Source organism: Pseudorca crassidens, chromosome X (assembly GCF_039906515.1).
Source record: "Pseudorca crassidens isolate mPseCra1 chromosome X, mPseCra1.hap1, whole genome shotgun sequence".
NCBI classification, from domain to species: Eukaryota; Metazoa; Chordata; class Mammalia; order Artiodactyla; family Delphinidae; genus Pseudorca; species Pseudorca crassidens.
The window spans coordinates 74,158,689-74,230,140 of NC_090317.1; the positions used below are offsets into that span (position 1 = coordinate 74,158,689).

The 71,452-nt window shown below is 50.2% G+C and overlaps 1 long non-coding RNA gene and 1 pseudogene across 1 annotated transcript; both read left to right on the top strand.

Moving 5' to 3' along the window:
• The first annotated feature begins 24,986 nt into the window (after positions 1-24,986).
• On the top strand, positions 24,987-27,056 carry LOC137216841 (uncharacterized). Its single transcript, XR_010939871.1, has 3 exons — positions 24,987-25,069; positions 26,082-26,223; positions 26,964-27,056. It is a non-coding gene; the product is annotated as an uncharacterized lncRNA (long non-coding RNA).
• A 43,202-nt stretch (positions 27,057-70,258) lies between these two features.
• Positions 70,259-70,621, top strand: LOC137216355 (large ribosomal subunit protein eL37 pseudogene; annotated as a pseudogene).
• The last annotated feature ends 831 nt before the right edge of the window (positions 70,622-71,452 follow it).

A 71,452-nucleotide genomic window follows, 5' to 3' on the forward strand; every position in this document is an offset into this window, starting at 1 on the left:
CTATTCCAGAGGCCTTCTGTGTGGGTGCCAGTCTCCAGGGCAGCCTCTCAGATCTGCCCTCTACCCTGCTTTCACAGTGGGCTTCCTACAAAACCAACTGACCGTGCTCGCTGCAAACCCTCAGCCGTTCCCCAGGCTCAGCAAATCCAGTCTAGACCTCTTGGGCTGGCACATGAGACTTTTTTTTTTTTTTTTTTTTTTTTTTTGCGGTACACGGGCCTCTCACTGTTGTGGCCTCTCCCGTTGCGGAGCACAGGCTCCGGACGCGCAGGCTCAGCCGCCATGGCTCACGGGCCCAGCTGCTCCGTGGCATGTGGGATCTTCCCAGACCGGGGCACGAACCCGCGTCCCCTGCATCGGCAGGCGGACTCTCAACCACTGCGCCACCAGGGAAGCCCGGCACACGAGACTTTTAACGCACAGGCTGCAGGTTCACCTCCCACACTGTCCCCCGTGTCCTTCATGAGCCCCACCGTGTGCCATCTCATTGCCCACAAACACCTACATTCTGCAGGGCCTTCCCAACCTTCATGAGCCATTCCTCCCCTAAAATGTCTTCCCTTTTTCACTTCCCCACCCCAGTGAAACTATATCTATTCTTCATGAAACGCTTTGTCTGGGTGATATTCACTTCCTGCCAGCGTCCTTCCACCACACACTTCACACACACACACAACCCTCCCAGCTGTCACTGCGTTCCTCCCTCCTCATTTCTTCCTCAACATTTTTCCCATAACAGAAATTAATTCACGTTTGTATCCCCAGCACCTAATAGATGATGAATGAATGAATGAAGAAATATGAATGAATGAGTTGGTGAATGAATGGGGCCTGGGTTTGATTCCTGGCTCTGATATGGGTGAATCACCTCTCTGAGCCTCAGGCTCCTTATCTGTAAATTGGGGCAGTAATGCCTACCTCATTGTGAGGATTCACAGAGACAAGGCATAGAAACTCACCTAGAGCAGCTCCTGGGATCCCATAGATGCTCAAGAAACCCCAGGTGAATCCTCACTTGTCCAAATGCACTGGCTTCAAGACATAAGTACTCTTAGCCAGTATGGCCCAATGGCCACAGCCTCTATGGTCCTTGCCATGGGCTTGCCTCAGCCCTGGATCCAGACTCCATTCCGAAGGGCTGTCTGGAGGTCCCCTGCCAGGTTGGTCACAGGTGCAAAGACACATCTCCTAGAGGAAGGCCTGTCACACCTCCTCAGACCTCACTGGTATTCAGGGGAGGCCTGCTTGAGACCTCTGCCCACAGGTGGCCAAATTCCTGTGAGCAGAGAGGGATGTCAAAGGGGGAAGGGGCAGGTACTCAGGGGTCCAATTCTCGCTCTGCCAATAGACTCCTATTCAATGTGGGACCCCTCTGGACTAAATGTCTGCATCCCTCATATACATGCATGTATATGTATACACATGCGTGTTAATACTTGCATACCAATTCGAGGTCGTTGTGAGAACTGAATGAAATACTATACGTGACGTGACTAGCACAGGGCTTGGCACACAGGAATAATAGCAGCTAGCATTTAATAAGCACTTACTGTGCACATAACATGAAATACTTGCTCATTTAATTCTAACAGCAACTCTGTGAGATAGGTACTGTGATTATCACTCCCCCCTATCAATGTGAAACTTAAGGCACAGAGAGGTGAAGCTATTTGCTCCTGGCTCTACAGCTTATAAGTGGATATAACTGCTTCCTACAGGTATAATTCACATATGGCACAATTCACCTGCTTAAAGTGTACGAGTCAGTGGTTTTAGTGTTTTCACAGGACAGAGCTAGATTTTGAACTCAACTTTCTGATTCCAGATCCTGCTTGTGTAACCTCCTCACTATACAGGCTACTGCTCATAATCTATGTAAATGAGGACCCTTTCCCTGGGCCTTTACTCACCTCTGCACCTGCAACTGAAACCCCGGGCTTCCTCTGCAATAGTCCCTGCTCTTCCTGACTCTCCAGGAGCTGGGGGCTGAACAGTCGGGCCCTGAGGCAGTGGAATGGAAGGGATGACCTTAGGAAGTGACCTCTGCTGCTTGCAGGGCTTTTGGTCCTGGGTGGACCTCTGGGGCTGTCCTGCCAGCTCCTCAGTGCCCACCCTGGTTGCACTTCAGTTCATCTAAGTTGAACGAGCTGGCTGTTGCTTGTGCCCAGCTCTGGGCTTGGCCGGCAAAGACTCTGAAGGATGTGAAGAGGAAGGCAACTGGGCCTCTTTCCCTCCAGGGGCTTACACACCGTTGAACGGGTGAGGCACACACAGTTGCCTGCTCACCCCTGCTCGGTGATTCTGTGAGGCAAGTGGCAGCAAAGGGGGTTTCAAGAAGGGATTTAAGGAGAGCTTCACAGAAAAGGTGGCCTTCAAAGTACCCTGGAAGAGCTGATAGAATTTAGACTAACACTGTTCAATAGAAATATCATGCAAGCTACAAATGCAAGCCACATATGTGATTTTGAATTGTCTGGTAGCCGCATTAAATAAGGAAAAAGAAGCTGGTGAAGTTCATTTTAATAAGATATTTTCTCTAAAAAATATATCTAAGATATCAACATATCCCTGCTACACTGTTGGTGGGAATGTAGACTGGTGCAACCACTATGGAGAATAATATGGAGGTTCCTTAATAAACTCAAAATAGATCTACCGTATAACGCGGCAATCCCACCCCTGAACATATATCAGGAAAAGATGAAATCTCTAATTCAAAAAGATACATGTACTCCAATGTTCATAGCAGCACAATTTACAATAGCCAAGACATGGAAGCAGCCTAAATGTCCATTGACAGATGAATGGATAAAGAAGATGTGAAATACATATATATGTATATATATGAATACTACTCAGGCAGGAAAAAGAATGAAATAATGCCATTTGCAGCAACATGGATGGATCTAGAGGTTATCATACTAAGTAAAATAAGTCAGGCAGAGAAGGACAAATATCATATGATATCACTTATATGATACAAATGATATCATATAATGATACAAAATATAATGATACAAAAAATGATCTTATTTACATAACAGAGACAGACTCACAGACTTATAAAACAAACAACTTATGGTTACCAAAGGGGAAAGGGGGGAGGGGATAAATTGGGAACTGGGGATTAAAAGATACATACTACTATATATAAAATAGGTAAACAACAAGGACATATAGCACAGGGAATTATAGTCAATATCTTATAATAACCTATAATGGAAAAGAATCTGAAAAAGAATATATATATGTATGTATGTATAACTGAATCACTTTGCTGCACATCTGAAACATTGTAAATCAACTATACTTCAATAAAAAAATAAAAAATAAAATATCATCATATCAACATGTAATCAATAGAGAAAAATTATGGAGACATTTAACACTTTTTTCCTATTGAATATTCCAATTCTGGTGTGTATTTTAACACTTGCAGCACATCTCAATTTGGACTAGTCACATTGCAAGTGCTCAAAACCCACATGCAGCTTACGGTCACCGTAATGGACAGCGCAGATACAGACATTTGGATGCTAGAAGGTAGGGGAGGCACAGTTTAGGTTGAGGAAACAGCATGGGGAAAGGTGGGTGTATAATTGATGGGAGACTCTTGTTCGTTTGCTCATAATTTTTATTAATTGTGGTTTACATGATTATATTTTAAATACTAAGGTTTACAGTTTTTGGTACATAATATATTTATGCAGTCCAAAAATTTAAAGGCAAATAGTTTAACATATACAGCAAATACATTTATATCTTTTCCCTCTTTTGTTTTATATAAATGGTATCATAGCCACCATTCTGTACTTTCCTTTTTCACCAGTTATACCTTGGAGGCTGTTCCATGTCAGCCCCTAAAGTGCTTCCTCATTCTTTCTCATGGCACACAAGAATTATGGACGCTCCACCTGATGGATATCTAGGTTATTTCCAATCATTTGCAATTAGAAACAAGGCTGCAATGAATAACCTGTGCATATGTCATTCCTCGTGTGTGCATGTATAGCGATAGGATAAATTCCTAGAAGTAGAATCTGGGGGTCAATTTTGTCAGGGGTGGGTTCAGAGCAGAGGCGTGACATGCTCGGGGCTGTGTTGGGAAAGATTACTCTGGCAGTAGCGTGGAGAATGAACTGGCAGGGATCAGACGGGAGGCGGGGAGGCCATTCTTCCATCCGTTGACTCGTGAATCTTTACCTGGTGCGTCTGTGTTCTGGACACTTTGCTGGTGAACAAGACAGACCAGCCCCTGCTCTCAAGCAGCTGATACCTTAATGGAGACGTTGGAAGGCCAGAGATGCCAGCAGCCTGGGCTAGTGCAATGGCAATGAAGAGGGATAGGTGGATGCTTTAATGAAAGCCAGAATAGGGCACTGGACCAGGAGTCAAACAGACATGGTTGGCGCTGGGCTTTGGAGAAACCACCCTGGCAGCCAATGTGAGAGAGGTGGGGCTGCCAGGAGGGAAGGTAGGAGGGCAGTGAAGCACTGTGAGTCCGGGTGTGCATGTGCTCTGGAAGCAGACTGCCCAAGTTGGAATCCCAGCTCTGCGCTTTACTAAGTGTATGCTGTTGGACAAGGGACTTCACGGCTCTGGGGTTCAGTTTCTCTCATCTGTAAAATGGAGCCAATAAGAGTACGGTTCCCAGAGGGTTGTTGGTGAGGGGATTAAGGGAGGCAAATATATGTAAATATATTTAGCCCAGAACCTGGCATATCTAAAGCTTTGGTAAAGGGTAGGTAGTGCTGTTGCTGTTTTGATGACTAGGGAAGTGTTAGTGAAAGGCACAAAAAAGGAAAAATAGGAGACAGGTTTAGGAGTTGAAACGGGCAGGGCTTGATGAGTTAGTGATTGATTGATGTGGGCGTAAGGAAGGGAGAATGTGGAGCCCATCATGACTCCCAGATAGGCAGCCGGCAGGGATTCTGAGCGACAGACACAGAGATGGAGAAGACCTGGAGGGTTCTGACAATTACCCGCAGTGCCCAGTGCTTACCTGGAACTTGGGACCTGGGCCAGTGAGAGTTCTTCTGTGAGAAGCTGAAGGAAAAGAATGTATAGGAATATGAAGCTCAGCCCATCTGCTTGCTGCAGCCTGCTCTGTGCCCATGTGCTTTTCTGCAAGTGCCACAGTGGGCCTGACAGCCTTCGCCGCTGAGGCTGCTGGGACCTGGGGTACAACTGAGCAGCTCTATCCTGTCCCACTTGCCCCCCTCCTTCCCTGCACTTTGCCTCCCCCGCAGTAACCCAAGTTGGCATCCCTCTGCTGAGGCAGAGAAGCCCCGTGGGAACGTATCTGCCCTGCCCACACAGGGCTCACGGGGACCCTGCTGGCTCCTGGCCGCCTATTCTAAGGATGACAGGCAAGGGATGGGAACACACACTTCGCACTTCGATGTAGTGTCTGAACGTGGGGTTGGAAGACTTCATGTGCAAGGAGGTAGCAGGAGAGAATGGGCAGGCGGGGAGCCTTGGGGAGAATGGAGAGTCACTGGAGGGCTATAAGGGGAGAGCTGGGGTAGGGAAGTGGAGTCAAAGGAGACAGGGACCTGGACAATTCCTCCCACAGGCTTGGAGGCAACTAGATGACATTTCTGAGAACCTTCAAGTCGCTCCAGCCACATTTTCCCAGCTCACGCCTGGCTCACTAGGGCTCTGGACCTCCAAAGTGTCTTGTTCCTTCTGCTGACCACCTGTTTGCTTAAGGCCAGCTGAGATGTCATGGGGGCCTGCAGCATGGACTGAAGAGTGTTTGTCCCACAGGTGCTCACAGGTCCTTGGGACCCCGAGTCAGCCAAGGAGGTTAGAGGAACCCTAGGATCAGACTTGATCTTCCATGGAGCCTCTCCCAGTCCTCATCGGCCTCTGGTGATGTGTCCCACAGTCCCCCTGCTCTGTGGAATTCACTGCAGCTCTGGTTGGGCTCAAGCAGGATCTGAGTTTTCCCCTCCTCCCCAAATCGGGCCCCCAAAGTCAGCAGCTTTGCCGCCAACATGCCAGCTTGTGCTGCCCCCTTTCCTCAAGGCAGCCTCAGTGCCAGCTCTGAGCCGACTGCCCGGGGAGCTTGGCTGGGCCTCCCACCCACACAGCAGCCGCTCCGCTCCCCTTCCCACTCCTCCTTAGGTTTCTAGGTCAAGAAGCACTTACTGGATAAAACTCTCCAGAGCTCATAGCACTTGCAAAGGCAGGTCCCACGTGCTCCTTTCTGCTGAGGGGAATGTACAGCTGGTGGGCGCTGGCGTAGGGCTGGGGCCAGGGGGAGGGAACGGCTTAGCCCTTAGTGCCACTGAGGTCTCTCGTCCTCCCTGGGCTGCTTTGGAAAATCCCAGAAGGGCACACAGCAAAGTGGAGTGTGGATGACGGTCTCCCAACCCTCCAAGGGGCCTGGGTCTTAAAAGACTTCCAGTGCCCTCCTCCACCCACCAGCTCAAGTCTCCGTTTCCACTGTGAGCTTTCTCTCCAGATGTTTGCTCCCTTCATCTTGAGCCTCAGGGAGGACCACTTAGAGAGCAGGGTCTCGACTTTGGGCTAAGCAGCTCCCACTACTCGTCTGACCCTGTGTTTGCCCCCTCAGCTCAGAGCCTGCTTGCTGTCTGCCTACCACGTCCTGGCCTTGGGTTCTGGGCCTACTCCACGCCCCTCCCCACCTCAGTCTGCCCCGCCAGCGTCCTTAATGATTCCCAGCTGATCCCAGCCACATCCTCTCCCCAGGGCCCTGGCACAAAGAGCAGGCCCTTCTCCAATGGGCCCCTCAGAGTGTTAACCCCTGGCTGGCTGAGCCTCTGGGCTCCAGCAATCAGCCAGAAGAGGAAACCTAAGAAAAATAGAGACAAAATCTGATAGAGCAGGCAGACTTCTCTGGCGGTAGCTCGGGCCACCCTTGAGCTCCTTCCCTCTGGAGAAATGCCTAGGAAGGGACTCCAGCTGGCAAAATCCTCCCGTGCTTGCCCACCGAAATGCCCTTGGCAGACTTGTTCTCTGTCTAATCCTGACTCTTCTGGCTGCAGTGTTCAGCCCTCTTCCTCTTATTCTAGATAATGCTGGATTGAGGGTGTGGCTTCTGAAGGCAGTCTGCCTGGTTTCAAACCCCACCTTTGTCACTGGCTAGTTGTGTGACCTTTTCTCTCTCAATGACATTTTCTCTCTCAATGGCTCTGTTTCCTCATCTGGGGGATGGGGAATAATAATAGTACCTATCTCATGGCATCACTAAAGGGATGATATAGATTAAGCCACTGCTTAAAACAGTGCCCAGCATAGACCACTTGACGTTAGCCCTTGTTGTATTATTATTGTGGATGGTGACTAGAAGTTTTGTGAGGACAGAGACTATGTCTTTCTCGTCCTTGTACCCCTGCCCCCAGCACAGTTCCAGGCACATAATTGATGCTCAGTACGTGTTTGGTACATAACAGAATGAAGTACAGACAAGACTGTCAGTTCTCTGTGTCCCCTCTCAGCCACGAACCTCAGTGTCCTCCTGATGGAAGCACACAAGTGGGCACCAGGAACAGCCTCCATTCTCTTGCTGGGGGCCCGAATCCACCCCGACTTGCCCCAGGCCTGTCAGTCCCCAGACCAGTGGCTCACTGGGCGATCCAGTAGGGCCCATAGGGGTTGTGCTTAAAAAGGCCATGTCCTGGGCAGTGGCTGGGCTGGTGGAAGCCAAGGAATTAAGATACAGGGTATCGTTGTGGGGAGTGCGGGGGTGAGGGAAGGGATGCATGGGCTCAGGAATCAGACTGACCTGGATTTGAATCCCAGCTGACACTTCCTGGCTGTCTAACCCCCAGAAAGTCACATATCCTTTCCAGCCTCAGTCTCCTCACTTGTGACGTGGGAATAATCACTCCTCCTCTCAGAGCTTGGAAAAGGAGAAAACCACGTCAAGCGTGCAACAGAGTGCCTGGCACAGAATTGGTTCCTGCCCTGACCTGGGACCCTGAGGAGGGAGAGCACTGGCTGCAGTGGGGAGGCATGCGTGGGGTCTACTAGATCTGACCCTTCTGCCCACAGGGGTTTCCAGGTGGTGGTTCTGAGCGAGGTCCAGGCCAAGGGGCCGCAGCCAGGGCTCCCAGCCGCCCATCCCCTACACCCTGGCATGGCAGGGTTCTTGGCCTTCTGCCACGGCGGGCTATGTAAATAAACCAGGTTTTCACTGGCTGGGAGCGAGACTGCCCTAAGTGACATTTCAAATTAGTTCTGCTATATTGGGCTTGAGCTCTGAAGGGCCTGGGCATTTTTCCTCCCTAGCTCATCCCTTTCTCTGTGTGATGAAAACTCTTAAAGCACACCCCGTGCAGGCAGAGGGCCAGGGCAGGGTGGGGACAGGCCTTCTGAGGTGACCTGCTGAAGCACTTACCAGGCCCAGGGGCCACAGCCTCCCTTCCTAGGGAGGTCAGGATCTCTGTACCACAGCGACCCGCCCTCCACACAAGCCCTCCCCGGCTGCCATGGCAACCCAGCCTCCTCGCACAGGGCTCACACACCAGCTGGCAGGAATGCTGAAAGGAAGGAGGGCCGAGTCATTGGCCTAGGAGAGGGGGCTGGGCACTGGAGGGGGCACGCGAGGGGTGGGCCAGCTGCAGGCCTGGCAGAGCTGAAAGGGAGATGTGCTAGCCACATGGCTGGCCCGGCTCAAGCCGGGGCTGGGGCCGTGCCAGGGGATGAGACCATGATAGGAGAGGAGAGCCAGGACAATGGACACATGCCACTGTCTTTCTGGCAAAGCGCAGCGGCTTCCCTGCAGGGCCAAGGGCAGAGGGAACTGGATTCAAGTCCTTTCTTTCTGGGCAAGTCGCCTTGGCCCACTTGGCCTCCATTTCTTCAGGCTTGAGGCCTGAGAGTGTGAAAGGACTCAGGCTGGGAAGCCAGACGGAGCTGAAGGGCACTCTGGGCTCTCACATGTATGCCATTTTACATCTCTGAGACTCAGTCACCTCCTCTATCATAGGGAAGCACCTGCTTCATGAGCTCATTGAGAGCAAATAATAAGATGATATGTGCAAAGCATAGAGCACAGTGCCTGGCACACCGTAAGGGCTCAGTAAGTCGCAGTTCTTATTATTACTATGGCTATTCTTTTAATTGTATTCAAAGTGACAGTTTCTGTACCTGTATCTCCCATTAGACTGGGAGACTCTGGGAGGCAACAACAGGGACTTATTCCTCTCTCCATCCCTGGCAACTCCAGGCTGGACAGGCCCAGAGCAGATTCTGGGGCAAGTGGGGGTGGGGGGGAAGGGGATGACTCATATATACCAGGAATGCCTTGGGCTAAATGGCTTCAAAACTCTCTCCTGGCTTGGACATTCTGTGCTTTTAACTCCATAAGGTCTAAGGAATGGCTGCCCTAGAGTATATAAGCCTTGGGGAAAAAAATATATATGTTTATATAATAAACAGACATATATTTGTGTGTGTGTGTGTGCGTGCGTGTGCGTCTGTGTGTATGAGGAGTGTAAGGCCCCTATTATATAAACAATTCAAGTTACCCCAAATCAGCATGTTAACACAATTCTGGCAACCTACTCTCTTCCATGATCCTGTGAAAAAAATACTGTGCCAGCTTAGCCCCAGGGCCCCGAAAGACACCATAGATGTGAGTCTAGGAGCTCCTCAGGGCACCTGGTTGACCCCATGCATGGAGTAGCCAGTGAGTGTCCCAAAGAGGAGTAATAGGGATTGGGGCCTACCTGGGTCCATGTTTGGGCTCAGAGCACTCTACCGGTGAGGCAGTGCTGGCCGTGGCTGGAATTCAGCACCAGAGGGGACATTACCACATGTGGAGGAATGCCCTCCAAACCACAGGGCCCCCTGAGGTGTGGGGCTGGGGCAGGGGCCCTGCTTGCATGGGGTCATAGAACATACTGCTCCAAGGTGGCAGCCACTGAGCTGAACTCATTTGAACTTTGGCCAAAGGAGACTTAGCCCCTCCATGCTGTGTATTGCCCATGCCTGGAATTCCAAGTTTCTCTGCATCCTCCACCACATCTCATGCCAGCCCATTGGCTAGGAACTGTGGAGCTGACCAGGGCTGAGCAAGAAAATGCCGTGGCTGGTTAAGGAGAAGGATGGTGGGGGAGGAGGCAGTGAGACTAGCACACCAGCCAATGGAGGAGGGGCTGCTTGTCACACCAGCAATGAGTTCCTGCAGGTCTAAAGGCTCAGTTGCCCACAGACAGATGCTGGGGCAAACCCTCCTGCGCCCTCGGAAGGACTGGGGGAGGCTACCCTAAGGGCTGCCTGTGGAAAGCACGCCAGGGAGGGCCTGACAGCAAGAGTTTCCCAGGCTGTAAAATCACCGCCACCACCTAGGGCCACCCACAGCCCAGGAGAGATGAACACAGCTACTCCCCATGGCAGCTGGCAGGTAGGCCTTGGGAACCTGGAAGGAGTAAGGGAGGAGGGCTATAAAAGAGCATGAAGTCGGATGGTGGATGACAGGGGCCAGGTTGCTCACTGTTGGAGTGGGCGTATACAAATAAGCAAGGGGAAGGCTGGAGTGATCCAAGCAGTAATGGATTAGAATGGGAGATATCAGCATAAACTCATGTTTAGCTTAACATGGGTACAAATAGTTACACGGAGAAGCACTTACTGATATGTGTATCTACACTAGTTAGCATGCACACATATATCTTCTTACTCTGTTAGTTGAGAGGGCCCAGTAGCAATGAACACACCCAGTGCCCAGATCTTGGTTTCTAAGACCATTTTCCAATAAAGGAACCAGAGTTCCTCACAGAAGTGGTTGATTCCAGGGCTGCAGCTGGAAATAAAGATGAGCCTGGAGCATCTTGTAGTGCCAGAAAGGAAGGAAGTGCCAAAGAAATAAAACCCACAATGATGGGTCAAAGGGACACAATTAGAGCAACAGAATTAATAATGTAGTATTGGATTATAACCCAAAGTATAAAACTAATATCCATGAGTCTACAGTGATATAAATAAGTGATTGAATGAATGGATGAAAACCTACATAATAAATAAATAAACAGGGAAGAAGAGGCAAATCTCCCGTGTAGAAGAATTGCAAGTAATTTATGTTGATCCTGTTCCCACAAGGAGGCGACGCATATCTCCCCATTCCGCAGTCCTTAAGTGTGGGCTGTGCATAGCAACTTCCTTCCAAAGAGTACAGTATGGAAAAGGGCGAAAACTCAGAGTAACTTTCTAGTGGAGAGACCTGACAAACACACCTCAGCCAGGTGATCACTGTCAACATCAACAGTGATAAGTCATGCTGAGAGCATGTACCCTTGATGCGATGTGATGAGAAGAGCACACTACCTTCCGTGGGCTTCCTCCCCCAAACCTGTAACTCCAGTCTAACCATGAGAAAAACATCAGACAAATCCTAATTGAGGGGCAGACTACCAAATACCTTATCTTACCTTACAAAAATACCTTATACTCCTCAAAACTGTGAAGGTCATCTAAAACAAGGAAAAGTCTAAGAGACAGCCATAGCCCAAAGGAGTTAAGGAGACAAGGTGACTAGATGTAGTGTGGTGTCCTGGATGGGATTCTGGAACGAATAAAGGACATTCAGTTAAAATTAAGGAAATCTGACTTTAATACTAATGTATCAATATCGGTTCGTTAATTGTAACAGATGTGCTACACTAATGTAAGATGTTGAGAATGGGGAAATTGGGTACACGGTATATAGGAACTCTGTACAGTCTTCTCAATTTTTTCTGTAAATCTTAAACTGTTCTAAAACAAAAAGCTTATTTAAACCAAAAAAACTTGAAGTCTTGGGTTTTAATCCTATTTCTGCCCCACCTAACTGCATGGCCTAGAGGAAATTATTACCCTTTCTGAGGATGTTTTCACTCAGTAAAATGGGAAAAATAATTTCTCTCTAGAAGAACCAGAAGAGGTAATTTAATGAAAATTTAAATACACACAGAGACAATCAATACATGCTAATTTCCTTCCTCTCTTAATTCTCATAAGAGCCCTGTGTGAAATAGATGAGACAACTGAGGCTCAGAGAGGCAGAGGGACCTGCCCAGGGTCACATAGCTGGGAGGTGGAGGCAGCGAGATGTGACATTTCCTCTAAGGCATCCTGCCTATTGGTAAAGCTTGCACTACAATGGGACCTGTTGGGGTGCAGGTGGGAAAGCTAGCTCTCTGTCTGGGGGCTCCAGGGCCTCTGAAGGACAGCTACTTCCTCTGAGAAACTACAAAGGAGCGCAGCACAGTGGTCAGGTGTATGGGATTTAGAATCAGGCTGCCTAGTTCAAGCCTCGATTCTACTACTTCCCAAACTGTGTGACTTGGGCAAGTTGTTTCACTTCTCTGAACCTTAACTTCCCCATCTGTAAAATGGACATTGATAATAGTATCTACCTTTTTAGAGTTGTTGTTGTGAAGGTTAAACTGGTTAATCAATGTCAAGTGTTTAGAATAGTACCTGGCACATCACAAGGGCTCGGTAAACCCTAGCTATCATTATCTGCAGAATGCATAAAAATGCCTTGGGTTCAATTGTCCCAAAGGCCCTTCTAAATCTTCTCTTGTGGTGAACGTGGTGGAAGGGGTGCCAGGAACTGTTTCTTTGAAAGTACCTAAGAGTTTTCGCATCAAATAATAAACACTCATTTGCATACCATTCAATGAACAAGCCCTTGGAATCCTGAAGTTTGAAGGAAGCTTCAAAAATCATCAGCATCGGGCTTCCCTGGTGGCGCAGTGGTTGAGAGTCCGCCTGCCGATGCAGGGGACACGGGTTCGTGCCCCGGTCCTGGAAGATCCCACATGCCGCGGAGCGGCTGGGCCTGTGAGCCATGGCCGCTGGGCCTGCGTGTCCGGAGCCTGTGCTCCATGGCGGGAGAGGCCACAACAGTGAGAGGCCCGCGTACCAAAAAAAAAAAAAAAAAAAAAAAAAATCATCAGCATCATTTTAGATAGGTAAACTGAGGCCTGGAAAGGTAAAGGGACTGGACCAAGGTCACACTGCAAGTCAGTGGCTGAGCTGAGTCAAATGTAGGGCTCCTGCTTCCCTGTTTCCCTAGACTCCTGCCACTCTGCCAGCTTGCTGCTGTTTGTTTAAAAGAATTTTTATTGAAATATAGTTGATTTACAATGTTGTGTTAGTTTCAGTTGTACAGCAAACTGATTCAGCCATATATATGTATATATATGTGTGTATAATATATATTATTTTTCAGATTCTTTTTCATTATAGATTTTTTACAAGATATTGAATATATTTCCCTGTGCTATACAGTAGGTCCTTGCTGTTTATTTATTTTATATATAGTAGTGTATATATGTTAACCCCAAACTCCTAATTTATCCCTCCCCCCATTTCCACTTTGATAACCATAAGTTTGTTTTTTATGTCTGTGAGTCTGTTTCTGTTTTGTAATAAGTTCATTTGTATCATTTTTTTTGAATATTCCACATATAAGTGATATCGTATGATATTTGTCTTTGACTGACTTAATTCACTTAGTATGATAATCTCTAGGTCCATCCATGTTGCTGCAAATGGCACTATTTCATTCTTTCTTATGGCTGATATTCCACTGTATATATACCACCTCTTCTTTATCCATATTTGTCTGTTATTGGACACTTGCTGCCGTGAACACTTTACTGACACCTCTCCAGTTCCCAGTCTTGTGCTAGGCACCCTGAGGGACTAGAAGAAGTAAGTATGTCAACCATGTTCCTGCTTTTGCAGTTTTAAAAGTAAGCTTCAGGGATAAGATCTTCATGTTCACTTGGAGAAAAAGAAGACAAATCAATATATAGGAATGCTGGCTTAGGTACCCTTGCCTGTGGCACTAAGGCTGTCAGCAGAGGTGAGATCAGGGAGGTTGAAAGCCTTTCTGGGGGAGTCAGTCCTTGATCTGAACCTTGAAGGCTGGCAGACTGGACTCAGGCAGAGAACATGGGGCAGTGCACTTTGACGGGGGGTGCAGCAGGAGAGAAGACTAGCGGGGTGTACTGGTAAACTGGCTCTTTGTGTGTGTGGGGGGGTGGGATTTGTACTATTTGCCAATTTCTGTGGTGTAAATACTCCCACCATGGCCACTCTGAAGCTACCAATAGTTTAACAATCTGCTTGTAAAGTTCCTGAGTTATTAACAAGTGGCACTCAACTCCAGCACACCACTGCCTATGGGTGAGAACGGATTTGTTTCCAGGGCAGTAGGAGCTGGGCCTTGCCGGGAGCAGGGTGGTGGGATGGAGAGCTAGCTGGCTAAGGTGGGGCTGGCTCAGGGAATAGCTGGGTGCTAGCCAGCAGGTCACACGCAGATTCAAATACTAGTTATTGAGCTGGGCTCTTTGCTGGGCTCTGTGCCAGACATTTAATATGCATCAGCTCATTTAATCCTCACAACAGCTTTAAGAAATGGCCATTCATTCATTGCTCCAACCATCTACCCATCCATCTGTCTATCTACCAAGTCTGTATTGAGCACCGACTATGTGCCAAACTCTGTCCAAGGCACAGTGGTGGTGACAAAGTCATTGCCCTAATGGTGCTTATATCTGAGTGGGAGGAAACAGACAATAAACACATTTTTGAAGGAATAAAAAATTACTACCAATTGTGGTGTTTGGATGGAAACAAAAAGTACTAAAATTGAGAACAAAGGGGTTACTGCTGTCTAAGATAGGGTGAACAGGGAAAATGTCCACGAGGAGGTGATATTTAAGGATGAGAAGAGGGGCTTCCCTGGTGGCGCAGTGGTTAAGAGTCCACCTGCCAGTGCAGGGGACACAGGTTTGGGCCCTGGTCCGGGAGGATCCCACTTGCCGTGGAGCAGCTAGGCCGCGAGCCACAACTACTGAGCCTATGCTCTAGAGCCCGGGAGCTGCAACTACTGAGCCCACGTGCCATGACTGCTGAGGCCGGAGTGCCTGGAGCCCATGCTCCGCAACAAGAGAGGCCACCACAATGAGAAGCCTGTGCAGCACAACGAGGGGTGGCCCCTGCTCGCGCAGCTAGAGAGGGCCCGCACACAGCAACGAAGACCCAAGGCAGCCAAAATAAATAAATAAATAAATTTACAAAAAAAAAAAAAAAAAAAAAGAATGAGAAGAGGCCAGGAATGCAAATGGCTGGGATCAGAGCACTGAGGTAGCCGGAATAGCAAGTACAAAGGCCCTGAGGTAGAAATGAGATCGGATTTCTTAAGCAACATTAAGAAGGCCAGTGTGGCAGAGCTCTGTGAGTGAGAGAGTGTGGCCTAAAATGAAGCCAGAGGTCATGGAAGCCTCGTAGGCTGTGGTGAGGACTTTGAAGGACTTAGAGGGGAGTTGGCATACGAAGCTCATTCTGGCTTCAGTGTGAGGAATGGATTCCAGAGAAGCAGGGAGGCCAGTTAGGAGATAGTGTGCTCAGGTAAGAGTTGTGAAGCTAGGTCCAGAAGGGTGGCGGGCCAGAGAGAGAGAGAGGCAGAGGGACTAATATATGGAAGATCTTGGATTCAAATCCAGACGCCACAGTCCATGCTCCTTCCCACACCGCAAGCGGTCTCATGGAAGGAGACCCAGATTTTCTGACTTAGGGCCTCAAAGCCTAGGAAAAATTTCTAAGCAGAGGAATTAAGCAATAGAAGGTAGTTGTATCTCTTCACGTACATTTTTACACTTGAATGACTTGCTATTCAAATATTCATAGACTTTCCTTGAATGTGAGCTCCTTGAGGGCGGGGATCTGAGTCATCCAGGATTTCCAGCACAGAGCTTTGACCTGAATCAGAGGAGGAGGAGTTCTTGAATCAAATGATGACCAGCTCTCTCAGGTACCCTGCCAGCTCTGGATGTGCCCAGTTTGGCCCATCCTGGAAGACCTCTAGGCTGAGTACCACAGCAAAGGGAGGTCACCGCCTATCCAAATCTCTCTCTGAGCAGCACAAACCCTCTGGGCCTGTCACCTGGAGCGGTATCAGATGCCAAAGACAGCAACCCGGGCCTTGGAATCAGATCCAGTCCCAGCTCCTCTGCTTCCCTGTGGTGTGAGCTCAGACAACGGGCTTAACTTCTGTGCATCTCAGTTTCCCCATCTAGGAAATGAGACAATGAAGAGTTCTTGCTTCTGCAGGCCATTGCGAGGATCAGATGAGATCATGCAGAGAACAGGCTTGGAACAGTACCCGGCACATAGTACATTCTCAAGAAGCTTCCTTCATCCCAGATGGGTGAGGTGCCTGAGGTGTCACTATGTTTGGGGTTCCTGAGGAGTCCTGAGCCCGACCATGGCAGGTAGGCAGCTGAGAGAGGGGAGTATAGAACGCCTTCTCCTCCTTTTCCCCACCTGCCTTCCACTCCCCAATCCCCTTCTCTCCCCTTGCTCTTGCCTCTGCTTTAAACACCTGGGGGTTGGCTAATTAGAACTAATTAGCTTCTCCTGCAATAAAACTCCAGCAATGGAAAGGTCCTGTAGCTCAGACCTCTGACAGTGATCATGTTAAGTAGATATTTATTTATCCCTTTATTAAGCAAGTCACTTAGCTTGTAATATCTGAGCAGCTGACTTTCAGGCCTGGGAGCTGGGCACGTGCTGTCAAGAGTCAAAGGCCCCAACTGGAGCTCTTTGGTGTCTTATCCTCCCTGAGCCCCAAAGAAGCCAGGTCACAGGATGGAAGGGTTGGAAGAGTTGTGGGACACATATGCACAGATTGGAGACTGAGACCCAGATCAGGGGTAGGGACTTGCCCAAGGTCACACAGTGGGATGTACATGACTGTCTGAGAAGGTAGAGGATATTAAGGAGTTCTCTAAAGGGTACCTACTCTATGCAATGGGGGCTCATGGGAAAATTAGATCACCTTTAGTTTGGGACAAGGTGGGTAGTCAGGGAAAGCTTCATGAACGAGGCAGAATATGAACTTTGACAAGAGGGCATTGGGTGGGGAAAGGCATTTCTGGTAGAAGGGTGATGAGTGTTAGATGCTGAGGACTGAATGCCAGCTGGCCAAGGTCAACATGTGACCATGAGATTGGAAGGCTAGTGGTGGGTGGCCCAGTTAGGAAGCTGGGCTCTGGGTAGGAAGGTTGGAGGCTGGACCACTGACAGAGTAGGAGCAGGTCTGTGAGGGCAAGGTACTGCATTCATTCATTCATTCATTCAAACCAAACTTGTTGAGTGCTACAGTGTGTCAAGCACTGTGCCCTGGAGAAGCTTACAGTTGAATTAGGGAGGCAAACATGCTAAAGAAAGAATTCCAACCCAGTACAATAAGAGCTGTGATAGAAGAGAGTCCTCTTCCATCCTCCAATGATAGAGGAAGGGAGAAACCGACTCTGCCTGCTGCCCTCCGGAATAGCTTCTCAAAAGTGTTGGCAGAAGCCCAGAGGATTGACCAGGGCTTGAGAGTTATAATTATCTAGTGTCTGCCCAGCACTTTTTGGCTTACACATCACTTTCACATACAGTATGTATATTTTTAATGCTCCCAATAACTCTGTGGGGCAGAGAGGATTAGCCCCATTTTATAGATGAGAGAACTGAGCTTGAGCGGTGAGGCAAGAAATAACACCACAGGGCTTCCCTGGTGGCGCAGTCGTTGAGAGTCCGCCTGCCAATGCAGGGGACACGGGTTCGTGCCCCGGTTCGGGAAGATCCCACATGCCGCGGAGCGGCTGGGCCCGTGAGCCATGGCCGCTGAGCCTGCGCGTCCGGAGCCTGTGCTCCACAACGGGAGAGGCCACAACAGTGAGAGGCCCGCGTACCGCAAAAAAAAAAAAAAAAAAAAGAAATAACACCACAGGGTGGAAAAGGCACAGTTTTGGGAATCTGTGAAGTCTGAGTTCCATTTCTAGCTTTAGTACTTACTTAGTTGGTGATGGTGAGCAAGAAACTTTACCTCTTAGAGCCTCAGTTTTCCTACCCATAAAATAGGGATAATACCTACATTTGATTCATTCAGCAAGTAGTATTTGAGCATATAGCAAGTGCTCCACAGCTGTTAGTTGACTTAATCCCTGCCCTTAAATGGCTTGCCCAAGGTCGCACAACTAATCAAAACTCAAACCCAGGCCCTTCAACTCTAAAACCTATTCTATCTGTGAGGCCCTGACTATCTCTTCAGAGGTGAGGGGAAGGCTGGAGGTAAGGCTGACCATGCAAGGTCTTGGCTATATAAGGATAATAACTTATGTTTCCTCAACTTCAAAGGAAGCTAGAAAGAGAAAGGCTAAGCTTAATCAAGCTGACAGCAAGGAGGATGGAGGCTAGACACTGGGATGATGTTGATGACAAGTTTGTGAGTCACCAACCGGAAGAGCCGTGGCTCTGGAGGCCTGGGAGATCTCTAACAACAGGAATAATCCCAATGAGTCTGAGCTGGGGCGAGGCAACCCCGTCTAGAAGAAGAGGGAACAATGAGATCACCTAGGCTGCAGACTGGAAAGAACCCAAATGGGTCACTTAGTCCAGCCCCCTGCCTCTGGGCAGAATTCTTCCAGACCAGACAGATGAGAATCTCTCCTGCTTTTCAAGGTCTCCAGGGGAGGAGATTCCTTAGCCTTCCTTGGCCATTCTAGAACAGGTTCTCACAGCTGACTCCCAAAAAGTTCTTTCTTTTGGCTGATTACAATTTCTCTTGCTGCCATGCTCGCCTTTAGTGGCAAAGTGGGAAGGCTGCCGCCCCACTTCGGGCCACCTGCCCCAGTAAGCAGAGAGGAATGCTCAGCTGTCCCTGTTTGCTGATGGGCAGCTGCCAACTCCCCAGGTAAGGCAAGACCAGCATCTCAGACCCTCTATAATGATCCCACCAAGCTCTCCCAGCAGCTCATTTGCCCAGGTACCCAGGCCACCTCATCCCCAAACAGGTGCCCCTGACCCCACCCCCATGTCACTGTTGCCACTCTTTCCGCTCTTAGCCTGCAAGGGCTTTCTTTCTCCCTGATTTGCAGCTGATTACAATCCAGCCCATCCTTCGAGGCTCAGTCAAAAGTCACTTCCTGGGGCCTCCCTGGTGGCGCAGTTGTTGAGAGTCTGCCTGCCGATGCGGGGAACGCGGGTTCGTGCCCCGGTCTGGGGGGATCCCACGTGCCGCGGAGTGGCTGGGCCCGTGAGCCATGGCCGCTGGGCCTGCGCGTCCGGAGCCTGTGTTCTGCAACGGGAGAGGCCACAACAGTGAGAGGCCTGCGTATTGAAAAAAAAAAAAAAAAAAAAGTCACTTCCTCATGGAAAACCTTCCCAATGTTTTCAGTAACAGAAAATCATTCCCTCCTCCATTTCCATTTTGTATTTATTTCACTTTGCCTGATATCAGAGGTAGTGCTGGGTTGTGGGTCCAAAATGATTGGCCATTTCATAGAGTTTAACCCCAACGCTTTGTCTGCTTCTGCTCCTAGACTGTAGGGACTGCATTGTATTCATTTGCTCACATCCCTCCATGCCCATTGCTTCCCCTCCCCAACAGGGTGTGGAATGATGCTTTGTGTACCAAAGTGTGAAAAGCATGTTTATTGAATTTGTTGAAGAGTCATGATCATAAAATGAAAATATTTGGATGGGCCGTTACCAAAGTCCACTCATACATTTTGTCTCATTTAACTCTCATAATCACTCTATGAAGAAGGTTCTCTTATTTCCCCATTTGAGACACGATGAAGTTACTTGCCCAGGATCATGCAGCCATTGTGACCCAGGATCCCTGCCCTTCCCAGCTATGGTGAGCCTTGGCCTGAGGCCTGAGGGAACTCAAAGTCCTCCCCAGGATTTCTGTAACATCCAGGAGGTTTGCTGCTCAGATTCTACCTTCTTTTGTCAGCCCCAAGACCTAGACCCTTCACCCTTTGCCTCCAACATTCTGTCAGGGGAATGACTTGGCCAGAGATGGGAGGGAGTGAGAGTCTTGAGGAGTCACCTGGCAGTGTGCAGGACCTTCCACCATCTTGGCAACTGCACTTCCTCCTGGCCTTTTTGGAATAACAGACAAAACCTTCAACTGGACCCATTTCTGGGCCCTAAAGACTCAGGGTCTAGCCCAGAGCAAAATTACCAAGGCGACTTCTCAACAAAGGTGGTCTCCATGCAAGTTCATCTCCAAGCAGCTAAGGGAGCCATATTTTCTTTCTCTTCAAGTATTTCTCCAAAGTATGGTGTTTATCTTTCGGGTTATCGAGAGGATTTTAAGTGGCACCTAAATGAAGATTTATATGTCAATAGTGATATATTTATTTTAAGGTTTATTAGGAGAATATGCAACCGGCACACCACAAATGATATCATGCACAGAATTGCTTAGTATGACACTAAGGAAGATGTTAAAGATTATTTTTCAGAAGTGAGTCCATTTAAGGAAAAACAGCAACTAAATAATGAAACAGGTGGGATGAGACTATGGCAAAAGTCATGATGGTGGCATGTGGACCACTGGCTTTTGGGAAGTCTTGTATGCTTCCTTCTCACATTCCTGGAAAGACCCAGCCACAGGGCAGCCCTGGGAAGTCTTGCTGGGAGCAATGCTTGGAGGGAACGTGTGGCCAAGGTTGGGCAGTCTGAGGGAGGAGGGCTTATGGACTCAAGTGGACCTGGCTTGCTATCCCAGCTTAACTTATTTTCTAGAAATCTCATTTCCTGCTTGGAGACAGAGTATAGTCTCCAAGAGGGGCTGGACCTCATTCATTTCTGTAGACCCAGCACCTAGTAGAATGCCTGGCACATAATAAGTGCTCAATAAATACTAATCAAGTGAATAACTAAGCTTTGAATTCTTTGTTCCTCATGTAAAACGAGAAGAGTACTTCCTACTGTAAAAGACTGTTGTGAGGATGAAATGAAAGGACGTATCTCAAAGCATTTTGCATTGGGCCCAACATAGGGTCATCCTCAATCAGTAGGGTGGGGAGGGACGTTATTTTTTTGCAGCTACTGCGAGGAGCCAGAATGAGCTGGGCCTTGGAGGAGGGAAGGCAGACAAGGAGAAACTATGGGAAGTATGGGCAAGGCCCTAGAATCTCGGCTCACAGCTGAGTCTGGGGCTTCACTAGACCTGTGCACACGCTCGTGTCTTCACACACCCTGAAGGGGACAAGAAGCACTCATCTGCTCAGACCTCGTGCTGAAGACTGGGCCTGGACTGCCTCTCTAAGAGCTCACTCCTCAGAATCTGGTCCAGGCACCAGAGCCAAACTGCCTCAGGCCTGTGGTTTCCCAGGCACCTGAGGGTCATCCCTGTAGCCCCCTCCACTGCCAGATTCCCCAGTGGGTATGAGTTCCTTCACCACATGGCCAGTTGGGCAGGCCTGGCGTTGGCGCCCCCAGAGCAGAAAGCAATGGCTCTCAGACTTTGCTGAAGGAGGCTCTGGAGGGAAAGCAGGTGAGGGGCAAGGAGGCCCCCCCGACAACTGGGAAAGTCAACACCAGCAGCCCCGCCTCAGAGGTTGAAACCCCCCTGTGCCCCAGGAGCACAAGAAGGGTCTGTTTCTGGGGCTAATGCAACAGGTCCTTCTTGGGGTGTGAGGTCTGGCTGTTTCAGGGCATGCAGAACACGAGAGGGGGCCAGCTCCCACAAAGAAAGGGGCCGTGTGCAACAATTTACAGGTACCTCTCATTAGAGACACAGGCAGGGACCTAGAATGTTAGAGCTATAGGCCAATGGTTCCCAAACCCGGCTACATCTGAACCACCACAGAGGCATGTAAAACATACAGACTTTCAGGCCCAGGATAAGCAGAAGGTGGGATGTTCTGGAGTAGATGTTATTTAGCCAAATTTGTAAACTACTGCTATAGTTCACTCTTTTAAAAAAAAATGAGATGTAATTCACATACCATAAAATTCACCCTTTTAAAATGTACAGTTCTGTGGTTTTTAGTATGTGCCACCATTACCACTGTCTAATTCCAGAGCATTTTCATCACTCCAAAAAGAAACCTTGTACCCACTAGCAGGCACTCCCCAACACCCCTTACCCACAGCTCCCATCAACCACTAATCTGTCTTCTGTCTCTGTGAGTAGGCCTATTTCGGACACTTCAAATAAGTGGAATCATATAACGTGGCCTTTTGTATTCGGCCTCTTTCACTTAGGTTTTCAAGGTTCATCTATGTGGTAGCTTATGTATCAGTGCTTCATTCCTTTTTATTGTCAAATAGTATTCCATTGTCTGGAAATACAGCATTTTGTCTAGTCATTCACCAGTTGATGGACTTTTGGGTTGTTTCTACCTTTTGGGGTATTATGAATACCTTTGCTATGAACCTTCAGGTACAAGTTTTTGTGTGGACACATGCTTTCATTTCTCTTGGGTATGTACCTAGGAGTGGAATTGCTGGGTCACATGGTAACTCTATGTTTAACTTTTTGAGGAACTGACAGACTGTTTTCTATAGTGGCTGTACCATTTTACATTCCCACCAGCAATGAACAAGCGTTCCGATTTTTCTACCTCCTCACCAACACTTGTTATTTTCCCAGTTGTTGTTTTTTTTGAAACTATAGCCATCTTAGTTGGCATGAAGTGATATCTCCTTGTGGTTTTGATTTGTATTCCCTTCATGACTATGATGTTGAGCATCTCTTCATGGGCTAATGGCCGTCTGTATATCTTCTTTGGAGGAATGTCTACTTCTTTCAACTTTTCTCCTCCATTTTTTAATTGGGTGATTTATCTCTTTATTCTTGAGTTGTAAGGCTTCTTTATACATTCTGGATACTAGACACTTATCAGATATATGATTAGCAAATATTTTCTCCCATTCTTTGGGTGGTCTTTTAACTTTCTTGATAGATGGTTTACTCTGAACTTTCTTTTTACAGATGAAGAGACAGGCTCAGATAGGAAAGGGGTTTGCCTGAAGTCACATTCAATGAGAGTCAATAGCACAAAGCTCTTTCTACTTATCCATACTGGGCACGTAGCGAGGTGGGCTGGGAGGGTGGGGCAAAGCAGTGGCATGGATAATTCAAACCTCAGCCTAGCCTACCAGTTGTTTCTATTTGTCTTTGAAATACACAATCCCATTTTTGGTAGATGGTGTCTCCTGATCATTATGTCCTAGTCAAGCAGCTCCTAACATTAGATTACTTTCCTGATAGCCCATCAATACCTAGAGAGAGGAAGTGGCTTGGGATTAAAACTTGCCTGGGGATCATCTACAGAGAACGATCCAGAATCTGTGCCACTGTGCATCGGCAGGCTCTGCTCTGCGGTGCATAATGGCCCACAGAGGGCTGAGAGAGGGCCTCAAGTACCTGAGTAGTGGCTCGGGGACAATGAGGAGCGCTGCAGGACCAAACCACCCCTGGAGGTGTGAATATACCTTTGTGTTCACACTGCACTTTTCACATTTCAACCTCAAAGCAAGAGGAGCCTTTTCCTTTTTCACTTTTTCTTCATGTCAAACGTCAGCAGCTAATGTTAAACTCATGACAGAAATTAACTAAAATTTACACAAGAATATGCATACCTCCTGGCTTAGACATCAGGTAAGGACAATTTTATGAATTACCCCTGTGCTTACACTTCGATTACAAGAGTTCGCTATGATTTTAGGCAATTCTCAACATTTGAGTAAATTCCCAACTTTCTTTGTTTCTGCTCATGTGACAGCTTTTGTAGCTAGCTTGAAAAGGTGGCAGATCTTGTAGCATGGTTATCTATAAAATGAAAGTGAACTTGTTTATGCTTTAAAATTATTTGAGAATATCACGATATTCAATAGCTCTTTCTACAAATGTTTATTGGGGACTCTGTGGGTGTAGGGTCCTCTACTAAGTGCAAGGGCTACCTCAATTTACCTTTCTGGGCCTCAGTTTCCCCCTTTGTAAACTGCAGGGATGTATCAAGTCAGGGTTTTTTAAACGTTTTTTTTCAGTGGCAGAATAATTTTTCTGGACAAAATCTCACCTGGAACTGTAATAAAAAAAAACAGATCAAGTAGAGTTTTTCTGGGATGGGGGGGCACCCCTTGAATACAGCACCCCACACTCATAGCCATTGGCCCCAGACCCCCTACAGTTCCTTGGAGCAGAGCTAGAAAAGGCCAAGACCAGCAGGGCCTACCCTCTGTATTGCTGATCCACGTGGCTGGGACTACTCTCAGCTCTTTCTCTCCATCTCCTCCTGACTGGGAGAACGTCCAGGTTGGACCGCACTTAGAGGCCATGCTATATCCTGGAGCTGAGCATCCTCTGCTCCTTCCTTCTTGACCAAGTCTCCTCCTCTCCCCTGCTCTCTCCAGACACTAGACACTAGAGGCCTAATCCACCTCCTCTCTCTCCCCAAGCCAGAGGGACCTTGGAGCCCACTGCCTCACCCGCACTGAGGGAGGGCCCACAGGAGGAGGCCAGGAGGGAGGATGGAGACAGCGCACTCTGGGTCTCTAGGGCTGATTATTGGTCCCCTCTGCCCTCATCACCTGCTTCAGCCAGACCAGCCTCAGAAGGGGCCCCAGAGGGGAATGAGGTGGGTGGCGGACTTTAATTGGAGACAGGGTTACTCTTGCTTTATTTTGCTCCCTACCAGCCTTGAAGAGAAATACAGGCATCCTGTAGCCCACAGGGGAAAAAGCAGGGGGAGGGGAGAGGAAGCAGGAAGAGGGTAGAAGCAGGGAGTAAGAACCAAAGTAGGCATTGAGGAGGAATAGGTCCCATTTTCCCGGTATTCTTAGGGGCTGGTCAGCAGCTGATGGGTCTCCAGGCAGGGGCTGAAGGCTAGGGATCGGGTATTGGAAGTATGAATGGGTCTAGAGCCTATTCTTGGGGTCCAGGTGGCCAACTGTCTTCGAAGGCTGGCTCTCAGACCTACACCCTCTCCCCACCCCACAAATTTCCTCAGCCCACCAGGAAAAGCAGAAGGTGGCTAGGGAATATTCTGCCATTTTCCAGATGGAGAAAAGTGAGGCCCAGGGAGGGGAAAGTACTGGCCATTGGCAACAGAGCCTAGAGCAAGGGCCATTGCCAGCCCAAAGGAATGATGGGGGCGGGGCCGAGGTTGAGCTAGGCCCGTTGGGACTCTAACCGCTGGCTCTTTATTTAGCCTTGGATCTGAAGCAGCTAAACCAATGCAAAAGAAATCCCACAAGTAAAGAGGGTTTCTCTGGTGAGATGCCTCCTTGGGGGCCCTGAAGCCAGGTATGTGAGGACCCACCCTCGAGATTAGCTTAGAGCCCATGAAGCCACTGGGTGGCGCTGTCTCTCCACCCAAGTTACTTAGGGAGGTTTCAGATGCCAGGGCAAAGAAGTCACCCCCATTCATGCCCCATCCTGCCAGGGCCTTAACAAAGGCCGCTTGGGTTAGGGCAGGGAAAACCAGTTTTGACAAAACTCCATATCTCCCCTGGCACGTTGCGGGGGGGGGGGGGGAGGATGGAGGATCCAGATTGGTAGGGCCCAAGAAACCCAAGGGAAGGAACGGGCAGTTGTATTGGGGTCCCAGGGCGCTGCCCCATTTCTCAACAACTCTCGAAGCCGAGAAATTCCAGGTGTCCTAAGCCTCGAAATGTGGGAGAGCAGTTCTTCCCATTTTATAGGCAGATTGAGGCCTGGAGAGTTGAGGGCCTAAAGGGAAGCTGTTTTAGTAGCCTAGGAAGCACCCTCTCCCCAAACTTCTGTTTCAAAGTGAGCCCCTTTTTGGCTGAGGCCAAAGCGGCGACCAGGAGAAGCGGGCTTTAGAAATGCTAATGGCCTGAGTGAGTGGCAGGCGGAGACAATGGAGGAGAGCGCCTTGAATAGGGCGGCGGGGCCTGGGAGCGGGGCTCCCCACGTGGGAGCGGAGTGGGGAAGGGGGCGGGAGGGGGGCGCCCGTTCCCAGCGGAGGGGATCCGAGACAGGGCTAATTGGAAGGGGCTGGAGCTGCGGGGGCAGGAAGGGGGGAGGGGATTACCTGCGGGTCGGCCGCCCACGGGGGCGGGGCTCCCAGGAGGGGGTCCTGCCGGGAGCGGGGATGGGGGTACAGGAGCCCCGGGCCTGGGGTGGGGGCGGGGTGCAGACTCACTGAGCTGGACACCAAGGGATAGAGGGTGGGGAAGCGGGGGGCTGGGGGTCAGAGCAAACCCAGAATTCAGGAAGGGGACAGCAGGTGCCTTGGGAAAGCGTGAAGGGGGACAGGGAAACCATTCCCTCACTTGTTCATTCACTGTCACAGGGTGAAGAGGCTGCTCTCCAGCCCGGCTGCTGGCAGCTGGTTTCCCTGCTCTCCCACTGATTGGTGATGTTCTCATCTGTTAAATCGGAAGAAGAGCATTTGCTTCATAGGATCTCTGGGAAGATTCAAAGAGACAATGCAGGTAAAGTACTTAAGAAAGTGCATGTGTGCTCAGTAATGGCGAGCTCTCATTATTACCCATCCAAGAAATAGCGATTCTGTGCTGGCTGTGAGCCCTGGACTTAGCTTCCTTGCTCTGTGGTGGAGACGTTGGCTGTGGTAAGGGAGAGAGGAAGAGGCTACACCTCGACCCTAGGCTCTGGGCTGAGGAGAATGGGGAGGGGGACGTCCTGGGGTGTGGGCAGCTGAGCCTGTGGGCCACGTGTGAGGCCCCCAGACCTTGCTGGTCCTCAGGGGCTGGGAAACCTGGTTCTTCTGGACCTTTAGCCCCTCCGTGGGAGAGGAGTCCTGGAAAGATGCAGTGTATCTAGGAGTGGTTGCGTGGTGAGAGGCAGGCCCAGGTCCAGGTTGGCATGCTTGTCAGCTTAGGGGGCCTAGCCTCAAACTTACGCTTCTCTAGTAGAAAACCAGAGAAGGAATCACAAGCAAACTCTAGAACAGTGACAATACCAAGTATCCTAAGCAACCCATTGGGGAGTGAGAAGAAAATATTGCAATATAGAGAGCATTTTATTTCTTTTTACCTCATCCTTTAACAGTTTCGACGTTGGACAGGCAATTTGAAGCCTACATCATCAATTAGCAAAGTAATACATGTATAGTAAGAACAACATCTATATACTCTGCATCTATGTACTCTGTCCCAGACCCTCACAACCACTTGATGGCAATGAGTAGGACTCCTATCTCCTCTTTCTACAGGGACCACTAAGGCCAAGAGACCTCAAGCCACATACCCAGTGGAAGAGCCAGGACGCATATTCACAGGCTGGTCCCAGAGTCTGTGTTCTTAACCACTACGTTATGTATAAATAAATCCCTGTGGATATATTGTGTTGCTGTGCTCAAAATGCTCTAGTGATGGGAATCCATGATTTAAAAGTGTGGGGACTACTGCCCTGTTAGGGTGTCAGCTCTGGAAGGACCCTTCAAGAGGCTCATGGTGTAGATGGGCACACTGAAGGCCTGAGAGGGGCAGGACATCGTCCTAGATCACACAGCAAGGGAATGCCAGTGCAGGCTACTCACGTGATGTTCTGCCTCCCAGAATTAAAACTCATGACTGCGCAGCCACTCTCACATTCCCCATGCTCCCACACCGCGCCCCCCCCCCACTTCCCCACGACTCTATTCCTGCTCTCCCATCTTCCTCACCCCCAACAGACGCAAGCAAAGCAGGTGCTACTGGCTTCAGAGGATGGCTTTCCATACTTTGGCCAATTTCCTCACAGTAACCCCTTGGCCCAGGCCCAGGATGGCCACCGTCTGGTGGGAAAGGGGATGGGAGGTCAGGCAGTGGCCATGGAGAGGGACAGCTCAGGCAGCAGGGGTCCTAAACTCTCCGGGATCTCCCTCAGCCTTTCTTATAAAGGGAGAGAGACATAGATGGATACAGAGCTATGTAGATACATAACAAAGAGATAGATCGATGCATAGATACACAGTTACTTAGATATAGAGATATGGAGATGCAGAGATATAGAGATACACAGATAGATGTAGAAATTCATAAATACATAGATATTATAGATATATAGTTACATGGCTATAGACATTACTACATAGCTACATACAAATTCTTAAGATAGAACCATGGAAAATATTCCTATGTAAAAATGTGAATAAAAGCCTTATTAGAAAGTTGAGCTATTTAAAGTAATACAGCAGGATCCTCCCCTTTGGGCTGGAAAGATGTGTTGCCTGCTGAGGACATGGGAATCACAGAATCAGTCACTCTCTCTCTGGCTTTGAACTTCTCTGGTCTCACTCCCCCACAAGGCTCCCACCACCACCACCATGGGCAGCCAACTAGCCTCCGTGCACAACTCTGCACACCCGGGCCCCTGTGAAGGGCCTCTGCCAGCTCTGAAGTTCTTCCCAGAATTGAGCCGAATGCTCCCAGAGGTGGCTCCCACCCTGGGGGCCCAGCTCTGCTCTCTGGGGCCACCAGAACCCCAGTCTGCTCCCTCTGCCGGGTGGCAGACCTGTGAAGGCAGAGACCGCCTCCCTCAGAGTCTTTTCCTGGCTGCCCAGGTCCTGGAGCCACTGGGGCCCCAGCGGAAGCCTCTCTCTGCCCAAAGGTGCAGCAGGGAGATGCCTGGTGGCCTGGGCCAGGTCTCACCTAGGGGCACTCTGGCCTCAGGCGTGTTCCAAGGCCCTGACCCACGCAGCAGGCACAGCTGCCCCTGGGGGCCACTCCCTTGCCTTTGAAGGCATGGGTAGGGTTACAGGGTTAGCTGGGGAATAAGGCTCTTCAGAAACCCCGGAGCTGCTGGAAGAGACAAAGGAGCATGAATCCAGGAGCAGTCCTCTGTCTCAACTTTCTCCCTGCCTCTGGCTTGGTGTGTATATATATATATTTCTATCTCCCCTTTTCACCTGTCTCTGTCTCTCCTCTCTCTCTCTCACTTTCCTTGTCCTCCCCGCTCTGTCTCTCTCTCTTATTTTTCTTTTCTCCTTGACTCTCTTCTCCTCTCTTTCCCCCTCTGATCATGTCTTGGATTTGCTCTTAGCCTTGTTGTTTCTGTCTTGAACTTTGAGAACTTGCACGGATATTGTGGTGAGGAGAGTTGACCAGAGGTCAGACACCCCTGTGGGTCTGTAGTGATCACAACAACGAAAAAATAAACACAGAGAGAGACCCAGGAATAGAATAGCCCCACCCTTCTTTCACTGGTCTGCAATAGCATCTCTCATGGTTGTCCATCCAGCCTCTACTTACACACCTCTGGGGACGGGGGTCTCACTAGAGCCTGAGATAGCTGTTCTCTTGCAGAACAGCTCAACCTGACAGGAAATCCTTCTCTGAAGTGCACTGAAATCTCTAACCTTATGGCTGCCATCCGCCGATCCTAACTGTGGTCCTCCGACTCCCTCTGCCTTTTGACAGTCCTTCAGAAGTCTCCCCAAAGAAGTAAGGTCCTTGGGGGCCTGAATCCTCTCAGTGTGGGTTCTCAGAAAAGAACGAGAGGCCTTGCAGCCTAGAGTCGTTGCAACTACTGGGGAGGGCGTTGGTAGGAGTATCAGGAATATCCCAAGGAGGGGCCACTGGTCACAAATGAAGCCCCACCAGACCACATCTGAGAAATTCAGTGTGAGATAAGGTGGGGCGAAATGGAAACTGGCCCAGCCTGAGGAAATAGGGAAGACAGGTAGGGGCTGGAAAGCAGCTGGGGCAGTAGATAGGCCAGCCCATCCCTGCCTGAGACCCAAAGGGCTTGACGAGAGATCCCAGGTGCCCACAGAACTGGGTGGAAGGGAGCCAGAGAGCTGAGAGGCCTGCCCCGGGGGCACACTCAAGGCTGGTTGCCCTAAAGAAAGGGAGGCACAGAGCATTCAGTCAGCCCCCTCATCCCAGGCACCGGGGAACAGCAGGAGTTCCTTTAAGCTACATACCCCCAGGAGAACAGACTGAGGTCGTGAGGTCCTGCCAGCCTAGACGCCTCAGCCTGCATGGAACTAGGTAGGAGTCTGGACTGGTAGACCAGTTCCACACCTACCCCTCAGCTTCCAACAGAGCTGGCATCCCTGGAGCCCCCCGTACAAGATTCTACTCAGGTACTGGCCTCAGGTGCTTCTAAACCCTTTGGGGTGACAGGGGTCTCTTCTATGCCTCAAGCCCTCAAGAGGAGATTACTGGCCTCCCTGGAACTCTTCCCAGCCACCGACCAGGATCCTTCACGCTGCAGCTGCTGCCCTGGCCTACCCTTAGTGGGTTCTGCTGTTTGCTGCACATTCGTGGGTGCTTGCTTCCTCTGTGCCACCAGGCCCTATGCTGCTTTTTGCACACATATCGCCGATGAAAGGGTTAACACCATGTGACCCACCAGAAGCCCTGCCCCCCGTTCTGGCATCTCCCCTGTACCCCTCAGGCAGCAGGAGTCATATTCCCTAAGGCGGTGCTTGGCAGAGAGGGGCCTGCTCTGCCCGGCTGGCCACATGTCCCTTCCCTCCCCCTCCCCCTCCGTTCCTCAGGCAAGTGTCAGGAAACAGGATCCAAGGAGAAAGCAAGCACCTGTTCCTGAAGTTCCTGACAGGCCTCCTCTTCCCTGCCCCAGCCCCTGGGCCCCCTGGGCCTGATGGGAAAGAAAGGCCTCAGCAGCACAGGCCACCTCTTCCTAGTTGCGTCTTTATTTGGCCTGCCGCATTTGGCCGACCCTGTCATCAGACGAGAAGCTGTAGAATGTAGCTGTGAACAAGCGCAGACTCCATGACCAGGTGGCCACGTAACAGTTTCGTAAACTTGGGCAAGTGACATCGCCTCTGACTCTCAATTTGCTCATCTGCAGAATGGGCATCATAATAGCATCCACCTCATAGGGTTGTTTTGAGGGTTACTTGAGGTAATATACGTATTTAGAATAGTGCCTGAGACATAGTAAACAAACAAACAAGGAAATAAATCATTAAATAAATACCACTCCTGTTTCCTAAGGTCTGCCTCAGGGTTTCCCCAGTTTCTGATCTATCTTGTTGCTCTCCTTGGACAGGCATGGAAACTCTGTCCTTGGCTCCTGCCTTGGCCCCCTCTATCACTGTCTGTCAGTCCCCTAAGGCTAGGCCCTACTCCTCTAAAACGGCCTCTGGGGATGCTGGAGGGCTCCAGGAGCCGGTTGTGGCCTGGCCAGAGCCTGCCTGGGAACCAGCCTTCCTCCACCTGCAGCTCAGCAGGGGCCTCCCCCCAGGAGGCCTCTTGCCTCCTCCTCCCCAGAGTGGGGCAGCTGCTCTGCCTCTTTAAGGCCCTAACTAGGTCATCGCCCAGCTGAACATCCCCCTCACATTCCCCTCACACTAAACAATCTGATCTGATCACTGGTGATGAGGTCAATTTCACATGGCTTTGTTCCTGCAGTGAGCTTGTCACGACCAATCATTTCTGAGCGAGGAGCCCATAATCCTGCACTGACTCCCTTGCCCCCAGAGGCCATGGCCCCTTTCTTGCTCGCCAATGTGAGGTCCCTAAGGTTGGCTCAGCATGAGTTTCCTCATGGCCTCTCTGTGCCCTCCTGCTCTTCCTGGCTGCATTGGGAGGGGGCCTGGGTTGGGGTCAACCATGCGGCTGCCAGGAGAGTGCAGAATGGGTATGCCGGGTAACCTGGGGAGGCATCAGTCCCCAGGGAGGGAGGTGGGTGGCTGATGAAAGAGGTCGGCCGCAAGACATGTATTTCTGGGCTGTGGGCCCACCCAGCTCAGAGAACCATCTTCTCCTTTGGGGTGACCCAGGATGGAGCCTCATGTCCTTGGGACAGGCGCTTATGAGAGATGCCGAACATAGAAACCCCCATGCCCCCTTGCCTGGGCCCTTGCATAGCATAGCGGCGGCTAGTGGGGGCACACTTGCGCATATGCCAGGCGTGTGCGGGCTGGGGCATAGTCATGCTCTGCAGGCAAAAGCATACTTCTTGGATTGAAGACTTGGTCTTCATTTCTGCTACATGCTCTTGGCCAAGTCCCTTCTCTCTGAGCCTGAGTTTCCCCAAGTATACTGTAAGAGCAGTATGACAGAGCCAGCCAATGCTTCCTTTCAGTGTGGAGCGTCCCTAAGCCTTTGTGGGAGGAGACTTGGAGGCTTGGGATGCGGATGGGGAGACAGGGGTGGATGTTTTGCTGCCTCTCTGTCTCCCAGAGGCGCTTGCATGGCCCCCCACAGAGTGGGTGTCAGTTATGTTTGTTTTTGGTGGGGATAAAAAGCATCGTGACACAGGAAATGAAGGTTTCTTCTTTATTCTGCATCCTTTTGGCATGATAGGACTCATCCCATCTGCCTGGGCCCCGAGGAATGGACAGTAAGAATGAGAGAGAGAGGCTGGCAGGGCCCTGCCTAGAGGTGCTGGCTTCTGTGTGGAGGCTGGGGGGAGAACACCAGGGCAGCCAGGGCAGCCTGCTGGGCATCTGGGCTGCAGGTGGCCCCCATGGCCAAGAGGGAGGAGGGAAGGCAGCATGCCAGGCTCTGGGCAGGGGGCTTTGGCCATCTCATCTCATGTCTCATTTAGTCATCATGTAACCATAGATGCAATGGGCTGCTCTTGCATTTTACAGACGAACCCGCTAAGGCTGCTCCCCCTTCAGCTGCAGAAGTGGCTGGTGTCGGGAGTGAGGTGGGGCCGGGGGGATGAGGCGGGCAGAGCAGAGCTCAAGGCCAGGTTTAGAACATAGCAGTGGCAGGAGACTCCTCTTTAGACAACTGATATCTGGGAAAGTGTGATCCAAAGGCCTGGCCTAGGGCTTCCCTGGTGGCGCAGTGGTTGAGAGTCCACCTGCCGATGCAGGGGACAAGGGTTCGTGCCCCGGTCCGGGAGGATCCCACATGCTGCGGAGCGGCTGGGCCAGTGAGCCATGGCCGCTGAGCCTGCGCGTCCGGAGCCTGTGCTCCGCAACGGGAGAGGCCACAACAGTGAGAGGCCCGCGAACAGCAAAAAAAACAAAAAAACAATAGGCCTGGCCTAGCACAGGCCTGAGTCATGTTGTCAGGGAAACCACATCAATCTTGGAATCACACAGACCAGGCTCCTACTTCTAGTCTGCCACTTCCTTGCTGTGTGACTTTGGGCAAGCCACTTGCTTCTCTGAGCCTAAGGTTTCCTCCTCAGTCTAATGGAGGTAAATCAGCTTGACCTGACAGGGCAGTCAAGAGGATTCATTGAGGTGCTGGCTGCACTAATAATAGATGCCAAATAAGTGATCTTTCTTATTCCAATTCATTAGCAAGTCCTGCCATCTTCATCTCTAAATAAATCCCAGATCTGACCACTTCTCCATACCTCCACTGTCACCACACCCCTCTAGGCCACTATCACCTCTTGCCTGGATTACTGCAGAAGCCTCCTCATGGTTTCCCTGCTTCTATTTTTGTCCCCTGCCAACTGTTATTCACACAAAAGCCGAGTGATCTGTTATAGTCCTAAGTCAGTCATGTCGCTTCTCTGCTCAGAACCCTCCCCGGGCTTCCCATGTCACTCAGAGTAAAATGCGAAGTCCTTACCCATGGCCTATAAGGCTCTTCATAGTCTGGGCCCTACGGACTCCTCTGTCTCCATCTGGGATCACTTTCTTCTTACTTTGTTCCAATTGCACTCACCTCTTCTGTGCCTTGACCCCACAAAGCTGATTCCTGCCTCAGGGCCTTTGCACTTGCTGTTCCCTCTGTCTGGAACACTTTTCGCCCAGTTCTTCTCATGGTTGATTCCTTCACGCCATCCAGGTCTGGGCTCAGATGTCAAGTTTTTAGAAGATGCTTCTTCTCTAAAGCTTTCTTGGTTCTAAGTCCTCATCATCTGGGAATTCTTCCTAATGTCTAAACTACAGCTGTGCTGCATCATTTAACCTTGTTCCTTTGTGCTCTGTCCTTCGCATAAGATGTTCCTTTAAGAACACATTACTCAACTCTGAGACCCTCAGCACTTACTACTGCTGGGGTTCTGCTGGATAAGGCCCCCAGACAGACTATGAATTCCCAGGGGTACAGGTAGGAGAAGGAAATCGTAGTTTATTGAGATGCCTAAGGAATGCCAAGCATTTGTACACAGGAGCTCTCACCTAGTCCTCATGTTATATCATTTACTTCTTGCAACAGCCCTGTGAGGTAAAGGATTCCTCTACCCATTGTACAGCTGAAGAAACTGAGGCTTGGAGAGGACAGGTGACTCAGCCAAGATCACACAGCTGGTTGTGTAGTGGTTTCCTGATTCCAGGGCCTGTTTTCTATCCCCCACATTAGAACGGATTCCATGCCACATGCATAGCAGAAGTATTCCTGGAGCCCCTGATAAGCCTCTTTAAGTGCTTGCTGAATACCCTTAGAGTTGCCCATTAGCTGTCTCTTCTTCAAGCGTCCTCTGATGTCTGACTCCCTGCTCCCTGCTGCCTGTTTCCTCTACTGGAAGGTGCCCCCCTTTCCTGGTCAGTCTCTGCTTGGTCTTGGGGAGGAGATGCCACCTGCCTCACTGTCCTCTGTACTGACCACCCTGCTGCTACTGTTCGATTCCATTACACTGGGCCAAAAGCCCCAGGGCCTCTCCTCCGGGCTAGGCTCCAGGCTGGCCACGGGGGACCAGAGAGAGCCCAGACCCCGGCTTCCTCTCACACCAGGAGCGGGTGGCACATGAGTCCCTGGGAATGCAGGCCTTGGCCAGGGTTTCCTTCACAGAGTGGAAAGTACTTGGACTGGACCTTGAAAGATGAGTGGGAATCTTTTACCTGGAGATGGAGCAGAGTGGGAGGGAACAGCATGGGTAGAAGCCTGGAGATGGGAAGAGCAGGGTGAGTGGCTGGGGGTGGCAGGAGCTTTGGGTGTGTAGAGAGAGCGGCTGGAGTTGGTGGGGGGACAATTGGGGCTGGGCCTCCCCTCCCCTCCCCAGCTACCTCCGGCTCCACCAGCCATTCGTTCTGCCCAGTCCCCCTGGACAAAGTGGGCAGGCATGCCTGCTGGGGCCATGTGTGCCAGGTTATGACAGCCAGAGTAGTGAGGGCCGGGATCCAGGGGCTACCAGCTCTAAGGCTTTGGGGGAGTCGGTTCTGGGCATTTTTACAGACAAAAGATTCTGCTGTGGTGGGAAGGGCCAGCACTGGGGATCAGCATGTCTTGGGGTCTTGGCACTTGGACCAGGAGGAAGGGAGAGTCATGAGCCTTGGTCGAGAGCAGATAGTTTTCACCCTTGGCAAGAGACAATTACCACTGTTCAGGCCCATTAACAGCCTAATAAATTAGAAAGAAAGCATTAGCACTTGGGGGAAGCGTGGTATGAGAGGGAGGTGGGATGAAGGAGGGGAGGCCAGATGAACCAGGGGCCAAACTCCCTCCCTATTGTGGGCCAGAGAGGAGAAAGGGATCCTGGGATCCAAAGTGGCTTGAATACCCACCGCAGGCCAGGCGGAGAGCTTTCAGACCGTTTCTCACAGGATTCCCGTGCCAGCCTGGGGGCCAGGCATTGTTGTCCCCATTGTACAGAAGGGAAACTGAAGTGCAGAGAGAGCCAGAGACATGCTGGAGCTCGCCCAGGATCACCTGGCTGCAGAGAAGGAGAGGCCCTGAGGACCCCTCCACCACCACCCAGGGCAGCTGGAGGGGGATGGTGAGATGCGGGGGGAGGCTGGGATTGGCTTGCCCACCTGAAACATTTCAACTTACGTCCTTGTAAAGTATAAATGCCTGACTATAAAGAAAGACTTGTTCACACACGTTTTGGGCAGCCTCAGTGCAAGAAGATAGCAGGGAGCTCAGAAGATCTAATTGCTTATGTAATCTCCGTTGAATTTGGTCTATTGGGAAATATCTCTTCGAAGTGTTTATCACATCCCCCGTTATAAATAGCCACACTCTGGCTCTCCTCCGCGCCTTCCCGTGGCTGCCTGGGAGCTGGGCTTGTGGTGGTCAGGAGAGAGGAGCTTCACAGGGAATACGGGCCCTCTGGAGAGGGAGGGCACCTGCTCTGTCTGCGGGGGCTCTTGGAAGCAAGCCCACAGGGCACTGGCCTTTGTGGAGCATGGAATCAGAGCGGCCGACTATCTTGCCCAAACCTCATCGCATCTCAAAGGGGGGAGGGGGGCCTCAGCATTTCTGTCTCCCCTTGGATCCTTTCGTGTAAAGAGAAGCAGCCTATTCTTGCCTGTTAATATCTCGTAGAAGAGAAGACGTCAGGCAACAAAGGGAAACTGGAAAAGGAGAAAATGTCCTTGGAAGTGCTGCCAATATTAGCCTTCCCATCTTATAGACCATGAGACTGAGGCTCAGGGAGGCAGCAGACACTGGTCTGTGGTGGTGCTGGGCCTGAAACCCCATGTTTAGGCTTCTGCCAGCCTGACACGGGGCCACCCGCCTGGCGATGAGGGCACTGCCCGTCTCCCCCTGGAGGGAGGTAAAGTGGCAACTTGGCAGGATGTGGCCTTTTCACACACACACACCAACCCCTTTGTCTCCTGCAGCTGCAGTGTCTCTGGTCTTAGCAGGCCTGATCTGTTCCATTTCCACAGCCCGTCTCCCCACTCTGTCCGTCTCCTCCTACCACTGCTCTTGCGGCCCCAGCTCCAGGCCTACCTCTTCCATGAACCCTTGCCTGAGATTTGCAGCCACCAGTTTCCCAGCTTTCTCTGGTCTTGGTCTGGGCCCCCTCACTTGTCTGCTTGTTTCTCTCATCGACTATATTAGTTTCCTGGCCCTCAGCATTCCTTGGCTTGTGGCCACATTACTCTTATCTCTGCCTCCATGGTCAAATGGCCTTCTCCTCTTTTTCTGTCTGTGTCAAATCTTCCTCCACCTCCCTCTTATATGGATACCTCCTTCTTAGAGTATAATTGCATTTAGGGTCAACCCAGACGATTCAGGATAATCTCCTTATCTCAAAATCCTTAACGGCATCTGCAAAGACCCTTTTTCCAAATAAGGGAACACTTACAAGTTCCAGTGATTAGGACCTGATATCTTTGGGGAACATTATTCAGCCTACTCCATCACATTAGGAGCCCACCTGGTCTTTCTCCTTGTGAGACTGGAAGCTCCCAGAGGGTAGAGGCAGTGTCTGGCATCTCCGAATGTTCTCTGCAGCACCCCCATCGCACTCAGAGCCTAAAACAAGCCTCTGGAAAAGTTGTCTGGCTGATGGCTGGCCAGGCAGAGTAGTTGACATCGTGCCTCTTCTGCCCATGGGTCCACCATCAACTCCTGGACATACTCCTTCAGGCTCCTGGGATCACGGGACAGTGTGAGGGGTGCTGAATTCTCACCTCCAGACATCTGACAAGGGCTTTCAGGATGAATTTACAGAGACAGGTGCCTGGTGGCACATGTGTAGACATAGCTGCTCATTGATCAGGTTTGGAGCATGGGTCCAACTATAGGTGGGAGAGCTAATTTCATCAACCTTCAGAGTCTTGTCCTGATAGACAAGAAGGAGGGGTTGAAGCATACAAAGTAGGTACGACAGGGAGAAATGTCAGATCTTTTACTCTTGGATCCTAAAACCCAGTCCTCAGATGCAGGCTGGCCAGAGGGAACAGGCGAGAGGGCCTGAAGCAGAGTAAGGAGGTCTGCTCCTAAATAAGTCCAAGGAGCCTTAGGCTGCATCCATAGGAAGCATAGAAGTTTCTAGAAAAAGGAGGTGACAGACTGCCCTGGAATATGCTGTCAGCTCTAGGTCCACATATTAAGGGTGCCACAGACATACTGGAGCGTGGGCAGGGAGGCAAAAGCAGACTGGAGAGGAAGCTGGAACTCTGGCCTCAGGAGGAAGAGTGGTACGAGCTGTTTGGCTTGGAGAAGACTCAGGGGTTTTGGTGATGGTGATTCTTCAGACCTCTGAGGGACTATTTTAGAGCAGAGGGATAAGACAGAGTCTAGGTGGCCTCAGGCAGCAGTGCTGTGACCCTTGGGCAGAAGCCACAGGGAGACGAAGTTCAGCCCAACTCAAGAAAGAACTTTCTTAGGGTGAGGGCTATTTTGAGATGATCTCTTTCTTGCAAGTGAATGAGCTTCCCGCCTCAGGAAGTAGGAAAGCAGAGACGGGTCAAGCATTTGGATGGAACATGGTAGAAGGGGCTTGAGCATCACGTTGGGCTTTGAGCAGCTCAGAGCAGACCTTGGAGGCCAGAGAGGGCCTTCTGCCCATAGAGCTTTCCCCCTCTTGTGTATGTCTCTTCTGTGAGTCCTTTCCTTACTCTCCCAGCCCTGCCATCCACAGACTTACCCTCTCCCTCCTCAGAAGACCCAAAGCACTGACCATGGTGTATTGGAGCAAACCATTTAGGCTTTATTTCCCCCATGAGACTGAAGGCCTTCCAAGCAGAGAGAAGACTTCTTCAACTACGGGTTCACTCCTCCCCTCTCCTCACACATTGCCCAGTGGCCAGGCCACAGTAGCCACCAGAGAAGAAAGAGAAGGGTGTCAAGGAGTGGTGGGCAGGTGAGTGGTCCACTGCCAGCCAAGAGCCTTTGAAAACTGGAGAGATTCACACAGATGAAATGCATCCTGGAGAGAGTGAAGGGGCCCTCTCAATATTCTTTCAGGCTTCAGAAGACTGTCATGAGTGTCAACCCAGATACCCTGGCATTTCCTTTTCTTCTTTGTGCCTTTCAGAGAGAGTTCTCCCAGTCCAGGCTCTGTTCCCAAGGGGCTCTCCCTCCCTGCTGGCCCCTCTGGCTCACTCCAAGGCCCCTCCAGATGGGCCCCATCCTCCCTCAAACCCCCAGCTGGGCCCGCCAGCTGGACTTTCTCAGGGAATGAGGCCCCAGGAAGGTCCAGAGCCCACCCAGCAGGCTAGAAGGAGAACAGCTGCCTGTGGGGTGAGAGGGGTGCGGGGTGAGGTTCCCCCATGGGCAGTCGGCCTTGGAAATGGATGAACTAAGAATGGGGATAGAGGTGGGAGTGGCTTTACTGGCCGTAAAACAAATGTGTCAAGCCCAGAGATCCCAGGCCCAAAGCAGCTCCATGGGCCCTGTGCCCACTTCAATTCTACATGCATGTGGTGGTCAGTGCCCCACACCAAGAGCCCTGAAGCCCAGGCATCTGTTTCATGTTCTGCCACTGATTCTCCGTATGACCTTGGACAAGCCCTGCCCCCACCCCCTCCCTGGGCTTCATTCAGGTATCCCTTCAAAACTGTTAGCAGTGCCAATTTATGGAGTGAATGACACGGGACTAGGCAGAGTCCAGGCCCCAGCTGTTCTCATGTGGGGATATTTTTGGTTTGCTTACTCATTCATTGACTCCCCCTGGACTGGAAGCTCCCTGGAGGCAGGCATCTGTCTCACTCATCCCTGTATCTCTAGTGCCTAACTAACTCAATGTCCTGCACAGAGAATGCATTCAATCAATATTTGCTACACGAGGAGATGAATGGTAAAAGCTATGGATAGCCACCCCAGAAAACACATCCACACACAGTCTGGCCTATAATTCTAGCACATTCTCGGACCCTAGAAACTCACCTCTCAGACATGCTACAGGTCCATGGTCCCAGGTTAGGAGACCTAGGAAAGACCCAAGAAGGTAGTACACATTCATTGTATTATGCCCCGTGTGAACAAAAGGTTTCCATGGGCCTGGCTGGGGATGAGAAGAGAGGTGATCAGGGAGTCAGAAGGTATGAGGGTGTCTCCAGGCTTGGCCGGGACAGAGTGGCCCTGAGCCATGGAGCTACCAGAAGCAGCAGGCTGCCTCTGCCTCAGCTGTGGCCTTACCTTATGATACAAAGCCAAGGAGAACACAGTGTCTCCTTGATGATTTGATGTTTTACCCCAAGCTCATAAAAAGATCCTCTGGTTGAGGCCTCAGAATCTTGGGCTTTGGGCCAGTGGCAGTCAGTTGCCCCCAGTCTGGTAAACTTGACGGAGTCTTGAGCCTTCAGTGATGAGGAACAGCTCCTGGGTCATGGGGCCCCACAAGGGGAAGCTAGGCCTGGGTAGCCAGTGGGCCATCCCCTAGCCTCCCACCTGCCCTCACACCCACTCTGAAAGTTTTCTCAGTCCTTACCAGCATTAAGTGGGATCGAAGTCCCTGCCTTGCCTCCTTATCCGCCTCATGGGGGCCAGGCAAATACTTTGGACACTCTAAAGATCTGTTCCTGGGGGGTGGCTTTTGCTGTCACTTGGTTTGGGTTCTGTGTTGCAGTCCTCTCTCCGTGGGACAGACATCCTCTAGGGAATGCAAGGCCACAAGGAGGCTGTTTTCCAGAATGGGAAAAAATGGGGCTTAGAAGTCAGCCTGGCCTGAGTTAAAATCCTGCCTCTGCCACTTCCAAGCTATGGGACGTTTGGAAAGTTACTTGATTTCTCTGAGTCTCGGCTTTCTCATCTGTAAAGTAGGGACGCCAATACATACCTATCAGGGCTGTTGCAGGGATTCAGTGAGAGAATCCACATGGAGCACTTAGCACAGGGCCTGACACTGGCTTTTCAGTGGATGGTAGATCTCCCTGGTAGTTAATGTTGGCGAGGGCTCCTCAAAGTGTGGTCCCTGGACCAGCAGCATCAGGGCTACCTGGGAGCTTGTTAGAAATGCAGTCTGTGGCACCACGTCCCAGACCTGCTGAGTTGGAATATGCATTTTCATAAGATCCCCAGGTGATTCCTAAGCAGGAGGAAGTTTGGGAAGAGCTAGGCTAGTGTCCAGCCTTCAGCCGGTCATATATGATGAATATCGATTTCTGGCAGCCTGTACAGGAAATAGCCTTCTACATCCTTTACTTTAAATGGTAGTAGCAATGGTTGCAGTAGTGAACAGATATTAAGCACCTGCTATGCACCAGATACTATTTGGGGTGCATCCCAGCAACCCTGTGAACTCGGTCCTACAAGCATCCCCATTTTACCAACGAGCAACGCCAGGCAAGGTTAAGTCATTGGCCCAAAGTTGTGGTGAGTGAGTAATGGGACCACAATGCAAACCCAAGCCCCCTGCCTCCAGAGCTTACGCATCAAGGGCATAGTACCTAGAAGAATCCATACTTAGTGAGCAAAATAGTCGATTCCATGCCACAGGCACCCACTGAATTGCTTCTCTGTCTGCTTGGTCCAGGCCCCAGAGATTCAGAGACAGACAAGACACAGGCTCTGCCTTCAAGGAACCCCTCAATCCAGTGTAGGAGACAGATATCCAAATAAATGATGAAAGGAGGTGGTCTGCAATCCCTGCTGCACCAGCAAGGATGAACACAGTGCAGTGGGGGATTGGAGGAGGGGAGCCGGGAGTCCTGCCTGTGGCCAGCCGGGAGGATTTCCACACCGAGGCGCCTTTCCAGTGGGCTGGGTTGCACCCAGTCAAGGCTTCCTTTGTAAATCTCCAGGCTCTTAGGCATGATTAAAGTGCTTTCCAGATCAGCCAGTGAGGCTAAGATTTGAGGGAGAAGAATTTGGGCAAGGTGGGGTGAGGTGGTGGTGGTCGGGGGCTCTGGATTTGAGCCCTGTCTTAGGTTTTAGCTATCCATATAGCCTTGGGCAATTAGGCCCCAAGTTTCTTCAGGGATGAGAGGTGATGCTACCGATGGGATTTTAAGTTGTAATTGAGGACCCAGGGGCCTGTTGGAATTTCTCTGGGGCAGGGACCACGTCTGCCTTGTCCACTGCTGTATCCGCAGCACGCAGCCTGTCACCTGGGCTGGAGCTGCCGCTCCATAATGCTTCGTTGAATGAATGTTGAGTGAGGAGTCACAGGGAACGGGGTCCAGAGTGACCAGATCCCAGCCCCCCTTATGCCCAGAAGCCCTCCATCCTCAGCAGAATCCAATCAGTCTCTTCTCTCTCTCCAGGGCTCTGCTCTCAACCCCAAGCTGGACTCAGTGATGCTTCTCTCCATCAGGGAAATGGGTCCCTGGAGATGCTCGGTCACTGCTGCCCAGTGAGAAACCCAGAACTGACAAGGCCCTCGGAGACAAGCCCATTGTACAGATAGGGAAAGAGGCAAAGGGAAGGTCCCGGCCCTGCGACGTGCAGGGAACCTGCCACGGGACTGGAACAGGCAGCCACATGTTCTCGTGCCACGTATAGGGCTCCCCACCTGTCCCCGCACTTGCCCGAATGGGACTCCCAAGGGTCAGGGAAAGAGAGGGGTACAGTGTGAATGAAGGAAAAAGGTCTGTCATGCAGAAAGATTGGCATTTGAGGCCTAGGAGGCCAAATTGGGGGTGGAGGAGGGTCCGAGGTGGCAGTACCAAGGACAAGGCCATACATGGGCACGAGCTGGTGGGGAAGCAAGGGGAGCAGCAGGCAGGAAGCTGCAGCTGGAATGTTGAGGACACCTGTTTCCCATTAGGCGCTCCTCCTCTCCAGCCTACTCTCTCCTCTGGGAAGCAGAGGGAGAAGAAAGGCTGTGATGTGTAGGTGAGCCCCGTTATGCAGGACGTATTGGCAGGAGCTCCCCAGGTAACCCCCTCTGCTGTGCGAGTTATCAGGCCCAAGGCCCTCCTCCGGGCCAAAGCTCCAACCTGCTTGCCCAGCTTGTCTGTCTTCCTGACGCTGGCTCGGCACCCTCAAGTTCCCTGGCCTGGACACTCACGAGATGCCCTCAACCCACTGGCTTTGAGTCAAACACACCCAGGTTTGAATCTCTCTTCCAACACTTGCCAGGTTACGTGACCTTGGTTAACTTACTTCTCGGAACCTTGGTTCCTGCAACTGTAAAGTGGAGAAAATGATCCCTGCCCGGCCATCCCCTCCCAAAGCATAGTGGAGAGAAGGAGCCGAGACTGCACACTGAATTCCCTGAGCTTCTGCCTGTCCATGGGCACTGGCGGGGGTCAGGAGTCCCTCGCCTCTTCCCCCCATCCATCCTGGCCCTGCCTTGTGGGGAGGCACCTCAAATATCAGGCCCTCTATGCAGTGGAGGTACTTCTGACCCCTCAAAACCGTGCCTTACACCAGCCATCCCCAAAGCAATCTCAGAAGCCTTTTCAGAGCACAAAACACAGCCACACATTCACCCTCTGCACCCACACCCACACACCCACACACCCACACACACACAGGCTAAGGAAGGGAAGGCACCCAGAGAGTCCTCAAGCAGACCCCACCCGTAGCAGGGCCTCCACTAAGAGCTTGCCATGTATCACTTCCTCAACTCTTAGCCACACCCGTAAGAGTTGTCATTATCCTCTCCGTTTAGCAGGTAGAAAGGCAGAAAGAACTTTTATTTTTATTGAAGTATAGTTGATTTACAATGTTGTGTTAGTTTCTGGTGTACACGAAAGTGATTTGGTTATACATATATAATATATGTATATATTCTTTTTCAGAATATTTTCCATTATAGGTTATTACAAGATATTGAATATAATTCCCTATACTATACAGTAAGTCCTCATTGTTTATCTACTTTATATATAGTAGTTTGTATCTGTTAATCCCAAACTCCTAATTTATCCCTTCCCCCCCTTTCCCCTTTGGTTTGTTTTATAAGTCTGTGAGTTTGTTTCTGTTATGTAAATAAGTTCATTTGTATCATTTTTTTCAGATTCCACATTTAATTGATAGCATATGATACTCGTCTCTCTGTCTGACTTATTTCACTTAGTATGATAATCCCTAGGTCCCTCCATGTTGCTGCAAATGGTATCATTTCATTCTTTTTCATGGCTGAGTAATATTCCATTATATATATGTGTATATATATATGTATATATGTGTATATATATATGTATATATGCCACATCTTGTTTATCCATTCATCTGTTGGTGGACATTTAGGTTGCTTCCATGTATTGGCTATTGTAAATAGTGCTGCAATGAACACTGAGGTTCATGTATCTAGAAAAGACTTTCTTACTGCAAGTCTCCCAGCTCCAGAGTGGCTGAGGCCATATCAGTCAGACCCCAAAGCCTACCCAGCCTGTTTTGGCCATCTTATGTGACCATCTCTCAGACTTGAGGGGACACAGATCATTATAATTGGATGTACCAGGGCATATTCACATGAAGGAACACTGCACAGCAACGAAAAAGAACAGTCTACTGGATGAATCTCCTGGACATTATGTTGAGTGAAAGAAGTCGAACCCAAAAAAGAACATACTATAGAATGCCACATTCATATTCCATTTATATGAACTTCAAGAACTGGCAGGACTGATCCATGGCGATAGAAGTCAAAATAGTAGTTACTCTTGGGGCAGGAGTGGGGATTACTGATGTGGAGGAGGCCTGAGCCTTCTGGGGTGTTGGAAATGTTCTACCTCTCCATCTAGGTATTAGTTACCTAGGTTGATTCATATGTAAAAATTCATGGAGCTGTAACACTTAAGATCAGTGCATTTGATTGTATGTAAATTATACCTCAATAGAAAAAGCATTTTTAAAAATCTAATGTGCCAAGAGCTTCCCCCAGATGTCTGCCTGGCTGGCTCCTGGTCATTCAGGTCACCCCCTAAATGTCATCTCTTCAGAGTCCTTCCAGTATTCACCCCCTCACCTAATCTAATCTAGTAACTTCTACGACCTCTGTGGCCCAGTTACTCTCTCTTCTGTTAGCTTGTTTCCTTTTATTTTTGGCATGCACCACCAATGTGCCGAAGTCGCCGGTCACTGACCCTTCCCAACTCAGTGTTCAGTGATTTCACATTGGTCACTTGGAATCAGCCACGATGGGAATATTTATACCACAGAAATCAGCAGACACTGCAGGTCAGGATTCTCCCCCTCCAGAGCTGGCTGTTAAACATTTACCAGCACACCCTGTACGTCTCACTATCTGAAATTATCTTATAAATTTGATTCCTTATTTGCTGTCTGTCTCCTCTGCATGTAAGCTCCACGAGGGAAGGGTCTGTGACTTATCATTTTTAATCGTTGTATCCCCGGTGCCTAGAACAGTGTTTGGCATCTAGTAGATGCTCAGTAAAGGCTGGCTGAAGGAATAAGGGTCTGATGGTAACGCTGTGGAAGCACAAAAGAAGGAACAGTTAACTTTGTACCAGAGTAGGAAACAATTGTGCTGGAGCTTCAATAATAAGGAAGAATTTGCCCAGTGGAAAAGAGAGAAAGGATTTCCCAGCATTTCCAGCCAAGGGAAGGAAATGGAGGCCTGAAAGAGCTTGGGAGAATCTGGGGAAAGCCCAGCAGCTGGAGTGGCCATGTTGTAGCGGGGTAGGTGGGGAGAGGTGTGGGGAGCAATGTAGAAAGGTAGGCTGGGATCGCAGTGTGAAGGGCCTTAACTCTTGAATGGAGGGCTGGATTTTCTCCTGCAGGGAGCCATCGAAATGTTTTAATTAAAGAAAGAATCTGATCAAGTCTTTGCTGGCAAGATGCCTCTGCTGGCAGGGTGGAGGGTGGGTTGCAGGGGTAGCTGCAGGCCCAATCACCTCTCCACGGTTGCCTAGGACGGAAGGCTAATCTTTTGAACCTGCAGTCCTCCTTGCTGTTTTCCCTGCCTGTTTCCTCTCCCTCGGCCCTCAGTGAAGATGGAAAACAGCTGGCCCTTCTCTCAAAGCCTAGTGACCCTCTAGGCCCTCGGCCTTAGTTTCCATTGGCCACACTTCTCAGTGTGTGGGGCAGCTCATGTGGCCCTGCCAAGGTTCTCTGAGGGGGGGTGCCCAGTGTGGGCACCGGGACTGTCTGTGCCTTCCTAGTGTTCTGTCAGCCACCCCACGTGTTCTGGGACCCAACCCGCCGAGCCCCAGAGCGACAGTAGCCACTGCCACGGTCGCCGCTAGAGGAGGAGGGTTAAGGGGCCTTTGTTGTCTAGGGTGTTGCTATGCAGGGCTGGCCACAGGCAGCTCTGAGGTCGGCTTGCGGTCTGGTGGGGGGCTCATGCTTGGCGGCGAGGCTGGCCACCCCAGCCTGGGCTCCTGCTCCAGGCAGGGAGGGCTAAATTAGAGCCTCCAGCCTTCCAATTTAGAGCACCAAAATAAACCCCGGAACATTCCTGCTGGAGCCCCAGCACTCCTGCCTCCAGGCAGAAGCCAAGCTCTGCCCTCGACCCCTAAGTTACAGAGGTCAGGGAGCCAGGCAGCCCGGGATAGCTAAAGGCTAGGCCACGGAGTAGGCAGGGGGCAGGGGTGTGGGCACCACGTTGGGGCATGTGTCTGTGTTTCTATAATCACTCCACTTCGCTTCCATCTGATTCAACTCATCCCACGTTCAATGTCAGGCACTGGGCTAGCTCAGTCCTGGGGATGACTTCGGGGAGTCGTATTAGGACTTACCCATCTGGGAGATGCCTGAGAGACCATCTGGGCCATGCTTCTCATGTTACGGTAGAAAAAGGAGGCCCAGACATGAAAAAGGACTGACTCAAGGTCGCACAGCAAGTTAAGGGGCAGAGCCAGGACTCGAACCTAGGGCTCTAGTGCAGAACTAGCTCCACCTGAGGCAGGCCCAGGGCAACGTGCTGCTGGAGCTTCAGAGGGCATGTCAGGGGTGCCCTGGAGGATCCCTGGCACTCTGTTGACATGCAGGAACTGGGGGAGGCTTCCCAAAGGCAGGGCCTTGGAGCTGGGCCAAGGCAGAGGGCAATTTAGGCATAGAGAACAGGTCCACAAAGTTGCGGAGGTGGCAAATCTCATGAGAGCGTCTCCTAGCCAGAACCAGGAGCCTGACATGGCCCAAGAGTTGCATGGGTCCATGGGTGGACCTCCCTAGCATCAGTTCCAGTGGAAACCTCCCCCAGGAGTACCTGCTCCTTCTCTGAAAAGGAAGAAAGCTGAAATGATGATGAGTATTATCAAAATAATAGCAAACATTTGTTGAGAGCTTACTATGTTCCAGGCTTTATGATAAGTGCTCGTGTATGTTGTCTTATTTGATCCTTGTGACAACCCTATGAAGTGGGACCTTTTATGACCCCACCCTCGTTTGAAAGGTGAGAAAAGTGAAGCACATTGAGGTTTAGTGACTTGATTGCGGTGACACAGCTAGCATTGAAGCTGAGATTTGAACACAGGCAGTCTGGTTCTAGGGTCTGTGTACTTAATCACTATACTATAATAGTGTCATCGATAATTATAAGAATGAGTTAATGTTTATGGAGTACTTACTATGGGCCAAACATTGTTCAAAGTTTTTCACAAGGAGTAGCTTGTTTAATCCTCACAACAACTTTATGAGGTAGGTTTTATTATTATCCCCAACATACAGACGAGAAAACAGAGGCATAGAGAGGTGAAGTAAGGGCTAGTATTGCTTCCCGTAAGGCCGTGCCAATTGGACGAGGGAGAAAGGACTTGCCAGGCAGAGGAAACACAATGGAGGCCTGAAAGAACATGGGAGCATGTGGGGAGACCCAGCAGTTGGAGTATATTGTAGGGTGTGGGGAGGGAGAGACATCGGGTGGTCCTGAAAGTTGCCCCATCCCCACTGAAGGGGGACTTTGCAATGACCTGAGTGAGAGGGAATGAGGGCTTTTCCCTAGTTGATCAGGATTTGGGAGCTGGGCTGGTAAGCCAGAAACATCCTAAGAACGCCCTGCCCCAGCAGGCCAGGCTGGGCCACAGCAGGTACAAGTGTTGGAGGCAAAAGGTGCAGAACTCAGGCCACCTCCCCCATGGGCAGGCAGGGCCGGAGGGCATCTCCGTAGGGTCTCTTTCTTTCCTCTTCACCAGGAACTCGCCCTCCTGGGGAGTCTGATCATTCTCAGAGACACGGAGAGCATCAGGCCCACAAGAGAGGCCCTTAGTGTGACATCCGTTCTCCTGGCACGTTCTCATGGCAACAGGGGCAAAGCTAAGCTTCACAGTGGTGAGGGGACTCATCCACTGCCCCTCAGCTCAGAAGTGGTGGAGCTGTGGTTCAACTCCCAGTCCCCAGAGTTCTTTCTTCTCCTCACCTCGCCACCTTTTGAGCAGGTCCTTGGAGTCAGAAGAAACCTGGGCATAGATGATGGTGGAGTTCTCACCCAAAGCCATGGAGGCCAGAGGAAGTACCACCATATTGCTAAAATTCCAGAAGGAAAGAACTGTCAACCCCAAATTCAATCTCCAGTGAAAATATCCTTCAAGAGTGAAGTGGAAGTAAAGACATTCTCAGATGAAGGAAAACTAAGAGAATGTGTGGCCAGCAGATCTGTTCTAAAAGAAATGCTAAAGAAAGTTCTTCAGAGGAGAGGGCAGTGAGGGAAACTCAGGAAAGGGGGAGACTTCCTCATTTTGTCAAGTTGGCCCTCAGCACCCTCCCCGTCCCTGACCCTGTTGTTCTCTCACAGTCCCTCCCAGCCTGGACGCCCATGCCCTCTGCCCCCTGGCAAGGGCAGGGCTCAGAAGCCCTAGGCCTGGACCTGTAGGCAAGGCAGAAAGCGAAGGGCATGTGCACGGGATGTGGAATCCTGGAATGCAGAATGGCACCTACCATCACTGCTGACTTGCTGGGCAACCTTACGCAGGTTTCTTGTCCTCTCTGAGCCTCCATCTGGCCATTGGGGATAATGACCCTTTTGTGTGGCTGAGACAAGAGGAGGAGTGGAGAGCCAGTTAGTGGTGTGTGAAAAGGCTGTCCAGATGTGAGGGATGGTTATTATCATTCCTCTGCTGGCCTCCCCTCTATCCAGCCAGCCAGGCATCTGCAGCGGGGGCTGGGAGCAGGCCACTTAGCAACTCGGCTTCCTTTTACTTCCTCCCTGGGGCCTTTGCAGTTCTGGATTCCAAGGCTTTGATGGAAGGGGTAGGAGCTGCCTCTTCCATTAGCAGCCTGGGCTGTCTCACCCGGGACTACCTCTTTCCATGGATTCTTTCTGGTACCAATTGCTTCTTCACACATGCTATTGAAAGGGAAGGACGTGGACCAGAAGCAGGGTGGCTGTTCCCCTGGGAGTGGCTTGGGGGTAGCAGCTGACCCTGCTGTGCTCTGTGCTCATGTGGGGGGCTGGGGGCTTCTTGGGCTATAGGCCGGGCCCTGACTGCAGAGCTTAGGAAGGGATGGAGAGGGGAGCCGGGAGTCACAGCTGCTGGGGCTTGGTTACAAGGTGAGCAGGACAGGGATGCAGCCAGGCCTGGACACAGAGCAAAGGCTACCGGAGGAGTCCAGAGATCTGGCTTCTAAGCCTGTTGAATTGTTGCCAATCTTTGGCATCATTCTCCTTTCCCTCCCCAAGCCTCACTTTCCCATCTGTGCTCCGAGCGTGCATGAGTATGTGCATGTGTGTGTACACGGGTGTGTTGGGGAGGACTGGATAACTAATTTCTCGGGTCTCCTCAAGTCCTGACACACTGTGGTTCTAAGTGAGTGAGTTAAGGCCTGAGGCAAGAGGCCCAGGGGAGGAGGGGGTCCTGAAAGCTATCTGGGGGAGTTGGTACGACATGGTCCTTGCTAGAGTACTTTGTTGCCTGCTCAAGGACCTGGGTATTCCAAGTCTGCTCATTATCATCTACATAACCTTGAGCAAGCCACATAATGGCCCTAATGTCCTAAGGCATGAAGCCTGAAGAAAAGCTTTTCTTTTTTCCCACGTCCCCCACCTCGGTAGGGCACTGCCATCTCAGCGGGTGATGGGAAGGACAGGAGATGCCCTTTGCCTCTGCTTGGAGGGCTCTCGGAACAGCTATGTGAGGGGCTCAGCACCAGTAGGTCCCCAATGTGGTTTCCACATCCAGCTTGGCCTGGTCTCTGGCACAGCCCGGCTCCTTGGCAGGCTGGCACCAGGTTCTCTCAGCCCCCTGGGCTTTGAGCAAACTGGCTTCCCTCTGACTGACTATCCTAGGGGCAATCACAGGTTTTGGCCATCCTGCTCCTGGCACCCCACTTTCACTTTTGACCCTGAGGTGACATCACGTTCAAGTTCACAGGGCTTTGAATTAGCCTGGGGCCAGGCAGAAGGTGATCCAGACTAGTAAGGGAGATGGCTAGGTTGGCCCCTCCAGATGTGACCCTAAAGAACACATGTGACGAGGAAAAAGAAGTTGTTTGGCCACATGGCACGTTCAGAAAGCCCGGGGGTTCTTGCGGGTGTTGAATCCAGGGTTTTGGGTCCAAAACAAAGTCAGCTTCGGTCCAGGCTAAAGTAGCTGGAGAAATGGCAGGGAGAGAGGGGAGTTTGTGAGGAGAGAAGGTCAGAAGCCAGTCATTTTCTCCCCATGTAAAGAAACAGGGACATTTAAGAAATGGTTCTCAGTTTCAGTGTCAACTGTAAGGGCTGGAGGAAGAGCAGTGCCAGAGGTAGTAAACTAGCCTGACTGTCCCTTGGCCCTGTGACATTCTTCCCTGCCTTGCTGGGTGTCTGCCCTTTCTCCGAGGTTGATTCTCCGGCAGACTCTGAGCCATCTCAAAGTCTTCTAGGAGATTCTTTTCAGTTTAAATTAGCTGGAATCAGATTCACCCAAAACCCCTGCTGGATACAGCCCCTGCTGGCTGAAAGTTCAGAACAGGCGCCGTCATCCCACTCTCGAACAGATTTGATGCACGATGAGGGGTTGGACCAATTCAGAATCTAGGTCTCTTGGGTCGTGGAGCAACACGTTAGGGTGTCCTATTTCCAAGCTGTCAGGCTAAGGCACATGGTACATGTTCCATGATGGATGAATGAATAAATTAATGAATAAATTCCCTCCACGCCAAGCTATCCCATCTATCCTGTCCTCGGTGCCAGACTCCATCTACCCCTGAGCACCAGCCTGCCCTGGGCCTCCCTGCCCATCTGAGCTCAGGGAGAAGGAAGAGAAAATCAAAGTCACAAGGTAGCAGAACTGGCCTGGCCCTTACTCTGTGGAGCCCAACTGACCCAGTTGGGGAGGCCACGGCTCTGAGAGGTGAAGGCACTGGCCAAAGGTGTTAGGACTCAGCTCTCCTGCCTCCATCGTAACACATGGCAGGAATTTTTGTTTAGTTTGTGCTCCAGAGGTCCCACTCCGAAGCCATTCCTTCCCAGGATGCACTGGGACTTCAAAGCATGGCAGGATGGCATCTGGGCTCTCCCCACTCCCCTTCGCTCCTAGCACTCCTGGGGCTAGAGGGTGGGAGTGCCTTTGATCAGCCAGGAGTGTTGACTGTCCTTCACCGGACCTGACAGCAGAGATGAGCCAGAGGCTGGCCCATGCCCTCTGGATGCCGGGAGAGCACACAACGTCACTAGAGAGAAAGTCCAGCCTCCAGCCTGGGGCCTCCCGCATCTGGGGCGCGCCACCCAAAGCCTGCACAGCTGGCCAGCAGGGAGGCCCCCAGCTGGGGGATGTTTGTGCTAATCCTCAGCAATGGAAGCAGCTTGATAGCTAGGCTGATGTCTCCAGGGTGGGCTGCCACTCAGTGCTGGGGGCTTTGCTTCCTAGCGACTTTCCATTCCCACGTTCTTCCCCTCGACTCCCTGCCTTATGCACCCCCCACCCCCAGCTTCTCCCACTTGTCACCACTCCTTCGGGAAAGGTCATAGGTGTGGGAGAAAGGGCCTTGAACTGAGAGTCTGGAGACCTGGGCTCTGTCATCGTCTTGCTGTGTGATCTCTTGCCCTCTCTGGACCTCAGGTTGCTCAGCTGCAATGCAAGGGGACTGAGGCAGATGGAACTGTCTTGACATTGCTACTTGGTGAGTCTCTGAATCAGGAAGTGTGATTTGTGACTGATGACGACACATTCATGTCTAAGGTTCGCTGGTTTCCTGTCCTGTTGGGTTTGGGTGGCTTGTCTCAGCACTCTTAGCCCCTGGCCATGCCCCTGAACCCAGTGGTAAAGGAACAGGGAAGTCAGGTCCCAGGGCAGCCTTTGATCAGGCTGGGAGAGGAGAAGAACAGAGGGAAGAACAGATTGTGTGTTCAAACCCCCAAATGCCCCATCTGTCCTTGGACCTGTAGTGCAGGGGACAAAGCCAAGAAGCCTGGTGATTGATAAATCCAGGAACAAGGTGTCCAGACCTCCTCTAAGAACAGGTTTTCTGGGTCCAGAGTTTGGTGTTTGCTCCCAGAGCCTGATGATACTCAGGCAAAGTGCCCCTTCTTAGGAGAGAAGACCACGCCATGAGACCTCCCCAAGCCAAAGAAGGATGGAGGCTTGGACTCCCAGGCCCGTATGTGTTACTCCCGGAGGCCCTCGTGCCCAGTGGAGCCAGGAACCACCACCGTCACCTACACAAAACATGAAGCAACAACATAGACCTTGCTTGTTAAGACTGTACAAAACCTGTACATTAAGCACCTGACTGAGACTCTCTGGCAAGGGGTTTCCCCGCCAGAGCTTTCCTCTCTTGGGGATCCCTCAGGACCACTGGGTTTTGGGCTGGGAGAAAAATGAAAGGGTAGAAAGCCTCCAGGCGGTGGGTGGTAGCTGAACAATCCTTGGCAGTGAGCTGTGGACCAGGGCCAGAGACCCTCAGGAGTGTTCCCGTGACCCAGGCTGGGAGGGCCTGGGTCTTCACTTGTCATCTTGCTAGGTACCAGTGACAGTCTTTCTGCCTGTCTTGAGATCCAGGTTGTAAACTGTGAGAGCTGTGGGCATCTGGGGCTCCAAGGGTCCCCGCCTCACCTCTGCTCATGGCATCCCATTCCCTCACATTGAGCTCGCGATCAAATATCTCCATATGCCATAGCCCTGCACAAAGGCGATCCCCATGTGGCCACAGCTTCTATCCTAGGCCACTGCGGGCCTGAAGCTGGCCTCCTCAGATGCCCATCTATGGAGTGGTTGGGATCTGCCCCCCTTGCCACTCTCTCCAGGGCAGGGGGGTGGATGAGCTCGTGGCTTTGAAGTGCTTTGGACATCCTCAGGAATTCCCAAGGCTCGCCCATGCCCTAACCGCCCCTCAGAGGCAATGCAAATGCAGGTGCTGCTGGAATAGGAAGGCCTGCTCTGGCTTCTAAGAGGCTGCCAATGGCCCCTGAGACAGCAGACAGACCTATCCGCAGGCTTCAGCCCCAGGCTGTGAGCAGCTCGGAGCCGCAGGGGCCTCAGTGATCACAGACTTGCAGCCCCCACCCCCACCCCGTGTGTCGCAGCTTTTGCCGAGCGGGGCACTGGGCTCACACCTGCTCTGCTGAGCATCCCTAGAGAGGTAAGCAGGGCCTAACGGAGTAGGCAAAGGGGCCAGAGCCTCAGGCTCCCTGGGTTCATTCCTTCTCTTTGGCAGGAGGGAACACAGTGGGACAGAAGAACAGTGAAATACAGGACTGAGAGAGGCTGGGCTCTTGCACTGGGAAGAATACGGGATGTGGTGTCAGGACAGAGTGAGCCCCAGCTGATTGGCTGGGCAGACTTGGGAAAGTGACTTTTCACCCTTCTTGTCAGAAACAGACTTTATTTGAATCTCTTTTATGTGCCAAGCACACAGGACTTCCTCTCATCTTAACAATGCCTCTCCGAGACAGGCCTTATTATGCCCACTTTACAGATGTGGCAACTACGGCCCAGAGAGGTGAAGTGACTTGCCCGAGCTCAAGCATCAGGAAAGTGACAGAGCTCATACTGAAATCCAGGTCTATAAATGACAAGGCCTTACTGTATAGCACAGGAAACCATATTCAATCTTGTAATAACCTATAATGGAAAAGAATCTGAAAAAGAATATATAGGTATGTATAACCAAATCACTTTGCTGTACACCAGAAACGAACACCGCATTGTTAATCGACTATATTTCAATTTTAAAAATTGCTATAAAAAGAAAAAATATCCAGGTCTATCTAAATCCGGGGTCCATGCGCTCTCTCCTGTACCCAGCTGCCTCTGGTTGAGAAAATAGAGGAGGCAGAGGAGGAAGAGCCCATGGCTGCTTAACTAGTGAGTGGTGAGCTTGAGTGGCAAAGCCGGCACTTGTCCCACACAGGGTGGAGGCTGCCCTGGAGCCTCCTAAACCCAGACATCTAGGTGCTGCCCACAACCCCTGCAGGCTATGGCCCCACGGAGGGGGCAAGTTCCTAAACACCTGGCTCAGAGAAGGCCTAAAGGCCTCCTCTCTGCAGCTCAGCAGACTGGGAGCACCCGTGCTTCTCCTCAGCGTCGTGTAGACTCCTTTCTACCACTGACAGCTTAGGGGGTCATCTTACCTCTCTGAGCCTCAGCTTTGTCCTTGACGAAGTGAGGCTTAATGTTAACCTAGCCTGTTGGGATGTCATGCAGATTAACTGAAATAACTCACGGCAGGGAAGAAGTGGTCTGAGAATGCCTCACCCCTGTACACCAAGGCAGAGTTCACAAAATCACAGCCTCGTTCATTTCTAGGGCCTCCTTTGTTCCGTCCCACAGGCCCGATGCTGGGGACAGTGTTTCGGTGGTAGTGGTGGGGATGATCGGGGTGGTCCATATGAAATGCAACACGTATCCAACTGAAACATGGCTGCACCCTTCGTTCCCCCAACTTTGCATTAGGAATTAGACAAATACATGAAGGATGTTTATTGCTTTCATGTTTGTATTAGTCAAAAGTGGAAAACAACCTAAAAGTCCCATGCTATGGGATCGGTTAAGTAATTTATGATCATGATATATAGAGCACACACAGAGTGATGGATCATCAATATACGGTAAAAAGAGAAAACCCCAAAGACAGCCCGGCTCAAAAACTGAGATACGCAGCACGCACAGAAGCGCATAGCGGTGAGCGCTGCGGCAGCCCACCAGCCCCCAGGTTGGAGCACAGGTCGTGGGGTGCCCGGAAGTCAGCTCTTGGGGAGCTACAAGGGCTCCACCATAGGGTGGGAGGCTAGAACCAGGTTCACTATGGAAGCCAGTGGGAGGAGGGAGAGGGCCCTCCCAGTAAGAGCTGGAAATGGCCACTGCTCCTGGGAATTTTGCCTACAAGGCAGCGTGGACTGGAAGGCCATGGGGAGCTGGAGGGGCCATACCCTGACTCATGACCAGGAAGTGAAGCGAGCCACAAGGGCTCCAGGTTGGAGCTGGAAACCCCTAACATCCCCAAGGGCAGAGCCCTGACCCGCCATTATAAGACCGGAGTTTGGCCTGGGGGGTCTGGGAGACCAGAGTAGGCAACCATGAAAGCACCAGATGGGGAGGGAGGGATAGAACTGAGGGAGAGAGACAGACAATAAAACATAAACACAAACAAAACAGCACCGACTCTCCCTCTCCAAATGAGGCTGCAACCCCAAATTCCAAAACATATAAAGAAATATAACGCTCGGAGAGAGCCAACAAAATCTACAATCAGTACATAAATTTATTCCAGATGAAGTTTTGGAGAGCAGGCTGACAGATTTTGAAAATAAGCATGTCTAGGGTGTTCGCAGAGATAAACGAAGGCATGATAGTCCTTAAAAGGACAAGATATGATTGCACAAAAGCAGGAAGAGAGATAGGAAAAGAAAATCAATTAGAAATCTTTGAAATAAACAATATGGTCATTGAAATAAAAAAGAAAACCTCCATAAATGGGGTAGCTATAGCTGGGACCCAGTCATGGAAAGAATTAGTGAATTGGAGGCTAATACCGAGGGAGTCACACCAGCATAGACACAAACTTTGAACGAGCAGTTAAAAGGCATGAAGGCAGATACTGAGAGGCTCTAGCCTAAGTCTCACAGAAGGTCCACACAGATGATGGGGAACAAATGAAGAAAAGGCAACACTTGAGAGATAATAGCGGAGAATTTTTCAGAATTGAAAGAAGGTATGAGTTCTCAGGGAGAAAGCTCATTCGCTCCAAGAACTGAGCAGAAGAAATAAAAATAAGTCTATACCTGGACAATTTGTGGAAAATTAGCAGACCACTAAAGGTAAAAAGAGGACCTTACGGTCAACAGAAAAGTAGAGACGCGCTCTGTCCAAGGGAACCAGCCCACCTACGGTGCTGCACAGCTGTCAGCAGGAGGCAGAGCCCTGCATGGTGGGTGGCCACTGTGACTCCATGATGGGTTAGGCTGTTGTTGAGGCCTCTCTGGTAGGCCACCTCTAAGGATGACCAGAGACACAGTTTTGATGGCTTTGAACTGCATCTCCTCAGCATGGCATTCCTGCTGACCTGCCTCCCCTTTTGCAGTCCTTCTGAGTAAACAGCCATTTTCCTTTCTTTGTTGCTGCCACCGAGGAATGGGGGTGCGGGGGCGCTGGGAGGAAAGTTCTTTATGAAGCTCTGGCCTCAAAGAGAGCCGCCCAGTACACCGAGCATTACTTTGGAGCAGGTGATCAGGATAAAGCAGCCCTTTATAAGACCACCACCGTCCCCCCCAGACCTTATATATGAGGGCAAAGTAGGGCTGGCCATGTGATGAAGAGCGCTTGGGAGTTACATGCACCCAGCTTTGAATCCCTGCATTGTGACTTCCAGATGACATGCCTTTGGGCCAATTATTTTCTCATTTGTGAAACAGGTATAATACCATCCCAATGGGATGGTTGTGCAGAATAAAGTGGACCCTAAAAATGAATGGAAATGTGCTGTGTAACCTGTAATGTGGTAGATTATTATGACAACCTCTCCCGGTTCCCAGCTTGCCTGGCATCCACCTTCTTCCCCTGAGTGATTTCAGTTAATCCTCACAACAGCCTTATGGGATGGGTGACAGTTTCCCCCGTTTACAGAGGAGGAAACTAAGGGTCTGAGAGGTAGAAGATCTGCCTCTCTGAGTACTAAGTGGAGGAACCAGGACTTGAACCTGGCTCTATCTAACTCCCAGCCTGTTTCTCCATGCAGGGCCTGGCCTGGCCCTGAATTTGGAGGTGGGTGATGGGAGAGAGGTCCTGCTGTGTTGGAGTCCCTGTTCTTCAGGGGGACTGAAGAGGCAGGGCCGGCTCCCAGGCGGAGGTTGGGGACGGCTGCGAGCAGAGGAGCTCAGGAGGTTGGGGTGGGTGAGGGCAGACAGCAAAGAGGGGGAGCTTTTGATTGTACCCCAGCCAGGGACTGCAGCAAGCAAGCAGCCTGTCTTGCCGATCCCAGCTCCACTCTACAACGCCCCTGTCATCTAGGGCAAGCTATTTACCTCTCTGCACCTCAGTTTCCTCGTCTTTCTGTTAGGCATCACAGCAGTCCCTGCCTCCCGAAGCTGTGGTGTATGTAAAGCAGACAGCCCAGTGCTCACATAGGGGGGCCTCTCTGCACCACTTCCCATCACTTTCCTAGTCCTTAGCTCTGGGGTCTGCCCCAGCCAAGTCTCGCTTGCTCCTTGTTCCTCCATGCTTTTTCTCGCCTCACATTTTCAAGGAGGCAGAGATCCAGATCGCCTGGTTGTTCGGAAAGATGGCGGTTTCTATGTCTGGGCCAGCTTTTGGTAAGTGAGAATGGAATGTTCATTCATTCTGTTATTTGCTCATTGATTCCAGTATTGATTGATCACCTACTATGTGCCAGGCACTGTTTTAGGCACTGGTGATGGAACAGTGGGCCAAACAGACAAGGACTCTGTGCTCACGGAGCTCATGTTTCAGTAGAGGAGAAGTCCACCTTCCCTGTGGAGGCCCCCAGTGCAGTCCTACACCCAGGTCAGCTGCCATGTTAGACATGGATTTTCAACTCCCTCTGAGCTGTCCAGCCCTGGGACCACAGCAGAGAGCCCAAGAGATAGTGGAACCTGTCTTCTGCCTCCAGACAACCTCAACCCAGACAGCTAAAACCTGCTGCTGTGTATAAAGCCAGTGACCTAGGATCCAAGCCTGACTCTGCTGCTCATTAACTTTTTGACTTTGGACAAGTTCTGTAACTGCTCTAAGCCTCCGTTTTCTCATCTATCAAATGGGCATAAAAATAGCACCTACCTCATAGGGTCATTATGAGGATGAAATAACACACATAGCAGGCATGAAACAGTGCCTGGCACACGGCAGGTGCTCAGTGCAAGTTCAGTAGTATCATTATTATTATTGTTATTATTGCTGTTGTTGTTATTTTTAAAAGTTTATTATTTTACTGAAGTATAGTTGATTTACAATGTTTCAGGGAACAACAAAGTAATTCATTTATATATATATATATATTTTTTTTTTCTTTTTCAGATTCTTTTCCCATATAGGTTATCACAGAATATTGAGTATAGTTCCCTGTGCTATACAGTAGGTCCTTGTTTATCTCTTTTATATATAGTAGTGTGTATCTACTCTTGTTATTATTATCATTACCTGACCTAGGGTGTCAAAGGCCTTTGGTTTTGTGTCCAGGTGCAGTTTTGGAAGATATGTCTATTCCTGACCCTGTGACCAGGCCAAAATCCATGTGGCAACCTCCCAGGAAGCCCTTCCACTGTGGTCCTGGGGGAAACCAGTCTGAGGTCAAGACCCCCTTCCAGGCATCCCCACAGCATGGTGTAGAGAGCCTGGCTCACATACTCGTCTCCTTCGGATTTACCTCAAATGCCTCCTTTTCAAGGAGGCCTTCCCTGACCACTCCATCTAAAATCCTAAACGCCCAGCGCTCCCAATCCCCCTTCACTGCTTTCTCTTTCTCCATAACACTTATCACCATCTTTCATGCCTCATACTTTACTTAATTCAAAAAAAATTGTGGACTGCCTCTCCCCGCTAGAATGTAAGCAGGAAGAGACTGTCAACTCTGCGGGGCCAAGTAGGCCCAAGGCAACTGGCCAAGAGATAAGCCAGATAGTTCAGCCTGCCAGTTAATAACTACAGGACAGTCTCTGCCTTAATCTGAACCGCAGTTTTCCCATTAGAAGCACAAGGTGGGTGGAACTAGTGGTCTCAAACGACCTGCTCAGCTCTGACTTACAACATTCTGTGCTTTGTGCCAGTTTTCATGGCACACAGAGCAGGGGCCTGGACTTCACTCAAACCTGCCTTCTGTAGGAGGCCGCACCACAAGCAGTGTCAGGGCTGCAAGCAGAATTCCTCTGCCCCTCAACCTGGCCTCCCCCTCTCAGACCTTTGTCAGGAAGGCCCTGGGCTTGGGAGCAGGGTGGCCTGGTCTCCCTCCATGTGGTGAGAGTATTCAACCTCAGCTCCCTGTCCTGGCTCACGGGGCCTCAGTCTGTGCCTCCATTCCCTCTGATAGTTTTGCCACCAGCCATGGCCGGCTGCACGCTCCCCTTCAGGTTGACACGGCTGGATATGGTACTGGCACGTGTTCTCATGAGCTGCCCTCTCTGATCAAAGGCTGTGGTTTGCAGATGGGGTGAACCAACCCCCTAGGACAGTTGGCTGGTCCGTGGACCACTGGCTTCTGGGTGTAAATCCTGCCTGGAATTCCATCCTCCCTCCTTATTCTGAGTATGAGGTATCTGCTAGAGTCCAGCACAGGTAAGGCCAGGACCTGGCACCTGGCACACAGCCCCTCTCTCTGCCTAGAAAGAGACCCCATCTGGAGGAGGCAGCTCTCTATCTTAGCATGGGGCCCCTCCATTCATGCACTTAATTAGGTGACTACTATGTGCTTTAGGGGCTGGGGAGACAGTTGTAAGCAAGTACAGATACAGTCTCTACTCTTTGCCTCCACTTACATTCTTGAGGCAGAGGTGGCATTTATACAGGGGCCCGAGGCACATCACAGAGACCGGGGCAGGAAACGCACTGTTTGCCTTTTCATGGTGATGGAAGCTACGAGCATGGATGAGATGGCTGAAGAGAGCGTGTATAGGGTGAGAAGCAAAGGGGCTTGGGATGGAAACTGAGGAAGTCCAACATCTCAGAAGCGGTCAGAGGAAGAGATGCTGGGGAGGATGCAGGCAGGGGGAGGGAGCTCCTGGGGCATCAAGAGGAGACAAGAGAGTGGATTTCCAAGAGGAAGGAATGGTCAACCATCAGATGAGACCCATGAAGGAGAGGGAGGCCAGGGTAAAGGCCAGAGCGTTGTTGAGTAGGGAGTATAGAAGGTGACCTGTCATGGGCTCCAGAGCACAGAGGAGAGAGTGACGGCAAGGAGAGTGACTGTTGTTTTTTATTTGTTTGTTTGTTTTTTTGGCTGTGTTGGGTCTTTGTTGCTCTGCGCGGGTTTTTTTCTGGTTGCGGCAAGTGGGGGCTACTCTTCGTTGTGGTGCACGGGCTTCTCATTGCAGTGGCTTCTCTTGTTGTGGAGCACAGGCTCTAGGCACGTGGGCTTCGGTAGTTGTGGCACACGGGCTCCGTAGTTGTGGCACGCAGGCTCTAGAGCACAGGCTCAGTAGTTGTGGCGAACGGGCTTAGTTGCTCCGTGGCATGTGGGATCTTCCCGGACCAGGGCTGGAACCCATGTCCCCTGCATTGGCAGGTGGATTCTTCACCCCTGCGCCACCAGGGAAGCCCAGGAGAGTGACTTTTATTGATCACCTACTACATGTCAGGTCCTCTGCTTGGTCCCCTATATGCCTCATTCTTTCATTGATTCAGTCAACAATTTTCCTAGATGCAGGGGCTTCATGATAAGCAAAGACAGGTAAGGCCCCTGCCTTCATGGATCTCATGAAGGGGTAATAGGAGTCAGACATGAATCAAAGAATCAGACAGATAAACGTGAAACCACAGCTGGGACAAGGGTGATGCAGGAGAGGCATAAGGTACTAGGTGAGAACCTATAATCCTGGGCTCTGACTTGCAGGGAGGTCAGGGCAGACTTCCCCGAAGAGCAGGCGGGTAAGTTGAGATCTGAAGGACAAGTAGAAATAAATGAGGTGAACAGAGGAGAGGAGAGTATTTTACGTAGAGGGAACAACATATGCAAAAAAGAACTCTGAAGGCGGCCAGCAGGGCAGAGTGGAGAAGGGGAAGATGGAGTGGGTCAAGGAGAGGATGGACAGTGGGCACAGGAGGCTAGCTAAGGCTCCATGCCATCGTGCGGGGTTTGTCTTTACCCTAAAAGCACGGGAAGGCCACAGAAGGGCTTTAAGCAGGGGAATGACGTGACCAAAGTCATGATTTGGAAATGCACTCTGGCTGCTGTGAGAAGAGAGGGCAAGAGATGAGCTGCGTCGAGCATTTAGGAAGCTATTTGGCCAAGTCGAGTAAAAGATGGTGGTAGCTTTCTTACAGTGGAGACAAAGGAGACTGAAACAAGTGGGTGGATTAAAAAAATATGTTTAGGTATTGTTTACAATAGCAAAAGATTACATATAACTGGTGCTTAAATAAACGATGGCAGATCCAGAGAATAGCATGGATAAACAGAGTAAACAAGGTTTCCAAGTATTGAAGAGAAAGATTGACAAGATACGCTGTTAAGTGAAAAATGCCAGGTACAGAACAATGTATATTTGTGGAAGAAAGGGAGAAAATACACATTATATTCACTTTTCCATAAAGATGCACGGGAAGGCTACCCTCCGATAATAAAAGTGGCTCATCTGTGTGTGTCTGGGCGGGTGGGGGGCTTCAGGTTGATGGAAGTGGAGTGAGACTCCTCACACCATCCCTTCTTCTGTTTATTTTGATTTTTGAATGTACTACCTATTTAGAAATAATTTTCCAAGCCAAAGTGACTTAGGAAGTAAGATGATCAGGGTTGGCTATGGGGTTGGTAATGTGGGAGAGGTTGACAGTGGCTCCTAGGCTAAGGTCTGTGCACAAGATGTAAGGGGTGCCCTTTGCTATGTATGAGAAGGGACGGGAGACAGCAGGTTTGGGGAGGAAGATGGTGTGATCAGTTTGGAACCGGCTGGGTGTGAAGTACCTTCAAGGAGTGAGAGAAAAGAGGGAGAGGCAGGGCAGTAGCTGGAGAAAGAAGTAAGGTCAAGGTAAGTGGTTTATTTCAGTGAAGGAGACCTGAGCCCTTTCAAAGCAACTGGGAAAGATCCACTTGAAAGGGAGAGCCTGGTTGTCCTGAAGAAGGATCACCGGTGGGGTCAGATTTTCCAGAAGAGGCAGAATGACAGGAGACCCAAAGTACAAACAGAAGTTTGGTCTACATAAAAGAAAGTTACTCTATTTTAATAAGAGGTGAGTAGCCAGGGAGGGAAGGCTCAGGAGCCCATCTGGCTTCAGCCTTTGGCCCAAAGGGGAGCCATATCACCCCCTCCCAGTGGGCCACTGGGTCCTGATATCAACTGAGTGCCTTGCAAGCCCCAGACCTGCACTTGCTACTTTCCAGACGTTTCGCCTTCACAGCGGTCCTGGCTGCCATGTTATTACTATGAATCCCATTTTAGAGTTGAGCAAAGTGAGGCTCAGGAAAGCTCATGGTCACACAGCTAGTAAGTGGCAGAACCAAAATCAAGCCACATCTCCTGACTCCCAGGCAACCAGGCCCAGAGGCTCCGAAGACACCTGTGTATTCTGAAGATCCCTCTAGAGCAGTGGTTCTCATCCAGGGGGCGATTTGACCCCCCAGGGGCCATTTGGCAACATCTGGAGACATTCTGGTTGCCACAACTTGGGGTGGAAGGCTGCTACTGACAGATAGTGAGTAGAGGTCCCGGAAGCTGCTAAACGTCCTTCGGGGCACAAAGGAGTATGGGGCCCAGCGTGCCATAGTGCTGAGGTAAGGATTCTCTGCTTCTGGAGTTCTGGGACCAAGCAACTTGTCAGCATCTCCCCCACCTGCCCTCCACAAATTCAAGTATCTTCATTGGTTCTACTGACTTTTGACTTCTGTAATTTGTGCACATTGTAAACCATTCCAACAATGCCCAAGTGTTTAAAGTATTAAGTAAAAGCCATGCCTCCTCCCTTTATCCTAACTCCCCAGAGATAAATTGTTGTTACTGTAAATTTTAGCACACAGCTTGAACTGCACAAGCAGAAAACAACTTCATTTTCTCCCTCAACTCTCTCTGTGACCCATTTCTCCTCTGCTTCTTAGGTGAAATCTCTGAAAGATCCATACATTTTTCAGTCATTTTCAGAGAATTAAAAAAAAAAAAAAAACTCCTCCAATTACTCTCAGGAATTAACATATCCAGTTCAGTGTTACAGATGAAACCCCAAACTTCACTAAAAGTTGAAGCTTTTCCCCTCTCCTCCTCTGGGCCTGTCAGGCCCAGAAGCAAGGCCGCCACAGGTGACAGGGGGGTGCTCTCTTGTCCCTCCTAACTGGTTGCAGAGTAAGCCCCTGTAAGGGAGCATCATGATTTCCTTAACCAGTTTCCTACTGATGGGCACTGAGGTTGTTTACAGTTGTTTTACTCTTAAAAACAATGCTGTGACAACCTTGCACATATGTCTATCTGTACACACTTGTTATGTCTTTAGGATAAATTTCTGGAAGTCAACGTGCCAAGATATGCATATTTAAAAGAGTGGAATATATTTCCAGGTTGTTCTCCACAGCAATTATATCAACCTATCAGTTTATACTCCCACCAGCAGCAGAGTATGAGAGGGGCCATTAAGGGTCTGGGTCTGTATTTCTATCTCTCTCCTTCTCTCTCTTTCTCTCCCTCTCTCTCTCCTATAACACAGTGCCTGGCACATATGAATCAGGCTAGGCTGACATTACTGAATGAATGGGTGTTGGGAGAGTTAGCTGGGCATCTTGAAGCCCGTGAGGAGGGTGCAAATCTTTCTCTCAAGCTTCTTCCTCCTTCTTCAGCCCCTTCACAATCACTTCCTACTCCTTACCCACCCCCACCCCTCACAGTTCAGTAGATCCTAGGTCCTGAATTGGTCTTGAATCTGTCAGCTCCTCTCTGTCCGTGACCAATGCTAGAATTCAGGCCTCACCATCTCTTGCCTGGAAGAGTTCCTTGCTGGTCTCCCTAGCTCCAGTTTTGCCATCTCTGATCCATTCTTTCTTCTTAATTTTAGATTTTTAAAAAATATCTATGTATTTATTGGGCTGTGTCGGGTCTTAGTTGCGGCACGCAGGCTCTTTGTTGTGGCACACGGGCTTCTTCCTATTTGTGGCATGTGGGCTTCTGAGTGTGAGGGCTCAGTAGTTGCAGTGCACGGGCTTAGTTGCCCCGCGGCATGTGGGATCTTAGTTCCCCGACCAGGGATTGAACCCAAGTCCCCTGCATTGGAAGGCGGATTCTTAACCACTGGACCACCAGAGAAGTCCCTCTGATCCATTCTTGACACCTCCAGAGTGAAAGTCCTAAAATGCCATCTGGTCAGTTCCTCCCCTCTCCTCCGGAGGCTGGCTGCCTATGGCCCACTCCATGGGGCAGGCTGTGGTCTCTTTTCTCCCCACTCCTGTCTCATCGACTGGGGGGCTTCGCCTTTTCCCCGACACTCCAGTCATATGATGCTGCCCACCGGCCTCAAGCCCGGCACGGTTTGGCTCTTTGCCCATTTGGTTGTCTCTGCCTGGTCCCTTCTCCTCTTCTTTTCCTGTCATCAGGGAGGAAGTGGCCATTCGTTGGTTTGTGGCTCCGCTGCATCCATTTCTCTCCCTTCCTTAGACCCCTGTTTGCTTTAAGCGAATCGTCTCTGCCTCATTTGGGGTAAGGTTGGTGAAACAGCAGATCCATGCGATCTGCTGCCATGGAAGCCAAAGGCACATAGTCTTCCTATCCCCGGCCCAGGCTAGCCACAGGCAGGCATAGGACTAAGCTTGGTCACTGGACACTCTCTTTGGACTTTGAATCTGGAGCCGGCAGTATGAGAATAGAGGGAACAGCCCTCATCCGTTTCAGCAGCACACCTTCCCAACCCCTCCCTCAGTGCTGCCTTTGCTTACATCTATTTCCAAATCTGGTTCTCCAGCCTTTCCCTTGATGTTGTAAGCTCCCTATAGATAACCCCCCAACCCCACAAATTCCCTTTTCTCTTCAGTTAGTCAGAGATGATTTCTGTTGTTCACAACCAAAATTTCTGATAGGAAGCCCAGATCAAATGTCCCTTCCTCTGTGACGCATTCCCTGTTCCTGCACAAGCATACTTTTCTGTATGTTCCCATAGCATCCTGTGCGAAGTGCAGCTCATACCAGGGTATTTTTTCCGTCCCTTCCACTAGTGTAGGAACTCATTTTGGTTCCATTCTAGTGAGCTCAGAACTCTAGCTCAGTGCCTGGTTTGGAGTCAAACATTTAAGAACTAAACTAATGGACTGGTAGCTCTGCCTTCCTCCCATCTGGTGGCCTCAGTGGCTTTGACAGACTCTTGTCCTGCCACAAAAATGATGACTCCCTTGTGAGGCTGGCTGGTAATAACATGGGCTGATTTCTGTTCGGGACACTCATCCTGTCTGTGCCATGGAGGATGGGGAGGGAGGAGGAAGGGAAACAGGGCGGAGGCGGGGAGGTTGTTGTTGGAGCAGCTTAGGTAGAACATGATGGCGAGCGGAGTTAGATGGTTGCAGTAGGAAGGGAGAGAGGAAGAGGCTGACTGGCGAGATCGTGAACTGAGCATTAGAAGTGAATATGAAACTCAATTGTTGTTGGTAATTCTCACAGCAAAAGCTGGGCATTTGTGATGGCTTCCCTCAGAAGGAGGTGGCAGGGGAGCATGTGTGTGCGCGTGTGTGTGTGTGCATGGGGGATTGTTAGGGGAGGGTGTTGCACCGGCTCCAGCATCCCCCTCCCACTCGCAACCATGCAGGCTGCCTGGCCTGTTTTCTAAAGAGCTTCCCCAAGCAGCAGGGAAGAGAGGAGAAGGGGGGTCAGCCATGCACACTGTTCAGCAGAGGTGAGCTGAGGAGTCCTCCAGTGCCCCTCCCTCCAGCCACTACAGGCTGCCAGGTACCTTGTTTGTGATGAAAGCTTTTAAAAACCCATGGGCATGGATAGTCATGCATTCATTTTTGTTCATTTAACTAATACTCACTGAGCCCAGAGCACGCAATGGAGGGCAAAGCCCGCCATGGACCCTGCTCTCAAGAAGCTCCAGAGCTGGCGGGGGAGAAGATGCGTAATCAGGCAATTAGGAACCAGTGTGAGCGGGAGGTAAGCACTGGTTGCTATGGGAACACGAGGAGAGGCCACAGCTGCTGCTCTTCTCCGAAGAGTGGTGGCAGGCAAAAAAGGAGGCATGAAGCAGGCAGATCTGCTTGCCAGGCCCAAGTCTGCGTGGCCCAGCACCTAGTCCAGGACAAAATCGGGCATGACAAAATCGGGCCTGACAAAATCTGTTACTTCTCTGTGCCTCCATCACTTCACCTAAGAAATGAGAAGGGGGAGCGTGATACCAAGGCCAAATAAGACCCTGTATATCTGTGCCTGCCCCCCAGTAGGTCTACAACACAAGGTAGCTGCTGGGAAATTTTTTTCAAGAAATATTTGTGGGTTGAAAGTTTCTGGGCTACTAGACACCAGAAGTAGAGCTGTGAACAAGATAAACAAAGCCTCTGCCCTCACAGAGCTCATAGGAATTTGAGAGGAGAGACAGCTATAAAAAAAAAAGGTGGCACAAATAATTACTATTGTGATGGGTAATGTGATGCTACAAGGGTGGTTCAGAGTAGGAACTGGCCCATGAGAGGGGGCCAGGAGGAAAGGCTTCCTGGAAGAGGTGGCATTTCAGCTCAAGTCAGAAGGAAGAGTTAGTCAGCAAAGAGATAGGAAACTGCATTCCGAGTGTGGTGAATAACAAGTGTGCAGGTGCTGAAGCAACGGGGAGTCTGGTGTGTTCTAGGCCAGGAAAGGGGGTTAGTGGAAAGTGGAGTGGGGAGACACAACAGAGGCGGGAAGAGGGGAGGCTGGAAAGATAGACAAGACACCAAGGAAGCCAAGCCTGTAGGCCATGGTGAGGAGTTCACATTGAATCCTAGTATGACCCCCAAGTCTCAATGTTACTCTGACTCCCACAGCCGATCAACTCACCTGTCAGTGCCTGAGGCAGGGCTGAGTTCACGGGGCTTTACTCAGAGATGACCTGTAGAAGATTCCGGAATATGAGAGCTGTCAGAGCCCTTGGAGAGCATTTAGGTCCAAACTCTCATCGTGCAGATGGGAACACTGAGGCTCAGAGAGGAAGAAGACTTGTTCAGGGTCACATGGCAAGCAGGGTTATCAGGCCCGGAACTAGAGCCCAGTTTAAGAGGCCAGCCAGTGCCTCGTGCCTCTGTGGAAACTTGAAGGTGGCCTTTTTCACTTGTTTTTTGGAGGTGCCACTTTCTCTCCCTCTCAGGGCAACCAGCAATGTTTACAGCCTTGTTTCTGCACTTCCCCTAGTGTTCTCTTCAAAGAGGCACATTTTCCATAACCTTGGCCCCCATTTGCTTATCCTCCACCCTTCTACTGTGAAGGGAGAAGCCAGGGGCAGGGTTAGGTTCACAGGCAGGGCCCAAAGAAGCTCTTCCCATGCCAGCCATTGGTCCGTCTTCCAGGCTCACCCTGTCTCCTGCCCTTGCCACTCCCCCAGTCATGTTCTGTGGGCAAAGCTCTCCCCGCTGACACGGCCCCAGCACTTCCCCACCACACACACACTGGCAGAGTTGCCATAGGCTTCAGCCATCATCTAATACAATCTCTCCATTGCTGAAGTGGGAACAGTGAGGTCAGAGGAGGGGAAGTTCCGAGTTCTTGCCTGAACTGACTGTCTTCTGGCCTGTTGACTCTGCCCAGCCCTCTCTCCAGCCCTCCCCCACCCTGGCCAACTCCCACCATCACCAGCTGCTCCCTTCTCTCCTTGTGGATAGAAGCACAGAGGCACTCAGGGTTGAGGGGAAACCCTATGGAAAGACAGTGGCCCAGTGCTGCCTGAGTTGAGGCTGTAGGTGAGGGGTGAGGGGAACCTGTTCTCTGCCTCTGTAGCTTAGCCAGCATCCCAGCCCAGTGAGCCCTCTCCACTCACTCCCTGCAGCTCAGGGCCAGGAGCCCAGCCATGGATCCAGTAAGCGGCTCTAGGCCTCCACCAGGAAACTCCTTACCTGGGCCTCCCTTTTAGTTAGGCACCGAGGCCCCTCATTCCTCTCACCTTAGGCCTGGAAGTAGCTGGCTTTGGAGTCGACAGTCCCAGTTCTAAATTCTGGCTTGGCCACCTCTAGCCTTAGACAAAGCCCTTACAATCGCTGAGCCTCAGCTTCTCCATCTAAACATAAGAATTGCTACCTCACCAGCTCGCTCTGAAGATACACTGAGAGAGTAGAAGTAAAGTATCTGGCTTATGATAGGTATTTGACAAATGTTAGTCCCCTCCCCACACTCTGGGCTTGCCCCTCCAGCCCCACTCCCAGTAAGCTCTGCCTGATTCCTGCCAGAGATCCTTGGGGGTAAGGCTGGGACCAGATCTTGGCAAGAGCTTCCTGGCTCTGGGGAGAAGAGAAGGGAGCTGTGTCCCACGGTAGACAGCCCTAATCCCTGAAACTCAGCAGGCAGCACGCAAAGGGAAGCTGAGCCAGGGGAAAAGATGAAGGGCGGGGGCAACTGGAGGGAAAGAGGAGGAGGCAGGTGGCTTTGGAGCCTGTGGAAAGTCAGGACAGCCGGGAGAGGGCCAGGCAGCATGGGGTCCCAGCCGCTGGTCCAGGCGGTGCCAGGTGGTTGGGAGAGACAAAGGAGGAGGCCGCTGGGCTACAGGCTGCTTCGACATCTCTCGATGGCAACTCCTCTTTGCTCATCCCGGGGCACAGGACCTTGGGACCCTCCAGGCTCTAGCAGGCAACTCAGTCCAGCCACATCCAGCTCCAGATGGCTGGCCCTCCCCACATCCCTGCTCTGTCCCCACTTCCTTGAGCTAGGTCCAGAGTTCACTGTCCTCATTCTCTACCTCCACAAACCAAACCCCTGATCCCATCTCCCACTGGGTTCCCTTTTGATCCCTTATTCCCCGCAACCCAGAGGCCCCCAAGACATCTCTGACTTAGATTTTACCAGTTATTCCTCACAAGAAATTCCCCTCTGTCTCCAAAGTCATCAGCATTAGTTGCCACAAAGAGGCCTTTACTTTTGGGTTCCAGGCTCTGGATGAAATGTACCCACTAGCTCACCTGCCCCCCTTGCAACCAGGAGCACCCCTCAGAGAGATGCCGAGCAGGGGTCAGGGAAGTCTGGGGCTGGGAATGGGCTTCAGTCTCTGACTAGGGTGAGGACTGAGTCTGTGGCCAGGATCAGAACTGAATCTGTATCTGGGCTCGAGGCTGAGTTTGTGACCAGGTTTAGGGATTTATGTTTCTTTTGGTTGTAAGCAACAGAACTCAACTCTGGCTAACTTGGGCAAAAAGTAAGACTGTCAAAGATATTGGACTGGTTTTCAGAGTTGATTGATGTGAACATGACTCCACTCCAATCTCCCCAGTCTCTGCATGTCTCTTTTGAGTTTCACATCCACAGGAGAAAAGTGGATCTGCTCCAGGATCAGTCAAGTGAGCCATGCTGTAGGCCACATCTTGCTGGTGGAAACAGGAAGAGTTCCAGTCTTTGGGGAAAACAATCTGGTACCATCCACTAAAACTAAAAAACATATATCATTTGACCTAGCAATTCTACTTCTGGGACACCATTCCATGGAAATGAAAGCCCTGGCACCTAAGGACCTATACGTAGAGAGATGTGTGTTGAAGCATTGATCATAGCATTTAAAAAACTTGAAAATCATAATTATTTATCAGTAGGTTGATGGCCGAATAGATTATGGTATATCCACATCATGAAACACTAGGCAGCCATTGAAGGTTAGTAATTAGAGTCATACCAATCGATTTCAGGGAGTGTTATTGAGTGAGAACAGCAAGAAGTGATAGAATGAAATTAGAACACTACCTAACACCATATACAAAAATAAACTCCAAATGGATTAAAGACTTAAATGTAAGAGCAGACACTATAAAACTCTTAGAGGAAAACATAGGAAAAACACTCTTTGACATAAACCACAGCAAGATCTTTTTTGACCCACCTCCTAGAGTAATGGAAATAAAAACAAAAAATAAATAAATGGGACTTAATTAAACTTGAAAGCTTTTGCACAGCAAAGGAAACCATAAACAAGACAACCCTCAGAACTGGAGAAAATATTTGCAAATGAAATAACAGACAAAGGATTAATCTCCAAGATATACAAATAGCTCATGGAGCTCAATATCAAAAAAACCAAACAATCCAGTTAAAAAATGGGCAGAAGACCTAAATAGACATTTCACCAAAGAAGACATACAGATGGCCAAGAGGCACATGAAAAGCTGCTCAACATCACTAATTATTAGAGAAATGCAAATCAAACCTGAAATGAGGTTATCACCTCACACCAGTCAGAATGGCCATCATCAAAAAATCTAGAAACAATAAATGCTGGAAAGGGTGTGATGAAAAGGGAACCCTCCTGCACCGTTGGTGGGAATGTAAATTGATACAGCCACTATGGAAAACAGTATGGAGGTTCCTTAAAAAACTAAAGATAGAACTAACATATGACCCAGCAATCCCACTACTGGGCACATATCCTGAGAAAACCATAATTCAAAAAGAGACATGTACCACAATGTTCATTGCAAGTACTATTTACAATAGCTAGGACGTGGAACCAACCTAAATGTCCATCGACAGATGAATGAATAAAGAAGATGTGGCATACATATACAATGGAATATTACTCAGCCATAAAAAGAAATGAAATTGAGTTATTTGTAGTGAGGTGGATGGACCTAGAGTCTGTCCTACAGAGTGAAGTAAGTCATAAAGAGAAAAACAAATAACACATATATATGGAAACCAAAAAAAACCCAAAGAAACCGCCCAAAAAACTGATGAACCTAGCTTCAGGGTAGGAATAAAGAGGTAGACATAGAGAATGGACTTGAGGACATGGAGTGGGAGGGCGAAGCTGGGGTGAAGTGAGAGTAGCATGGACATATATACACTACCGAATGTAAAATAGTTGGCTAGTGGGAAGCAGCAGCATAGCACAGGGAGATCGGCTCGGCGCTTTGTGATGACCTAGAGGGGTGGGATAGGGAGGGTGGGAGGGAGGCTCAAGAGGGAGGGGAGGGTCTCGGCGGCAGAAGCGAGATGACGAAGGGAACGTCCTCGTTTGGAAAGCGTCGGAATAAGACGCACACGTTGTGCCGCCTCTGTGGCTCTAAGGCCTACCACCTTCAGAAGTCGACCTGTGGTAAATGTGGCTACGCTGCCAAGCGGAAGAGGAAGTATAACTGGAGTGCTAAAGCTAAAAGACGAAATACCACAGGGACTGGTCGAATGAGGCACCTAAAAATTGTATACAGCAGAATCAGGCATGGATTCCGTGAAGGAACAACACCTAAACCCAAGAGGGCAGCTGTTGCAGCATCCAGTTCATCTTAAGGATTTCAATTATTAGTCATGCAATAAATGTTCTGGTTTAAAAAAAAAAAAAAAGAGGGAGGGGTTAGGGACGTGCGTGTATGCGTATAACTGATTTGCTTTGTTGTGCAAAAGAAACTAACACAGTATTGTGAAGCAATTATACTCCAATAAAGATCTATTTAAAAAAAGTGATGATATATATGATCTCATTTTAATAAAAAAGGGCAAATAAAAACCCACACATGTATTGCACATGTATATATATATACATAAGTATACATATATCTGTATATGATTATACAAGTATGAAAAAAATGAAATAATGAATACTAGGTTATTGATATAGGTTATGGGGAGCAGTGATATAGACAGAGAAGGGAGATAAGTAAAACTAAAAAGAAGAAAAGACTATAATTTTACAAAATATGCACATAGGATTCTTTATGAGTGTATCTAAAATTATATACCTATTTGTGTATAATTATAAAGATGTTACCTTAAAAGATTTTAAAGAAGAGATGAATAAAAATATACCAGAAAAAAATTCTTTTCAAAAGAAAATTGGGTAACAGGATCACTGACAAGATTGACTTTAACACCAAAAGTATTATTAGAATCAAGGAGATTCATTTCTCAGTGATCAAATGAACAATTCTCTGGAAGATGGAGCAATCCTTAAACTATGTGCCCTCTATGTGTTTGAAAAGTATATATAAATGCTATTATGCTGTGAATATCTTCTGACATCTTTTTTTTCATTCAATATTATCAGATGTATCCATTGTGATACATGTAGACTTAGATTCTGCATCTTAGTTGCTCTATAGTAAGTATTCTACCATAATAATTATTCATTTCTCTTTTGATAAAGATTTAGGTTCTTTCTGTTCTTTTACTATTAAA